Genomic DNA, 72,089 nt, shown 5'->3' on the forward strand with positions numbered 1-72,089 from the left:
CATACCATAGGCTTGACCTTATTTTACTTTATCACTTTATTCTAAGAACGTTCAGTTGAAGATCCCATAAGGACTTTTTAAGCTTGTAATGTAGGATTAGGGAAAGGTCGGATAAATATTTGGGTACAAGTGACTACACCCTCCTTGAACACTACTCACATTTTTCTTTCTTGTTGCTTTTTGCTTCTTTTCAAACCACATAGACCTCATTAGCCCCTAATTTCCAACATTAAACCACCTTAAATACCTTTTTAATTTTCTTCAAGGCTCCATATTTATATATATATACATACATCTCTTTTTCTTCTTTCCTCTTGTATTTTTTTTGGAGCTTGAATAGTTTCATATGAATATCTTGAGGTATACTTTCCTACACTCACTGTACAACCTTGCTAATTTCTGGCTTGACACCACACCCCCAACTTAGGCTTTTAGCCTCATTCTTAATGTTCAAGGATGGACGGGTTCAAAAGAGGGAATTATTTTATAAAAGGGGAAAGGTTTGTACTGAGGTGGACAAAGAAAAAGATTAAAGGCTCAAATGGGGTAACTAGTGATAATATCTATACAATGGATAGCTTGAAAGGCTAACTAGTTTTCCAATATCACAAAGACTGCCTAAGGTCATTTCTCCAACCAAATGTAATTATCATTAGCATCGAAAGACCAACTGGGCAAGTTCTAGATGGTATAAAGAAACACAAGAATTTTTTATTCAAAGACTCACACACATGGCACACGAACTGTTTGACTCAACATAGTTTTATCCCTCGAGTCAACACTTGGCAACTCAAAGCTTTCATCATATTTACATGTATAGCTCTAGGTAAACATAGAGTCAAAGAGCTAGCCTCAAGTTCACACGATTGATTTCTTTTTTTTTTCTTTTTTTTTTATACTAATGGAAGGGTATAGGCTATTTATAGGCATCCATGCTTGAAACTAGACAATTACACCAAACCGGTCAGAATGTTTCATCCTACTGCCGTGGTTCTACTATTACACCCTTGGAAAAGAACCCCGCAAAGAAAAACCAAGGAGAATTCATTGATAATTACTACAGATGAACATGCATCAAACTATCTACTTATTTTTCTTTTTTTTCTTTTTTATACAAAGATAACATATGTACAAAAACAACACAAGTATATACAAAAGTTACAGAAATTTGCTTATATAACACAAAAACATGTACAACAGTTCAATTCAAAAAGTTTATACAAGGATATCCCACCCCCAACTGAAGAGCATTCATTGTCCCCAATGCATAAGAATGTAAGACAGAGTTTAGGGGCTCCCCGAGGCGCACTAAGCGCTATGGGAGTCAGAAGCCGGCTGAATGATGGTGGGGTCACCCTCTGATGCTGGATCTGGGGCCGATGAAATCTCGGCTTGAGGAGTGACCTCTACTGATGGAGGATGGATCTCCAACTAGCCTGACACTGGAGCTGGGGCCTGTGAGCTGCTAGCCTCGCCTGCTGATAGAAGAGTAGTCGATGGATTGGCTTGGACGACCATGTCTGCTAGTGAATGTTCTATCACCTTCTGAACAGCTGCTTGTTCCTCCTTGTAGGGGCAACAACCTGCTTACCTTTATCCTAAGGGCCTTCATCCTCCTCGGACCATGACTCCTCATCAGTCTCCCCTTTGTCTGTCTCCCCACCTTCAGACTCTACAGAGTGTCCGGAATATTCCTCAGAAGGGATGTCAATATGTGCAGGGGAAGCTGGAGGCTGGGAAACCCCAACAGTCTGAGGTACAAGAGCTATCATCAAAGTGGAAAAATTAAGATATAATCCAGCAATGGACCTGCCCGCTCCCTGCTCTCCTTCCTTGGGCATGAAAGAGGATAGATCGAACTCTAGAGTTTGTATTTTGTAGAGCTCAGTCTTCAGTGTGGAAACATCATCACGGAGCTTTGTCAAGTCTCCAACCTCACCCCGCTCTATCTTTTCAATCTGTACCTCAAGATGCTTCAGGCGATCCCCATAAGATGTTTGTTGCTATTGGAGGGCCGTCACTGAGGACTGGATAGGGGTCAATGCCTGATAGATGAGTGTGGTGAGGTTCTTCAAAAGCTGGTCTACCTTAGCATTTGGATGTTGAGCTAAGAGATCGAGCCTCGAAATGGTTGGCAGTGTGGTAGAAGGCTGTGCAACGGTGGCCTGAGAGGTGGGTTGTGGAGTGGAAGTTGAGGCCACTGTAGCCTAAGGAGAAACAGGAGTTTGAGATCTCTGTATCAGTAGGAATCTGGATCTGAACCTTTGGAGAGCAACAACTACCCGTGGCACTACCTGTGGCACTACCTGTGGCACCACGTCAGTAATGCGCGTGATATCAATATCCTTCAGCGCTTTCCTCGTCTTGTCAGTGTATGGCATTGAAGGGACTTCCACAGCCTTATAGAGGGCTGTGATCAAGCACAAGAATGGAAGTGACGTGGTTGTCTGGTTGGCACGAACCCCTAACTCTCGACAGATAATGTCACCCACATCAATTTTGATCCCAATCATAATGCATGCAATGAGAAGAGCTTTCTCAATGCTTATATTATTCTCATTTAGGGATGGTATCAATCGAGAGGTGACAAAGCTGAGCCAGAATCTACCCTCTCATGTGAGATCTTCCTTGAATATTTTATGCAGAGGGTCAATCCAAGCGAGGGTCCCTTTGGCTATCACTGAGGCTATCCAACCTCACTCATTATCTCTGTTGGACTATTTGGTATCGTACTCAGCTGTGACCGGTCTCCAATCTGAAAAGTATAAAGCCTTTATAGTGCCCTTGTCACAAAGCACTTATTTCCCCCGAACCAAGACAGTCTCACAGAATACTTTGTTACGCTTATGGTGAGGTGTTCTGGAAGCTCCATAAGATGCGTAAAACCCACACACTAATGTTTCATTGTAATCATCCGGTAGCTCAGTAAAGCACTCTCAGTTTCTAGCCTTGATGTTATCCAGTATGTGAGGGTATTGCTCCTGTAGCCCGTTCAGACTCAGTTGTTTCTCGTCAAGGATTTTCAGTTTCGTGAGCCCTTCTCTATACAAATCCCTAGAACCTTCGACCCCAAGCCTGAGTTGGAAATTATCTCCTCTTTTTCTTCTTGCCTCAGCTTGTAGGTCAATTGATGGCAAGGTCTCCTACTCATCAGACTGGGAGGGATGTGCAGCAGTAGGTCGGGATGATTTCGGTCGTGAACGCTTGGCTTGTTGAGCTTGACGACTGGTGGAGGTCCTTTTCTTGGAAGATATATGTTTCTTGGGAGCCATATCTGCAAAGAAATGAAGTGCGAGCTATTATACCTCATTTTGACATGGGTCAAACTAGAGTATAACATATTGGTAATTCTGGAGGTTTAATTTATTAAAGAGAGTCACCACCTAATTATTTTAACGGTGAATTAGGACACCAATTTTAACTAAGTAGTGCTTAAAGTTAACTCTGTTTTATGCTCTGATTAGCTTAAGATTATGGGTAAGGGTTCTAATTAATCCTATAGGGAAGATTGTTAAAGCACCCTATATGATCCGTTAATAACGGTTAACAGTCCAAACTCTGGTTAATTAATTAGGAAAAATAAAGTGTTTGAGATGTAATAAAATTTTTCACTTTGAAAGCATTACTAAGTAAATGCCCAAATAAAATTTATACAAAAAGCAAAAAGGGCCTTTAGAATTAAACATTGAAACAAATAGTTTTGTTTAACTCCAAATACGATAAAGTTCTAAATCAAATAACTTAAAAAAAGCTAGCAAAAATTCCAATTCTTGAAGACTCATGTTTTTATGAAAAGTAGTTCAAGTTTTCAAAATTATTAAGACATGATGAGGAGAAATCAATTTCCTTCCTTAGATTTCATATAAAAAATACTACCCCCAAATCGCTAAGTGCATTGTATCCTTTTAAGTCCTTATTAAAAATTGTAATTTTAAATGATAAAATTAATCATCAATCATAGGTTCAAACAAAACAAATCACGTAAATTAACATCAGACAAAGTAAGTAAAAACAAAAGTTGCCATAGGCGACCCCAAGCAATTCGCTTGTTTTCTGGTTATCCGATGCATCTATGGGATATGTTATGCGATGACTCCATGTGGTGGTGGGAGACTCCACTGCGACAGTCTTGAATTAAGACTCCATTTGCTCCAAAGTGTACATGCAAATAAAAAAAGAAAAGAAAAGTAGAATTAGAGGGGAAACTTATGCTTAATGGAACAAATTGCGAACCAAAGACACGTAAAATTCCGAATAATAAGCTATAGCTACACCATGCTCCATTTATTGAAACAAATGAAGACTAAAACAAGTTTCTTGGCATTTCAAATAGTTGATCATACTCATACTGCACTTTTATTTAGAAGTATATGTATTGATTTTGACTTATGACTTGCATCACTAAAATTACTAGGCAAATTACACTAGATCGATGGTCTGAAACACAACTAATCTCAAATGACGACCAAGGTCCTATTTTAATCATTTTGGCTATTCATAGTCATCAAAAGAACAATAATACTTTTCTGCAATTGAAGAAAATGCATACAATCCTACAAACAAATTATGAATCCCATCTTTATGAACATGTCTAGCTTATCAGCAAGTTTCTTTCTTTCTTGAAGGAATTTATAATTTGGGAAGGACATTTAAAATTACTCATGAAGTAATAGCTTTAGGCTACTAACTATTGAACCAACATAGTTAATACATTAGTTTAGGGGTTAAAGTGTACAAATAGAATCTTGTAACTTAATCTCCATTAGTCGGTTAGTTAGTTATCAGTATATATAAATGTTAGCCTCTTCAGTTAGATAGATATGTAGATTTTCTTCTTTGAAGATATATGGAAATGGCTCCACTTTGAGTTCATCTCTCTCTCTCACTTTTTCTTCTAGAATCATCCATTTACTTGCATGTACTCTTACTCTTCTTAGTTGACTGCTCATTATGGTATCAGAGCATTCCGATTGAGCTCCAACGACTGGTTTCGATCTCCGATTCAATGTTCTTTTCCATTGAAACACTCAATTTTAGAGCTATGGTTTGTTATTTTTCTGAACTCCGAGTATAATGGCGATTGAAGAAGCAACGAGTGGTGACACAGTGCTAAGTCACAATCATCCTCTGTATTTGCGACCTTCGGATTCGCCAGGTGAACATCTGATTGAATTCAAACTATTAGGCACTGAAAATTACAATTTGTGGTGTCGATCCATGAGAATTGGACTTTTTACGAAGAACAAAATCGGATTTATTGACGGTACTTGTCGCAAGGAGAATTTTGGGACAAATCTTCATGATCAATGGGAGAGGTGCAATGCCTTTGTTTTGTCGTGGATTATGAATGCAGTAACAAAAGAGTTGTATAGCAGTATGCTTTATAGATCCTCTTCACACAATGTATGGAAGGATTTGAAGGAGAGATTCGATAATAGGAACATATCGCGCATTTACAATTTACTTCAGGAAATTGGTGCCTTAAAGCAAAGATTATCACCTGTATCAACCTATTATTCTAAGCTCAAGGATCTGTGGGATGAGTATGATGCTATGGCCCCTACTCCATCATGTCCATGTCCAGAGTCAAAGGTGTTTCTAGAGCACATTGAACAACAACGTTTGGTGCAATTTCTGAGTGGACTGAATGAGTCATTTCCTCAAGCAAAAGGCCAAATCATGCTTATGATTCCTACACCGACTATCAATGAGGCCTATGGGATGGTAGGTCAGGATGAGAGTCAACGAGCAAAGACAGTGAATATTAGTAGCCCGGAGATAGGAGCAGCAGCTATGGCACACAACTCAGGACAAGGTTTTCTTGGTGGCTACAAGCAGAAAGCTCAGGTATTCTGTGATTATTGCAAATTAAAAGGACACACTAAAGATGTTTGTTACAAGTTGGTAGGTTATCCACCTGACTACAAGACAAAGAATAAAACCTTTGGAAGAAACAAGGCAGCAGCACACAATGCATAGATTGACTATTCAAAAGGACCAACAGACCGAGGAAGTTCTAGGATAGCAACTACAAGGAACTTCTTCACAGAGGAGCAATATAAGTAATTACTTCAACTGCTAAACCAGAATACAACACCTATTGAAACAACAGCTCATGCCAAGGTCACAGGTATACCATTATCACTCCTAAGCAAAGCTAAGAAGGATAGATGGATCATAGACTCAGGTGCCACTAACCATATGGTATAGAGTTTGGATTTCTTTACTGATTTTATGGGATACCTAAAGGAGAAGGCAAGAAAGTGCTGTTGCTAACTGGTGAAACTAGTAGGATTACGCACCTACGATCCTCTAGTATTCTCAATGGTTTACCAATTAAAAATGTCCTGTATGTACCACAATTTAGGTACAATTTACTGTCTGTTTCGCAACTTACAAGGGATATTAGATGCTTCATTGCCTTCTTTCCTTCTTGGTGTATGTTCCAGGACATTTGCAATGGGAAGGTGAAGGGGATAGGTAAGCTGGAGGAAGGGCTCTATGTGTTGGATCTCGAGCAAAAATCAGATCTCAAATTGCTAATTGGTGTTATTACTTCTGCTTTAGTAATAAATAGAATAAGTGGCTCTTTGTGTCATAAAAGGTTAGGTCACATTCCTTTTGATGCTTTGAAGAGACTACTAGCTTTTCACAACAAGAAATTTGTTGATTGTAATGAACCATGTTCAGTATGTCCTTTAGCAAAACAAACAAGATTACCTTTTTCTATTAGCAATAGTAGATGTGATGTCTTTGGTGACCTTTATTCATGCGGATGTATGGGGACACTTTAAGGTACCAACTTTTGATGGTAAGAGATATTTCCTGACTCTTGTTGATAATTTCAGTAGGTATACATGGATCTATCTCATGAACACAAAAGATGAATCAGTTGTGGTTTTGAGACACTTTATTTCACTACTAAAAAATAAGTTCTCCACTACCCCTAAAACACTAAGAACAGATAATGGAGGAGAGTTTTTTAACAAGTAGTGTTGCACCCCCTTTTTCTCGTGAAATCGGGTTTATGACATTTGGGAGGACAACTCGTTCCCTTTTTGGGAATTAGGTTTGAATTGAAGAGTCGCCACCTAATGATTAAAGTGAATTAGGACACTAAGAAGAGTTTGATTTAGAAAACTAGAGTTTGGGTAAGGGATAGAAATTATCCCGAGGGGAATGTGTTAGGCACCTCTCAGGATCCACTAGTGTAGTTCCCGGCCATGCTACAATTATGACTTTAAGGACATGTAACAAGTACAAATAAATGTTTCAAATATGAGGGATTGCCACATTATGGCTATAAATAAATTAAAGTTTGAATAAACAAAGAAAGCTGAAATTTTGAGGAAATAGTTTGAAAATTCTGAAAAGTAATAAATAAGTAAAGGGAAGGGGGTCCTAGGTTTACAAATAATATGGATCACATCAATGCAATACCCGGTAATCACTCCTCAAAAGAGGGATTACACATGATATTAGTGCACTGGTCATCATATCCATATCTACCCTTTCCCATCCCGTTAAGGTATTAAAACGCAGAATAGTTTCGTTACTTATTGCATGCTCTTACCCGTCCCAATCCTATCAGTCCTGGAGGCATTTGGGACTACTAGCCCTAAAGGGAAGGAAGATTGGGCTTTTATGGATTAAAGGACAAAATCTAGGGCGACAAACAAAATACCTAGAGCAGATATGGGAAACACATAACATTTAAAGGCTCAAACATGCCTCCTCAACTTAAAGACAGATTGTTTAGCATGTCTTGCATGTACTGGTTATGGTCTGTAAACTTAAAAACATTAAAGTAGGATGATTTATCACATATTTTCAGATAAGAAGTCCAAATTAGGCCTGCCCGCTGGTTGTAATTATCAAAACTGGTACAGTTATAGCCTTCACCCTAAAGCTTGCCTAGGTGAAACCTATAGGCATGATATCTATGGATAAGAGAAATATACTGATTTTAATGAAAAGGACTTATTAATTGCAGGAACATAAGTTCTGCAAATATTAAGTAACATTACTACTGATTTGTAGACTTATAAGCGAGATAGACAATTCAGATTCGGTTGATTACTCCTATAGGCATGCTTTCTAAGCATTATTGATTTAAAAATGTTTATAGTCGAAATGAAAATGCAGGGGTCCTATAGGCATGATATCTAAAATTCTATTTGTTATTAAAACCTGTGAACACATTTGCCTAGTGATAGCTGCATATGCAGAATTCAAGAAGTCTTATAGATAGGTTATCTATATGATATGGAGTGTTATGAAATGTAGAACCTATAGACATGTTTTCTAGATAATACAGAAATGTAGAAACTTATAGATGAGGTTTCTATATGAAAACGCAAGACCTGTAAACATGATTTCTATATGAAAATGTAGAATCTATAAACATGATTTCTATATGAAAATGTAGAACCTATAAACAGGATTTCTATATGAAAATGCAGAACCTATAAACAAGATTTCTATATGAAAATGCAGAAGTGAAAGCAGGACATGACTGCAGAAGTATGATAAATACCTATGAATATGATATCTACCCCTTTTGCATGCATGATTTACCCTCCCCTTTTCACTAAAACCCCATAAGTTATTACAAATTATTACAGCCCAGAATGAATAAGAAAAGTAAAATTACATCAGAAATTAAAGCACAACCAAGGGGAGCCTAATTCAGACTCCAAGTCTGAAATATGAAATGAACCAACTCCAAAGATCAAATTTCCAAAGCCTTTCTCTTATTTAGGAAGTGTCAGAGTTCCCTAAGAGTCTCAAGTGGACTCCGAGCAGTGTTTACACCAAAATATATTATAGAAATGAGTTATAGTTCAGTATGGAAGGGCCAACCCTCAAGTATCCAAGTTCAGAGGGAACTCAAGGTCCCAAGGCAAGGCTTATAGGGGGGGGGGGCAAAGCTTAGAAGCTAAGAGTAAGTGTAAGTGCATAGTTTGGAAAAGGGAAAGGGGAAGTGGTAGAGAAACAGGGACAGGCTAGTGGGCATACCTAGCAATGGGAAGTACTGGCACACCCCGCAAGCCTGTTAGAACACAATGTTTTGGGAGTCAGGATCCTCTAAGGGATCAAGTCCAGACATGAATAATAACTTGCATATTGTCATGTCATGAACTACAACTCAAATCACATAGAGGGGAATAATAGGGGTACAGGGATTCATAGCAGAAACAAGTAAAAGAAATTAACATGCTAATTAAACATTCAACTCTATATAGACAGTAAAGTAGACATGGATGTAAAGGCTATAAGTGAACACATTGGGATGATGCTGAAGCTAAAACTAGAACATACCAGTCTCAAATAAACAACTGAAAGAAAGTAGTAGTCTTGCAAAGCCAAAGTGCAAACAGGCAGCCAGAATGCTATGATCTTAGAAAAGAATCATGAATTGTAAGGATGAAGTATGAAGTGTAAAAGTGCTGAATTGAGAGTGTATTAAAGTGTATAAGGGTCATGCCCTTTTATAGTGTAGAAGGCAACCAGAATAAGGTAAGAAAATAGTTTGAAAATCAATTACACAAGGTCTCCCTTTAATTAAGGAATTCTGATTTCAAACGGGCAAAATAATTAAGGAAATAGGTTGATCAAAACCTTTTCCAAAGCAGTACAAGAAGGATACACAGAGATTTATTTAAGGAAAAAGTCTGATAGTACACGGTTTTGCAAGTAAGGAAAGGAAATCAGTTAACAACCAAGAAATCAAAATTGAAGGCTTTGTACGAATGAACCAAGTCAGGAAATGTGAGGAAAGGATTTACTTAAGGAAAATCAGTAACAATCAATCAAACCTAAAAAAAAGATTCTAAATCAACCATAAGTTGGAAAGCCTTTTGAAGAAAGGTTCAACACACATATAAAAGCATACAGACATGCTTAAACAAGAAAGAACTGTCATGCTAATCAGAAGAGTCTAGCATAGAAGAGTCTAAAAGTTCAAAGTCGTAAACAAAGAAATTCAAACTTAGTTCATAGACTTAAAATGAGTCTAAAAGAGTCAAGGGTTCCAAAATAGAACCCTAGTCCAAACACAAGATCACCCTTGTCAAAACCCCCAAATACTAGGGTTCCTACTTCGAATCAGATACAGAGACGAGGAGGCAAGTAATTGAAACAGGCTCAGAGATCTCTTTCAACGACTCATGAGAAAACAAACAGATACAATAGCAAGTTCGAAGCAAACAAAGTGAAGAAACTGATTTGAAGCATATGTTTAAGAAAAACCAGGGACTTAAACAAGTTCAGAAGAGAAAAGAGGTAGTATAACACTTAAGAAAATAGTAGAGGAGACATGTGTAAAGGGAACTCGAACAAAGGTCCAGTAAAGGCAACAAAGAGCTTAAGAATTTAGTAGGAAATAGATACAGTAGGAGAACGCAAAATACCAGAAAGGTATATCAACAAGACATATAGGAAAAACACAGCAGGGTGAACATGTGAGCATGGTGTAGAAATATAGTAGAAAGACAAGGCACAAAAGAACATATATAGTAGAAAACATAGGAAAGCAGTAGAAGCACTACGTGACAAATACACACAAAGAAAAAGGAAAAGAAAAGTCGGAGAAACATTTTGAACTTTTCAGAAACCCTAAATCGAAGAGAAGTAATGTTTTGAAAGAAAAATTGGGTAAAATGCTTAAGAACTCAAGTAGAGCACAGATATATAACCAATCTAAGAAAAATCAGAGAAAACCTTGAATAACTAGGGGTTCAGAGGAACCCTAAACGAGAAATGCTTGGAAAAAGGTCCGATCTTGAGTCAGATGAGTCAGAAATAGGCTCATAATGCTTGTGTATGCCGGAGCAAGGTCGGAGATGGCCATAGAACCTTGAATCTGCGAAGATCTAAATGGATACCTTCGAGGTCAGACCTCGAACCTTCGAGCACCAAGCGTTCAAGATCGGAGGGAGGTGAGTATAGGCCATCCATGGCCTGAGAGGCCATGGATTCCGGTGAGATTGAGGTTGAAAATGGTGAGAGAGGATAGGGTTTCGAGAGAGTTTGAGAGGAGAAGGATTCCAGAGGCGGCTGTTTGAGTGGAATGAGATGGGGTTAGGGGGTGTGGGTGAATTAAAAAGGAAAGGAATGATCGTGGCCGTTGATCAAAATGATCAACGACCTGAATTAAAATAGAAGGCCAGGCGGGTTAAATTGTTTGGTCCGGGGGAGGGTTGGATTAAAATTGGGTTGGCCTGTTAGAGGTTTAAAATTGGGTAAATTAGGGGGATCAATTTGGGCTATAATTGAAATAAAAAATGGGTCAGATTTTAAATAACCACTTTTTCCCTTTCTATTTTATAAAAATAGTAAAAATGATGTTGAAAGCAAATTCAAAGTACTGGATCAATTAATAATATATAAATATTAATTTAAAATATTGGAACCAATTTCATAATTATAAAATGCTATTAATCTTAAAATAGGTTAAAATTGCAATTATATGCAATTTAACTTTTAAAATACCAAATAAATTTGTAAAAAATGCATAAAAATCACCCTAGCTATATTTTGGTATAAATATGAGAATAAAGAAAGTTATTCACCAAAATGATAATTTTGGGAATAATTATTGGTTTTTGTACTGCTAAAATGGGCAATAAATTTGTTAATTTTTTTTCAGAAATTAGAAAAATTATTGAAACACTTGGACATACTTATATATGCATATATATGATATTTTGAAAGTATTTGCATGTAAAAATTCATAGGGAAAATTGGGTATCAACAACTGCCCCTCTTTACCTGGGAATGATGAAAAAGTTGTCGGGTAAAGATATGATGGCCAATTTGACCAAATGAAACGATTTGAAGAATTTGACCGTGCTCTGGTCCTTGAGTTGCCTACATATTTCTGATCTTACAGGAATCAGGCCATATGTACTTCAGGATCCGTCGGCGGAATATGCAAATGGAGATTTCTTCAAAGACGGACGCAATATTTAGGTTGGGATGGATGGTTAAAGTCTAACAGGGTTGCAGGAACTGGAGCGAGATCGCTCCTGCTGAGACGGCTGTTGCTAGCCGGTTTACCTGCAAATAAGCAACACAAGTGTATGTTGTGAGAATAATTAAACATGATGCAAGTTTCCGTCGGACCATGAATGCTGTCTTTGGACGGTTAGGATGACGTCCTCAGACCATGACATCCTAAGCCATGAAGCATATGATAAGGATTCGCAGGCCATGAAATGATGTTCTCAGGCTATGAGAATAATGCCTCCGAACCATGATGCTTTTGAATAATGATATGCAAAAGATAAAAGGGGTCCTTAGGCCATGAAATGGCGTTCTTGGGCTATGAAAATGGTGCCTCTGCACAATGACGCCTTTGAACAATTTGGCGATCTTTCAGCCCATGAGATGCAATAGGTGGCAATCTTTTAGCCAATGAAATATAATAAGTGGCGATCTTTCAGCCAATGAAATGCAATTAGTGGCGATCTTTCAGCCGATGCAAGATGAAGTGGCAATCTTTCAACCGATGCAAGGTGTAAATGAAGTGGCGATCTTTCAGCCGATGCAAGGTGTAAATGAAGTGGCGATCTTTCAGCCGATGCAAGGTATAAATGAAGTGGCGATATTTCAGCCATGCAGATGGAGGTAGAGCTTAACCTCGAAAGGTAGAATGGTAGCCTTATGCAATGCATAGAATGCACATGGAGGTAGAGCTTAACCTCGGAAGGCAGAATGGTAGCCTTATGCAATGTAGAGAATGAAGATGGAGGTAGAGCTTAACCTCGAAAGGCAGAATGGTAGCCTTATGCAATGCAGAGAATGCAGATGGAGGTAGAGCTTAACATAGGAAGGCAGAATGGTAGCTTTACGCAATGCAAAGAATGCAGATGGAGGTAGGCCTTAACCTTAGAAGGCAGAATGGTAGCCTTATGCAATGCAGAGAATGCAGATGGAGACAGAGCTCAGTCTTATAAGGAAGAATGGTAGCCTTATGCAATGCAGAGAATGCAGATGGAGGTAGAGCTTAACCTTGGAAGGCAGACTGGTAGCCTTATGCAGGAAGTAAAATGGCAAATGGCAATAGAGTTTTCTTAGCTGATAGCGAATTGCGGTATCGTGATTGATGTGGATATTATACCTGCTGGGGATACTGTTGTGCGGATAGCCGTTGTGAGTAAGTGCAACAGTTCTGAGAGTTGTATACCTGAACTTTGTGAGTGAGCATATAGTATAGTTGATGATGTTGCAACTCGAGTGTCTGCATCCAAAGAAAAATAGCGAGTTTGTAAAAACAAAGAGGGGGAAGGTTAGTCCGTATCCCCGCTGGCTTTGCTTGGCCCGCTCATCTTTGATCCGACGATACCATATATACCACTAGGGTAGCGTTGCTAAACAAGGCAGTTTTAGCAATAAACATTGCATGATTTAGTAAAAGCATAACGTAAGTACATAATTAAGAATAGTTTTCTTTAGATGAACCGACGACTGCGGCGTGGTTCAAGACATTGAAACTTTTCTTGCTCCGGAATTTTGAGGGTACTCCTCAAAATTCTGCCCCAGTTTACTAGGCTGCTGCTCCTGATGGCTATTAATAATAAATGGCTAGAATTGGCTTCGGAATTTTGAGGGTCCTCCTCAAAATTCTACCCCAGTTTCCAATAGCGAGGGAAATGGAAATTTTATTGCATTGTGACCGAAACCATATGGCTGCCTACGTATCCCCTCTTAAATGAGAATTAGGTCAGGCGTAGTTCAATTACATCATTTGAGGAAAGCATAAAGATTACACATAGTAACGCTTGACTGCGTCTGAATTGATCGGCTTTGGCCAAACTTCTCCGTCCATTTCTGCAAGTATGAGGGCTCCTCCTGTTAGGAACCGGTGAACTATGTATGGACCATGCCAGCGGGGAGAGAACTTCCCCTTGGCTTCATCTTGGTGTGGAAAGATTTTTTTTAGCACCAGCTGCCCCGTCGTGAATTGTCTTGGCTTGACTCTTTTGTTGAAGGCTCTGGACATTCTGTTCTTATAAAGCTGACCGTGGCAAACTGCATTTATTCTCTTTCTGTATATAAGAGCTAGCTGTTTGTAATGACTCTTCACCCATTCTGCATTGTCGGGTTCCACTTCCTGTATGATCCTCAAGGAAGGAATTTCTACCTCAGCAGGAATGACCGCCTCTGTACCATAAACTAGCATATAGGGAGTCTCCCTAGTTGATGTGTGGACTGTGGTGCGATACCACAATAAAGCAAATGATAACTTCTCGTGCCACTGCTTATGCTTCTCTATCATTTTCCTTAGTATCTTCTTGATATTCTTATTGGCGGCCTCTACGGCTCCGTTCATCTGAGGTCTGTAGGCTGTAAAATTCTTGTGTTTGATTCTGAAGGTTTTACACATGACTATCATCAAATCACTATTGAGATTGGAACCATTATTAGTAATGATTGATTCTGGAATTCTGAACCGACAAACGATACGGTCGCGGACAAATCTACCACAACTTTCTTAGTCACTGCCTTGTATGATGCTGCTTCACCCTATTTGGTGAAATAATCAATTGCCACTAGGATGAACCTGTGCCCATTTGATGCGGCAGGTTTGATTGGACCGATAACATCCATTCCCCAAGCGGCGAACGGCCATGATGAGCTTGTTGCATTAAGCTCATTTGGAGGCACCTTTATCATATCTGCATGTATCTAACAGTGGTGGCACTTCCGGACATACTGGATGCAGTCCGTTTCCATACTCATCCAAAAATAACCAGCTCGCAGTATCTTCTTGGCTAAGACAAAGCCATTCATATGTGGCCCGCAGGTCCCAACAAGGATTTCTTCTAGTAATTTAGATGCTTCCTTTGCGTCGACACATCTTAGTAATCCTAGATCCGGAGTCCTCTTATATAGGATTCCTCTGCTGTGGAAGAAATTGTTGGATAATCTTCGAAGTGTATGCTTTTGAATAGGGTTTGCAAGATCTAGGTTCTCCTTTCGCCAAGTATTCCTTGATATCATGAAACCAAGGTTTTCCATCCGCTTCTTCTTCGACGTAAGCATAGTAAGCTGGCTGATCGTAGATCTTTATTGGAATACGGTCAATGAAATTTTTATCTGGATGTTGTATCATGGATGATAGGGTAGCCAATGCATCAGCAAATTCATTCTGGACCATGGGGACATGCTGGAACTCTGTCTTTGTGAACCTCTTTCTCAACTCCTGTACATGATGAAGATAAGGGAGTATCTTGGAGTTCTTGGTTGCCCATTCTTCTCAGACTTGATGTATAAGAAAGTATGAATCCCCGATCACTAGCAACTCTTGGACGTTCATGTCAATGGCCATCTTGAGTCCCAAGATGCAGGCCTCGTACTTAGCCATGTTGTTGGTGAAAGGGAATCTGAGTTTGGCAGACACCGGATAATGCTGACCGGTTTCTAACACTAGGACTGCTCCTATGCCAACTCATTTGAAATTTGCTGCTCCATCGAAAATCATTCTCCAACCATCATAGGATTCTGCAATGTCTTCTCCTATGAATGACACCTCTTCATCAGGAAAATATGTCTTTAAGGGTTTGTATTCTCTATCCATGGGATTCTCGGCAAGATGATCTGCCAAAGCCTGTCCCTTGATTGCTCTCTGAGTTACGTAGACAATGTCGAATTCACTCAGCAAGATTTGCCACTTGGCTAGCTTGCCAGTGGGTATGGGCTTTTGAAAGACATACTTTAACGGATCTATCCTTGATATGAGATACGTAGTATAGGCACAGAAATAGTGCCTTAACTTCTGAGCTACCCAAGTCAGAGCACAACAGGTGCGTTCTAACAGAGAATACCAGGCTTCGTACGGGGTGAACTTCTTGCTAAGATAGCAGATGGCCTGTTCCTTCCTCCATGTTTCATCATGTTGTCCAAGAACACAACCAAACACCCCATCTAGCACTGCAAGATAGAGTAATAGAGGTCTACCCGGCTCAGTCCATGTGGTAGCGGTGTCCTTCTTCAACATCTTAAAGATCGGCTCACAGATGACCGTAGATTGTGCTATGAACCGGCTGATGTAGTTAAGTCTTCCCAGGAAGCTCATGACGTACTTCTTGTTCTTTGGCAGTGGCAGTTCTTGAATAGCTTTGACCTTAGATGGATCCAGTTCTATCCCTCGACGACTCACAATGAACCCAAGTAGTTTTCCGGTAGGAACTCCAAATGCACATTTCGCGGGATTTAGTTTCAGGTTGTATCTTCTCAGTCTGTTGAAGTACTTACTCAAATCTTCTATGTGATCGGTGGCTTTCTTGGACTTTATGATGACATCATCTACATACACCTCAATCTCCTTGTGTATCATATCATGAAAAATAGTAGTCATGTCCCTCATGTAGGTGGCCCCTGCATTCTTTAACCCGAATGGCATCATCTTGTAGCAGTACATCCCCCACGGCATAATGAAAGTCGTTTTCTTAACATCTTCTTCATCCATCCAGATCTGATGGTATCCAGCGAAACAATCTACAAATGATTGCAACTCATGCTTGGCACAATTGTCGATCAGGATGTGTATGTTTGGCAAGGGGAAGTCGTCTTTCGGACTGACCTGGTTGAGATGCCGATAGTCAACACAGACTCTGAACTTCCCATCCTTCTTCAGCACAGGCACAATATTGGCTAACCATGTCGGATATTCTACTACCCTGAGAAACTTAGCTTTGACCTGCTTAATGACTTCTTCTTTGATCTTCAGACTCATATCAGGCTTGAACTTTCTGAGCTTCTGTTTTACCGGCGGACATGTTGGATCGATTGGCAGTTTGTGAGCCACAATGGATGTACTCAGACCAGTCATTTCATCATATGACCAATCGAATATGTCTTCATATTCTCTTAGAAATTTTGTGTGTTCCTTCTTTTCTAATGGTGATAAGTGGATTCTGATTCGTGTTTCTTTGATATTTTCTGCATCTCCCTGGTTGACAACTTCTGTTTCCTCCAGGTTGGACTTAGGCCTGTTCTCAAAATTTTCAACCTCTTTAACAATCTCTTCTGGTATGTCATCTTCCTCTGAATCTATGCCCGTTTGTTGCGTTGTCTCGCTGCATGTCATAGTTATCGGTTCATCAAGATAAGTAATAGTAATGATGTATGAGTAAATTAATGAGAAAAAAATAATAAGAGTAAGATTTATAGGGAAAATGGAAATGTTTCGCTAAATTCCATAACTGTTTTTGAATATTGAAGATCTTATTGCGAAAATTCAAAAATGCGAAAAGTAAATCAACTAGTAAAAATGAAAGATAGTGCATGATGCTTTGTTAAGTCTTGATACCCCGAGGCTTTCTGGACTCTGGTGGTTCTGATAGTCCAATTGTTGAGGCATGCTCCTCAGATTACAGCATGTATGGAAGGGCCTTCCTCCCCCTCCTCCTTGAAAATGACACAACAATCCATGTCATCATCTTCAACGAATAAATTCCTCATTGCTGCCAGTACTTCCTCTTCTTCCGACCCATATATAACATCGGCTGGCTGGAAAGTCTATTCCAAATGGGGTATCGGCTGCTCCAGTGGGTAGTAAGGGCCGCGCCATGGTGTCGACCAGTTGTTGAACTCTTCCCAAGTGTACTCGTATCCCAGACCGAAAGTGGTGCCATGCTTCTTCAGCTTGATAGGTTTGGCGATTCTTTGGAGGTTCTTTCCAATTCCCTTGCTAGGTTCATATCCGCTCCAGTTCAATATGATTTCGATTTTGTTGTCCCACCATTTGTCTTTATCAATGGTGTTGACTCGCTCGATGTGGTGATAGGTCTCTCCGCCTATCTTTCTTCTACCTCTAATTGCTGGGATGGTTTGGCGACTGTATATGGGATTTCTACCGTCGCCGTGAATGATCACCTCTTGGTGATTCCACTCAAAATTCACTGCCTGATGTAGGGTTGATGCTACATCCCCAGCGGCATGAATCCAAGGCCGTCCCAAAAGCAAGTTGTAAGATGCCGGCACGTCTCTTACTTGAAACTTAACATCAAACCAAGTAGGCCCCATCTACAAACACAAGCTAATTTACCCAATAGTGGACCTTTGGGGACCGTCGAAAGCTTTGACATTGATGGCCCCATCCTTGATCTCATGCAGCCCCTTTCCCAATACCCTGAGTGTTACCAACGGATAAATGTTGAGGCTGGACCCACTGTCAATCAGGATTCTGGTGATGAAATAATCCTCGCATTGCACAGTGATGTGCAGCGCCTTGTTGTGATTTAACCCTTCTGGTGGCAACTCATATTCATGAAAAGTGATCTTGTGACTCTCCAATACCTGCCCTACCATGTTTGCCATTTCTCCTTCAGTGATGTTGCTCGGTACATATGCCTTACTCAGCACCTTCAACAAGGCGTTCCTATGTGCATCGGAGCTTTGCAGCAAAGCTAGGATAAAGATCTGTGCCGGTGTTTTGTTCAACTGATCAATGACTAAGTACTCCTTTGCTTGTATTTTTCTCCAAAGATCATCGGGCCCAGCTTCAGTGATGGTTGGCCGTCTAGAGACCTGCTTACTCGACTCAGCTAAATGCTCCGGAGTATATACCCTACCGGTTCTTGTCATACCCTATGCTGCGACTGCTTCTCCGGATTTGGCTTTCCCTTTCCTTCTTACCTCGGCTGTGTAGTCCCAAGGGATGGCCTTTGTATGGAATGGCGTTATAGCGGACATCTCTACTGGAATGGTCGCCTTTACCCCAAACGGAGCATATATTTTGGACAGTAAAACCGTAACTTCAAACGGCGCATGTGTGTTTATTGGAGACCCAAACTCGACCTCAATTGGTGTTGGAGTTTTTGTGGGGGAGGGTGCTTCAAACACAAATGGTATGGACATATTCACCTCGGTGTCCCCAGAAGGCTGGATCTGGACTACAATCGGATTAAGGGTGATTGTCGGTTTCTTTGGATCGTCATTTTCCGCGATCAAACCGATTGATCCCTTGGGGTCCCAATCATCTTCTATCTCAATCATGTGAATGCCTCCACCCTTATGGTCGGGCAGAGGGTTGTTGCACACATTTGGAGCAGGATCCTTTACCACAATAATCTTGTTATCAATTAGTGCCTGGATCTTATCTTTTAGAGAACGACATTCATCAATGGTATGCCTTTTCATACTGGAATGGTATGCACAATATTTATTTGGATTGACCCATTGGGAAGGGTTTTCAAGGGTTATAGAAAGGATGAGGGTGACATAATCAGCGGCTTTGAGCCTTTCATACATCTGGTCAATTGGTTATGTAATGGCTGTATATTGTTTGGGAGGTCTGCGGTCGAAATTCGGTCATGGTCTAGGAAAGTTTTGGCGAGTGGGAGGCGATTGATAGTGAGAGGTTTGTTCATTGTAGGCTTGGTAGACATGTGCAGGTTGGGAATATCTAGGTGAAGTAGGCTGATATGTGGGAGGTAGAGGTGATTGGTAAGTAGGTGGTGGAGTTTGGTAAGAGGGCGAGGGTGCTTGCTAATTTGGAGTAGGTTGATATGTGAGTGGAGGCATCAGGTAGGCTTGGTATTTGATAGAGGATTTGGTTCTCTATGCAACCTTACGACACTCACGTCCCTTTTCTTGGATGTGCCACCAGACTGTAGAGCCTTGTTGGTAGCCTGCAAGGCTTCAAAGTTTGTGACCATACCACTTTTTATGCCTTCCTCGATCCTCTCACCTAGCTTGATGATGTCGGAAAATTTCAGGCTTTCAATCAGCATCAACCTTTCATAGTACTGTGGGTCTTGAGCTCGAACGAAAGCCCTATTCATCTATTCTTCTTCTAAAGTCGGTCTAACCTTAGCAGCTTCTGATCTCCAGCAAGTAGCATACTCGTGGAATGTCTCCGCGGGTTTCTTCTTTAGGTTCTGGATGTAGAACACATCCGGCGCATTTTCTGTGTTGAAACTAAACCTGTCCATGAAATCGGACGCCATGAATACCCAGTTCAACCACTTCTTCGGATCTTGGCTAATGTACCAAGACAGAGCATCTCCCTTCAGACTCCTCATGAAAAGTTTCATGCGGATCCTTTCATCCTTTCATACTCCGACTAGCTTGTCATAGTGTGTTCTCAAATAAACTCTCGGATCTCCTATACCATCGAACATCTCGAACTTTGGAGGTTTGTATCCCCCGAGCAGTTCAACATCGGGCTGTATGCAGAGGTCTTCATAGTTTAGCCCCTCCATTCCTTTGCTTCCTTCGATGCCTTGAATTCGGCTAGTCAACTTCTTAATCTCTTCAGCCAGACTTCTAATGAGTGAGTCTTTATCATCAGACTCGTGTATGCTTGAAATGGGTTGGGTGGAGTATTGCATGGTTTCCACATAGATGTGGGTGTTATGAGTTTGGAAATGGTCATTTTTGGAGTTCACCGGTTCTGGGATGAGCAGTGGAGTATTGTTGGTAGTATGACAGGTGTTGCAGTGGTGGTGAGGAACGGGATGATTTTGTGGTTTTGGGATGTTTTGTGGAGGTGTGGGGTTCTGAGCGTTAGGAAAATTGACATCTGGGGTGGCGAAGGAAAATGATAAGCTCGCCAAGTTCCGAACCTGATCAAGTTCCTCCTGAAATTTCAACAGTTTTTGCTCGAGTTGGGACGCACTTTCTTTGGAGACCTGAGTACCATGAGTGACCTCTACCCGTTCAGTTGAGTAGTTCAGATCCTCCATCTTTTCTTTGTTCTTGTTTTTGACAGGACTTGGAGGAGGAGTGGCTGTAGGGCTATTTGATCTCGTTGAATAAGATGATATTGCAAGAGTGTACGAACTAACCTTTTGGGAGGGGAGTAAATAAACAAAAAGTAAAAACAAAAAGGTAACAAGTCAGTGAGTATTATAGGAAAAAGATGTTGCGATATTTAAACACATAGTGCAAGAATATAAATCGTATCCTAATTTGGGAGCCTAGTTGTGCCCGAGGTAGGCCTAGCGACAAGTTGATTTGGAGAACTTATAATGCTAAATACCTCATTTTATTGATAAAAAGTAGACAAATCCCAAAACGACACTAAGTAACAAGGAATAAAATGTCACTAGTGGCTATTGGCCTTATTACATTCATAAAATGAAAAGTAAAGACTCCTATCTACTTGGTCCCAGAAGGCCCTTCCCCAGGTTGAATGCTCTTGTTGATCAGATCCTCTAGTTCGCGTAGGTTCACCAGTAAAAATGCCTTTGTCAGGTGTTCTCCTTCGTTTCCCTCAGCGTTCTGGCAGTCGGTGACTCTCTTCCTCACTTTTCCTTCCAATTCTAGCAGACTGTATTCTAGATATTCCAACTTTTCGCTAGCTTTGGCTGCCCTCTCTTTCCACTCATTGATTTGGTCATTTGATGGAAGACTCCTCCACCAGCCTAGCAAAAGTGAGGGTGTGCTAACCATACCAAAGCTGGGGACCTCATTCTTCATTTTCTGCAAAACAAAAGGGTTAAGACCATACACCCACCAGACTCAACTATTTAATATCAACAATTAGCATGAAGCATTTAGTTCTCCAAATAAATGCATAGAATGTGGTACTTTCCGTTTTGGGTTTTTGGAAAACCCAGTGGACTTTGGACAAGGCTGTCTTAAAGAGTCATTATGCAGACAACATAACTGACTCGGCTAATTTGAGCATGATGCATGCATAATTAAACAAAGTAAGGTTTCTATTGGGGTTTTAGACTGGTACCCTTGAGCGAACAACTCAAGAGGGAAAGACACGGAACCATTGACTACACCATTGATCGACTGGTTTTACCGCAAATACGCCTTTGCTGGATTTAAAGGGTGATAATATCGAAAGAGCACAACCACTCATTATAAGCGTTGATTGTAATGAACCATGTTCAGTATGTCCTTTAGCAAAACAAACAAGATTACCTTTTTCTATTAGCAATAGTAGATGTGATGTCTTTGGTGACCTTTATTCATGCGGATGTATGGGGACACTTAAACGTACCAACTTTTGATGGTAAGAGATATTTCCTGACTCTTGTTGATTATTTCAATAGGTATACATGGATATACCTCATGAACACAGAAGATGAATCAGTTGTGGTTTTGAGACACTTTATTTTACTACTATGAAATAAGTTCTCCACTACCCCTAAAACACTAAGAACAGATAATGGAGGAGAGTTTTTTAACAAGTAGTGTCGCGCCTCCTTTTTCTCGCGAAATCGAGTTTATGACAACTCGTTCCCTTTTTGGGAATTGGGTTTTAATTGAAGAGTCTCCACCTAATGATTAAAGTGCATTAGGACACTAAGAAGAGTTTGATTTAGAAAACCAGAGTTTGGGTAAGGGCTAGAAATTATCCCGAGGGGAAGGTGTTAGGCACCCCTCAGGATTCACTAGTGTGGTTCCCGACCATGCTACAATTGTGACTTTAAGTACAAGTAACAAGTAAGCAAATAAAGGTTTCAAATATGAGGGATTGTCACATTATGGCTGTAAATAAATTAATGTTTGAAGAAACAAAGAAAGCTTAAATTTTGAGGAAATAATTTGAAAATTCTGAAAAGTAATAAACAAGAAACGAGAAGGGGGTCCTAGGTTTACAAATATTATGGATCACATCAATGCAATACCCGGTAGTCACTCCTCAGAAGAGGGGTTTACACGTTGTATTAGTGCACTGGTCATCATATCCATATCTACCCTTTCCCACTCCGTTAAGGTATTAAAACGCGAAATAGTTTCGTTACTTATTGCATGCTCTTACCTGTCCCAATCCTTTCAGTCCGGAGTTATTTGGTACTACTAGTTCTAAAGGGAAGGGAGATTGGGCTTTTATGGTTTAAAGGACAAAATCTAGGGCGACAAACAAAACACATAGAGCAGATATGGGAAACACATAACATTTAAAGGCTCAAATAGGCCTCCTCAACTTAAAGACAGATTGTTTAGCATGTCTTGCATGTACTGGTTATGGTCTGAATTAAACTTAAAAACATTAAAGCAGGATGATTTATCACATATTTTCAGATAACAAGTCCGAATTAGGCCTGCCCGTTGATTGTATTTACCAAAGACTGGTACAGTTATAACCTTCACCCTAAAGCTTGCCTAGGTGAAACCTATAGGCATGATATCTATGCATAAAACAAATATACTAATTTTAAAGAAAAGGACTTATTAATTCCAGGAACATAAGTTCTGCAAATATTAAGAAACATTACAACTGATTTGTAGACTTATAAGTGAGATAGACGATTCAGATTCGGTTGATTACTCCTATAGGCATTCTTTCTAAGCGTTATTGATTTAAAAACGTTTATAATCGAAATGAAAATGCAGGAGTCCTATATGCATGGTATCTAAAATGCTGTTTGTTATTAAAACATGTGAACACGTTTGCCTAGTGATAGCTGTATATGCAGAATTCAAGAAGTCCTATAGACAGGTTATCTATATGATATGCAGCATTATGAAATGTAGAACCTATAGACATGTTTTATAGATAATACAAAAATGCAGAAACTTATAGACGTGGTTTATATATGAAAACGCAAGACCTGTAAACATGATTTCTATATGAAAATGCAGAATCTATAAACAAGATTTCTATATGAAAATGCAGAACCTATAAACAGGATTCTATATGAAAATGCAGAACCTATAAATAGGATTTCTATATGAAAACGCAGAAGTGAAAGTAGGACATGATTGCAGAAGTATGATAAATACCTATGAACATGATATCTACCCCTTTTGCATGCATGATTTACCCTCCCCTTTTCACTAAAATCCCATAAGTTATTACTAATTATTACAACCCAGAATGAATAAGAAAAGCAAAATTACATCAGAAATTAAAGCACAACCAAGGGACCCTAATTCAGACTCCAGGTCTGAAATATGAAATAAAGCAACTCCAAAGATCTAATTTCCAAAGCCTTTCTCTTATTTGGGATGTGTCAGAGTTCCCTAAGAGTCTCAACTGGACTCCGGGCAGTGCTTACACCCAAATATATTGTAGAATTGAGTTATAGTCCAGTATTGAAGAGCCAACCCTCAAGTATCCAAGTTCAGAGGGAACTCAATGTCCCAAGGCAAGGCTTATAGGAGGGGGGAGGGGCAAAGCCTAGAAGCTAAGAGTAAGTGTAAGTGCATAGTTTGGAAAAGGGAAAGGGGAAGTGGTAGAGAAACAGGGACAGGCTAGTGGGCATACCTAGCAATGGGAAGTGCTGGCACACCCCACAAGCCTGTTAGAACAGTTTGTTCTGGGAGTCAGGATCCTCTAAGGGATCAAGTCCAGACATGAACAATAACTTGCATATTGTCATGTCATAAACTACAACTCAAATCACATAGAGGGGAATAATAGAGGTACAAGGATTCATAGCAGAAACAAGTAAAAGAAATTAACATGCTAATTAAACATTCAACTCTATATAGACAGTAAAGTAGACATGGATGTAAAGGCTATAAGTGAACACATTGAGATGATGCTGAAGCTAAAACTAGAACATACCAGTCTCAAAGAAACAAGTGAAAGAAAACAGTAGTCTTGCAAAACCAAAGTGCAAACAGGTAGCCATAATGCTATGATCTTAGAAAAGAATCGTGAGATTGCAAGGATGAAGTATGAAGTGTAAAAGTGCTGAATTGAGAGTGTGTTAATGTGCAGAAGGGTCGTGCCCTTTTATAGTGTAGAAGGCAAGCAGAATAAGGTAAGCAAATAGTTTGGAAATTAATTACACAAGGTCTCCCTTTAATTAAGGGATTCCGATTTCTAACTGGCAAAATAATTAAGGAAAGAGGTTGATAATAAACCTTTTCTAAAGCAGTACAAGAAGGGTAAATACACAGTGATTTATTTAAGGAAAAAGTATGATAGCACACGGTTTGCGCAAGTAAGGAAAGGAAATCAGTTAACAGCCAAGAAATCAAAATTGAAGGCTTTGTACGAATGAACCAAGTCAGGAAAAGTGAGGAAAGGTTTTACTCAAGGAAAATTAGTAACAATCAATTAAACCTAAAAAAAAGATTCTGAATCAATCATAAGTTGGAAAGCCTTTTGAAGAAAGGTTCAACACACATATAAAAGCAAACAGACATGCTTAAACATGAAAGAACTGTCATGCTAATCAAAAGTGTCTAGCATAGAAGAGTCTAAAAGTTCAAAGTCGTAAACAAAGAAATTCAAACTTAGTTCATAGACTCAGAATGAGTCTAAAAGAGTCAAGGCTTCCAAAATAAAAACATAGTCCAAACACAAGATCACCCTCGTCAAAACCCCCCAAATTCTAGGGTTCCTACGTCGAATCAAATACAAAGACGAGGAGGCAAGTAATTGAAACAGGCTCAGAGATCTCTTTCAACGACTCATAAGAAAACAAACAGATACAATAGCAAGTTCGAAGCGAATAAAGTGAAGAAACTGATTTGAAGCATATGTTTAAGAAAAATCTGGGACTTAAACAAGTTCAGAAGAGAAAAGAGGTAGTATAACACTTAAGAAAACAATAAAGGAGACATGTGTAAAGGGAACTCGAACAAAAGTCCAGTAAAGGCAACAAAGAACTTAAGAATTTAGTAGGAAATAGATACAGCAGGAGAACGCAAAATACTAGAAAGGTATATCAACAAGACATATAGGAAAAATACAACAGGGTGAACATGTGAGCATGGTGTAGAAATATAGTAGAAAGACAAGGCACAGAAAAACATATATAGTAGAAAACATAGGAAAGTAGTAGAAGCACATGCGTGACAAATACACACAAAGAAAAAGAAAAAGAAAAGTCAGAGAAACATTTTGAACTTTTCAGAAACCCTAAATCGAAGAGAAGTAAATTTTTGAAAGAAAAATTGGGGAAAACTCTTAAGAACTCAAGTAGAGCACAGATATATAACCAATCTAAGAAAATTCAGAGAAAACCTCGAATAGCTAGGGTTTCAGAGGAACCCCTAAACGAGAAAGGCTTGGAAAAAGGTCCGATCTTGAGTCGGATGAGTCAGAAATAGGCTCATAATGCTTGTTTTTGCCGGAGCAAGGCCGGAGATGGTCATATAACCTTGAATCGGCGAAGATCAAAATGGACACCTTCGAGGTTAGATCTCGAACCTTCGAGCACCAAGCGTTCAAGAGCAGAGGGAGGTGAGTATAGGCCATCCATGACCTGAGAGGCCATGGATTCCAGTGAGATCGAGGTTGAAGATGGTGAGAGAGGCTAGGGTTTCGAGAGAGTTTGAGATGAGAAGGATTCCAGAGGTGCCTGTTTGAGTGGAATCAGCTAGGGTTAGGGGGTGTGGGTGAATTAAAAAGGAAAGGAATGATCGTGGTCGTTGATCAAAATGATCAACGACCTGAATTAAAATAGAAGGCCAGACGGGTTAAATTGTTTGGGTCGGGGGAGGGTTGGGTTATTATGGGTTTGAAATTGGGTCAATTAGGGGGATCAATTTGGGCTATAATTGAAATAAAAAATGGGTCAGATTTTAAATAATCAGTTTTTCCCTTTCTATTTTATAAAAATAGTAAAAATGATTTTAAAAGAAAATTAAAAGTATTGGATCAGTTAATAATATATAAATATTAATCTAAAAATATTGAAACCAATTTCATAATTATAAATTGCTATTAGTCTTAAAATAGGCTAAAATTGCAATTATATGCAATTTAGCTTTTAAAATACCATATAAATTTTTAAAAAATGTATAAAAATCACCTTAGCTATAGTTTGGTATAAATATGAAAATAAAGAAAGTTATTCACAAAAATGATAATTTTGGGAATAATTATTGGTTTTTGTACTGCTAAAATTGGCAATAAATCAGTTAATTTTTTTTTAGAAATTAGAAAGATTATTGAAATACTTGGACATACTTATATATGCATATATATGCTATTTTTAAAGTATTTGCATGTAAAAATTCATAGGGAAAAATTGGGTATCAACAACTGCCCCTCTTTACCTGGGAAGGATGAAAGAGTTGTCGGGTAAAGATATGATGGCCAATTTGACCGAACGAAACGATTTGAAGAATTTGACCGTGCTCTGGTCCTTGAGCTGCCTACATATTCCTAATCTTATAGGAATCAGGCCATATGTACTTCAGGATCCGTCGGCGGAATATGCTAATGGAGATTTCTTCAAAGACGGACGCAATATTTAGGTTGGGATGGATGGTTAAAGTCTAACAGGGATACAGGAACTGGAGTGAGATCGCTCCTGCTGAGACAGCTGTTTCTAGCCGGTTTACCTGCAAATAAGAAACACAAGTGTATGTTGTGCAAAAATTTAAACATGATGCAAGTTCCCGTCGGACCATGAATGCTATCTTTGGACGGTTAGGATGAAGTCCTCAAACCATGACGTCCTGGGCCATGAAGTGTATGATAAGGATTTGTAGGACATGAAATGATGTTCTCGGGCTATGAGAATGATGCCTCCGAACCATGATGCCTTTGAATAATGATATGCACAAGATAAAAGGGGTCCTCAGGCCATGAAATTGCGTTCTTGGGCTATGAAAATGGTGCCTCTACACAATGACGCCTTTGGACAATTTGGCGATCTTTCAGCCCATGAGATGCAATAGGTGGTGATCTTTCAGCCAATGAAATGCAATAAATGACGATCTTTTAGCCAATGAAATGCAATGAGTGGCGATCTTTCAGCCGATGCAAGGTGTAAATGAGGTGGCGATATTTCAGCCATGCAGATGGAGGTAGAGCTTAACCTCGGAAGGTAGAATGATAGACTTATGCAATGCATAGAATGCAGATGGAGGTAGAGCATAACCTCATAAGGCAGAATGGTAGCCTTATGAAATGTAGAGAATGCAGATGGAGGTAGAGCATAACCTCAGAAGGCAGAATGGTAGCCATATGCAATGCAAATAATGCAGATGGAGGTAGAGCTTAACCTCAGAAGGCAGAATGGTAGCCTTATGCAATGCAAAGAATGCAGATGGAGGTAGAGCTTAACCTTGGAAGGCAGAATGGTAGCCTTATGCAATGCAGAGAATGCAGATGGAAATAGAGCTTAGTCTCGGAAGGTAGAATAGTAGCCTTATGCAATGCAGAGAATGTAGATGGAGGTAGAGCTTAACCTCGGAAGGCAAACTGGTAGCCTTATGCAGGAAGTAAAATGGAAAATGGCAATAGAGTTTTCTTAGCTGATAGTGGATTGCGGTGTTGTGATTGATGGGGATATTGTGCCTGCTGGGACATTGTTGTGCGGATAACAGCTGTGAGTAAGTGCAATGGTTCTGAGAGCTGTATACTTGAACTTTGTGAGTGAGCATACAATATATTTGATGATTTTGCAACTCAAGTGTCTGCATCCAAAGAAAAATCGTGAGTTTGTAAAAACAAAGGGGGGGGGGGAGGTTTGTCCGTATCCCCGCCGGCTTTCCTTGACCTGCTCGTCTTTGATCCGGCGATACCGTATATACCCCTGGGGTAGCATTGCTAAACAAGGCAGTTTTAGTAATAAACATTGCATGATTTAGTAAAAGCATAACGTAAGTGCATAATTAAGAATAGTTTTCTTTAGATTAACTGACGACTGCGGCGTGGTTCAAGACATTGCAACTTTTCTTGCTCCGGAATTTTGAGGGTACTCCTCAAAATTCTGCCCCAGTTTACTAGGCTGTTGCTTCTAATGGCTGTTAATGATAAATGGCTAGAATCGAATTCGGAATTTTGAGGGTCCTCTTCAAAATTCTGCCCTAGTTTCCAATATTAAGGGAAATGGAAATTTTATTGCATTGTGATCGAACCCATATGGCTGCCTACGTATCCCCTCTTAAACGGAAATCAGGTCAGGTGTAGTTCAATTACATCATATGAGGAAAGCATAAAGATTACACATAGTAACGCTTGACTGCGTCTGAATTGATCGGCTTTGGCCAAACTTCTCCGTCCATTTTTGCAAGTATGAGGGCTCCTCCTGTTAGAACCTGGTGAACTATGTATGGACCCTGCCAGTTGGGAGAGAACTTCCCCTTGGCTTCATCTTGGTGTGGAAAGATTTTCTTTAGCACCAGCTGCCCCGGCGTGAATTGTCTTGGCTTGACTCTTTTGTTGAAGGCCCTGGACATTCGATTCTGATAAAGCTAACCGTGGCAAACTGCATTCATTCTCTTTCCGTCTATAAGAGCTAGCTGTTCGTAACGACTCTTCACCCATTCTGCATTGTTGAGTTCCGCTTCCTGTATGATCCTCAAGGAAGGAATTTCTACCTCGGCAGGAATGACCGCCTCTGTACCATAAACCAGCATATAGGGAGTCGCCCCGATTGATGTGCGAACTATGGTGAGATACCATAATAAAGCAAATGATAACTTCTCGTGCCACTGCTTATGCTTCTCTATCATTTTCCTTAGTATCTTCTTCATATTCTTATTGGCGGCCTCTACGGCTCCATTCATCTAAGGTCTGTAGGCTGTAGAATTCTTGTGTTTGATCCTGAAGGTTTTATACATGGATTTCATCAAATAACTCTTGAGATTGGAACCATTATCAGTAATGATTAATTATGGAATTCCGAACCGACAAACAATATGGTCGCAGACAAAATCTGCCACAACTTTCTTAGTCACTGCCTTGTACGATGCTGCTTCAACCCATTTGGTGAAATAATTAATTGCCACTAGGATTAACCTGTACCCATTTGATGCGGCAGGTTCGATTGGTCCGATAACATCCATTCCCCAAGCGGCAAACGACCATGGTGAGCTTGTTTCATTAAGCTCGTTTGGAGGCACCTTTATCATATCTGCATGTATCTGACAGTGGTGGCTCTTCCGGACATACTGGATGTAGTCTGTTTCCATAGTCATCCAAAAATAACCAGCTCGGAGTATCTTTTTGGCTAAGACAAAACCATTCATATGTGGCCCGCAGGTCCCAGCATGGATTTCTTCTAGTAATTTAGATACTTCCTTTGCGTCAACACATCTTAGTAATCTTAGATCTGGAGTCCTCTTATATAGTATTCCTTCACTGTGGAAGAAATTTTTGGATAATGTTCGAAGTGTATTCTTTTGAATAGGGTTTGAAATCTCTGGGTGTTCTCCTTTCGCCAAGTATTCCTTGATATCATGAAACGAAGGTTTTCCATCCGCTTCTTCTTCGACGTGAGCACAGTAAGCTGGCTGATCGTAGATCTTTACTGGAATAGGGTCAATGAAATTCTTATCTATATGTTATATCATGGATGATAGGGTAGCCAATGCATCGACAAATTCATTTTGGACCCTGGGGACATGCTTGAACTCTATCTTTGTGAACCTCTTTCTCAACTCCTGTACATGATGCAGATAAGGGAGTTTCTTGGAGTTCTTTATTGTCCATTATTCTCGAACCTGATGTATAAGCAAGTCTGAATCCCCGATTACTAGCAACTCTTGTACGTTTCATGTCAATGGCCATCTTGAGTCCCAAGATGCAGGCCTCGTACTCAGCCATGTAGTTTGTGCGAGGGAATTTGAGTTTGGCAGACACCAAATAATGCTGACCGGTTTCTGACATTAGGACTGCTCCTATGCCAACTCCTTTGAAATTTGCTGCTCCATCGAAAAACATTCTCCAACTATCATAGGATTCTGCAATGTCTTCTCCTATGAATGACACCTCTTCGTTGGGAAAATACGTCTTTAAGGGTTCGTATTCTCCATCCACGGGATTCTCGGCAAGATGATCTGCCAAAGCCTGTCCCTTGATTGCTTTCTGAGTTACGTAGACAATGTCGAATTCACTCAGCAGGATTTACCACTTGGCTAGCTTGCCAGTGGGCATTGGCTCCTGAAAGACGTACTTTAAAGGATCCATCCTTGATATGAGATATGTAGTATAGGCACAAAAATAGTGCCTTAACTTTTGAGCTACCCAAGTCAGAGAACAACAGGTGCATTCTAACAGAGAATACCGGGCCTCGTACGGGGTGAACTTCTTGCTAAGATAGTAGATGGCCTATTCCTTCCTCCCTGTTTCATTATGTTCTCCAAGAACACAACCGAACGCTCCACCTAGCACTGCAAGGTAGAGTAATAGAGGTCTACCCGGCTCAGGCGGAACTAAGACTGGTGGTGTTGATAGGTATTCCTTGATTCTGTCGAAAGCTTTTTGGCAATCATTAGTCCATGTGGTAGCGGCATCCTTCTTCAACATCTTAAAAATCGGCTCACAGATGACCGTAGATTGTGCTATGAACCGGCTGATGCAGTTAAGTCTTCCTAGGAAGCTCATTACGTCCTTCTTGTTCTTTAGCGGGATGGCAGTTCTTGAATAGCTTTGAACTTAGATTGATCCAGTTCTATCCCTAGGCGACTCACAATGAACCCAAGTAGTTTTCCGGCAGGAACCCCAAATGCACATTTTGTGGGATTTAGTTTCAGGTTGTATCTTCTCAGTCTGTTGAAGAACTTCCTCAAATCTTCCATGTTATTAGTGGCTTTCTTGGACTTTATGATGACATAATCTACATACACCTCAATCTCCTTGTGTATCAGATCATGGAAAATAGTAGTCATGGCCCTCATGTAGGTGGCCCCTACATCCTTTAACCCGAATGGCATCATCTTGTAGCAGTACATCCCCCACGTTGTAATGAAAGCCATTTTCTCAGCATATTCTTCGTCCATCCAGATCTGATGGTATCCAGCGAAGCAATCTACAAATGATTGCAAATCATGCGTGGCGCAATTATCGATCAGGATGTGTATGTTTGGCAAGAGGAAGTTGTCTTTTGGACTGGCTCAGTTGAGATCCCGGTAGTCGACACAAACTCTAACCTTCCCATCCTTCTTCGGCACCGCCACAATATTGGCTAACCATGTCGGATATTCTACTACCCTGAGAACCTTAGCTTTGACATGCTTAGTAACTTCTTCTTTGATCTTAAGACTCATATCAGGCTTGAACTTTCTAAGCTTCTATTTTACCAGCGGACATGTTGGATCGATTGGCAGTTTGTGAGCCACAATGGATGTACTCAGACTAGTGATGTCATCATACGACCAATCGAATATGTCTTCATATTCCCTTAGAAATTTTGTGTGTTCCTTCTTTTCTAATGGTGATAAGTGGATGCTGATTCATGTTTCTTTGATGTTTTCTGCATCTCCCAGGTTGACAACTTCTGTTTCGTCCAGGTTGGACTTAGGCCATTTCTCAAAATTTTCAACCTCTTTAACAATCTCTTCTGGTATGTCATCTTCCTCTGAATCTATGTCTATTTGTTGCGTTGTCTCGTTGCATGTCACAGTTATTGGTTCATCAAGATCAGTAATAGTAATGTTGTATGAGTAAAGTAATGAGAGCAAAATAATAAGAGTAAGATTTATAGGGAAAATGGAAATGTTTTGCTAAATTCCATAACTCTTTTTGAATATTGAAGATCTTATTGAGAAAATTCAAAAATGCGAAAAGAAAATCAACTAGTAAAAATGAAAGATAGTGCATGATGCTTTGTTCAGCCTTGATACCCCGAGGCTTTCCGGGCTCTGGTGGTTCCGATGGTCCAATTGTTGAGGCATGCTTCTCCGCTTACAGCCTGTATGGAAGGGCCTTCCTCCCCCTCCTCCTCGAAAATGACACAACAATCTATGTAATCATCTTCAACGAATAAATTCCTCATTGCTGCTAGTGCTTCCTCTTCTTCCGACCCATATATAACATCGGCTGGCTGGAAAGTCTGTTCTAAATGGGGTATCAGCTGCTCCAGTGGGTAGTAAGGGCCGCGCCATGGTGGCGACCAGTTGTTGAACTCTTCCCAAGTGTACTCATATCTGCACCAGTTCAATATGCCTTCGATTTTGTTGTCCCACCATTTGTCTTTATCAACGATGTTGACTTGCTCGATGTGGTGATAGGTCTCTCCGCCTATCTTTCTTCTACCTCTGATTCTGGTGATGAAATAATCCTCATATTGCACAGTGATGTGCAGTGCCTTGTTGTGACTCAACCCTTCTGGTGGCAACTCATCTTTATGAAAAGTGATCTTGTGACTCTCCAATAGCTGCCCTACCATGTTTGCCATTTCTCCTCCAGTGATGTTGCTCGGTACATATGCCTCACTCAGCACCTTCAATAAGGCGTTCCTATGTGCATCAAATCATTGCATCAAAGCTAGGATAGAGTCTGTGATGGTGTTTTGTTCAACTGATCAATGACTGAGTACACCTTTGCTTGTATTTTTCTCCAGAGATCATCGGTCCCAGCTTCAGTGATGGTTGGCCGTCCAGAGGCCTGCTTACTCGACTCAGCTAAATGCTCCGGAGTATAAACCCTACCGGTTCTTGTCATACCCTGTGCTGCTACTGCTTCTCCGGATTTGGCTTTCCATTTCCTTCTTGCCTCGGCTGTATAGTCCCAAGGGATGGCCTTTGTATGGAATAGCATTATAGCCGACATCTCTACTAGAATGGGCGCTTTTACCCCAAACAGAGAATGCATTTTGGACGGTAAAACCGTAACTTCAAACGATGCGGGTATGTTTGCTGGAGACCCAAACTCGACCTCAATTAGTGTTGGAGTCTTTGTCTAGGAGGGTGCTTCAAACTCAAGTGGTATGGACATATTCACCTCGATGTCCCCAGAAGGCTGGATCTGGACTACAATTGGATTAAGGGTGATTGTCGGTTTCTTTAGATCGTCACCTTCCGCGATCAAACCGATGGATCCCTTTGGGTCCCAATCATCTTCTATCTCAATCATGTGAATACCTCCACCCTTGTGGTCGGGCAGAGGGTTGTTGTGCACATTTGGAGCAGGCTCCTTTGCCGCAATAATCTTGTTATCAATAAGTGTCTGGATCATATCTTTCAGAGAACGACGTTCATCAATGGTATGCCCTTTCATGTTGGAATGGTATGCACAACATTTATTTGGATTGACCCATTGGGAAGGGTTTTTAGGGGTTATATCAAGGATGGGGGTGACATAATCAGCGACTTTGAGCCTTTCATACAGTTAGTCAATTGGTTCATTAATGGCGGTATATTGTTTGGGAGGTCAGCGGTCAAAATTCGGTCAGGGTCTAGGAAAGTTTTGGCGAGTGGGAGGCGATTGATAGTGAGAGGGTTGAGCATTGTAGGCTTGGTAGACATGTGCGGGTTGGAAATATCTGGGTGAAGTAGGCTAATATGTGGGAGGTGGAGGTGATTGGTAAGTAGGTGGTGGAGCCTTGTTGGTAGCCTGGAAGGCTTCAAAGTTTGTGACCATACCACTTTTGATTCCTTCCTCGATCCTCTCACCTAGCTTGATGATGTCGGAAAATTTCAGGCTTTCAATCAGCATCAACCTTTCATAGTACTGTGGGTCTTGAGCTCGGACGAAAAACCTATTCATCTATTCTTCTTCTAAAGCCAGCCTGACCTTAGCAGCTTCTGATCTCCAGCGAGTAGCATACTCGTGGAATGTCTCCGCTGGTTTCTTCTTTAGGTTCTGGATGTAGAACACATCCGGTGCATTTTCTGTGTTGAAACTGAACCTGTCCATGAAATCGGATGCCATGCATACCCAGTTCAACCACTTCTTCGGATCTTGGCTAATGTACCAAGACAGAGCATCTCCCTTCAGACTCCTCATGAAAAGTTTCATGCAGATCCTTTCGTCCTTTCCTACTCCGACCATCTTGTCATAGTATGTTCTCAATTGAACTCTTGGATCTCCGAGCAGTTCAACATAGGGCTGTATGCAGAGGTCTTCATAGTTTATCCCCTCAATTCCTTTGCTTCCTTCGATGTCCTGAATTCGGCTAGTCAACTTCTTAAGCTCTTCAGCCAGACTCCTGATGAGTGAGTCTTTATCATCAGACTCGGCTATGCTTGAAATGGGTTGGGTGGAGTGTGGCATGGTTTCCACGTAGATGGGGGTGTTATGACAGATCCTCCATCTTTTCTTGAGTTGACTAAACCTCTACCCGTTTAGTTGAGTTGTCCAGGTCCTCCATCTTTTCTTTGTTCTTGTTTTTGACAGGACTTGGAGGAGGAGTGGGTGGAGGGCTCTTTGATCTCGTTGAATAAGATGATGTTGCGAGAGTGCACGAACTAACCTTTAGGGAGGGGAGTAAATAAACAAAAAGTAAAAACAAAAAGGTAACAAGTCAGTGAGGATTATAGGAAAAAAATGTTGCGATACTTAAACACATAGTGCAAGAATGTAAATCGTGTCCTAATTTGGGAGCCTCATTGTGCCCGAGGTAGGCCTAGCGACATGTGATTTGGAGAACTTATAATGCTAAATACCTCATTTTATTGATAAAAAGTAGACGAATCCCAAAACGACACTATATAACAAGGAATAAAATGTCACTAGTGGCTATTGGCCTTATTACATTCATAAACCGAAAAGTAAAGACTCCTATATACTTGGTCCCAGAAGGACCTTCCCCAGGTTGAATGCTCTTGTTGATCAGATCCTCCAGTTCGCGTAGGTTCACCAGTAAAAATGCCTTTGCCAGGTGTTCTCCTTCGTTTCCCTCAGCGTTCTGGCAGTCGACGACTCTCTTCCTCACTTTTCCTTCCAATTCCAGTAGATTGTATTCTAGATATTCCAACTTTTCACTAGCTTTGGCGGCCCTCTCTTTCCATTCATTGATTTGGTCATTTGATGGAAGACTCCTCCACTAGTCTAGCAAAAGTGAGGGTGTGCTAACCATACCGAAGCTGGGGACCTCGTTCTTCATTTTCTGCAAAACAAAAGGGTTAAGACCATACCCCCACCGGACTCGACTATTTAATATCAACAATTATCATGAAGCATTTAGTTCTCCAAATAAATTCATAGAACGTGGTAGTGTCCGTTTTGGGTTTTTGGAAAACCCAGTGGACTTTGGACAAGGCTGTCTTAAAGAGTCATTATGCAGACAACATAACTGACTCGACTAAATTTGACCATGATGCATGCACAATTAAACAGAGTAAGTTTCTATTGGGGTTTTAGACTGATACCATTGAGCGAACAACTCAAGAGGGAAAGACACAGAACCGTCGACTACACCGTTAATCGACTGGTTTTACCGCAAATACGCCTTTGCCGGATTTAAAGGGTGATAATATCGGAAGAGCGCAACCACTCATTATAAGCGTTGCTATGGTATTTGTTTGGCACGAATGGAATATGATGTTGAAAACATGTTTATGCAATGATTAAACAAGTTGTCACGTATTTGCACGTTCATAACGTAATAATTACAATAATTTGAAATAGTAATAAAGGAGTGCAGTAAAGTAAAGCAGTAAAAGAAATAAGGGAAAGAAACAAGAGATAAGTTAGTTTTTGCAGTAGAAGAGGGAATTAAATGCTTAAATGTATTAAACAAATAAAGGCACATAAGAAATGTAAAGTCATAGTAATAGCTTGAAATGGTAAAAGCCAAAAGAAATCTCCAGCAGAGTCGCCATGCTGTCGCGCCCCTATTTTCTCACGAAATCGGGTTTATGACATTTGGGAGGACAACTCGTTCCCTTTTTGGGAATTGGGTTTGAATTGAAGAGTCTCCACCTAATGATTAAAGTGCATTAGGACACAAAGAAGGGTTTGATTTAGAAAACCAGAGTTTGGGTAAGGGCTACAAATTATCCCGAGGGGAAGGTGTTAGGTACCCCTCAGGATCCACTAGTGTGGGCCATGATACAATTATGACTTTAAGGACAAATAACAAGTAAGCAAATAAAGGTTTCAAATATGAGGGATTGTCACATTATGGCTGCAAATAAATTAAAGTTTGAAGAAACAAAGAAAGCTAAAATTTTGAGGAAATAGTTTGAAAATTCTGAAAAGTAATAAACAAGTAAAGGGAAAGGGGTCATAGGTTTACAAAAAATATGTATCACATCAATGCAATACCTGGTAATCACTCCTCAGAAGAGGGGTTACACGTGGTATTAGCGCACTGGTCATCATATCCATATCTACCCTTTCCCACCATGTTAAGGTATTAAAACGCGAAATAGTTTCGTTACTTATTGCATGCTCTTACCCGTCCCAATCCTATCAGTCCCAGAGGCATTTGGGACTAATATTCCCAAAGGGAAGGGAGATTGGGATTTTATGGTTTAACGGACAAAATCTAGGGCGACAAACAAAACACATAGAATAGATATGTGAAACACATAACATTTAAAGGCTAAAACATGCCTCCTCAACTTAAAGACAGATTGTTTAGCATGTCTTGCATGTACTGGTTATGGTCTGTATACTTAAAAACGTTAAAGCAGGCTGATTTATCACATATTTTTAGATAAGAAGTCCGAGTTAGGCCTGCTAGATAGTTGTAATTATCAAAGACTGGTGCAGTTATAACCTTCACCCTAAAACTTGCCTAGGTGAAACCTATAGGCATGATATCTATGCATAAAAGAAATATACTGATTTTAAAGAAAAGGACTTATTAATTGTAGGAGCATAAGTTCTGCAAATATTAAGCAACATTACTACTGATTTGTAGACTTATAAGCGAGATAGACGATTCAAATTCGGTTGATTACTCCTATAGGCATGCTTTCTAAGCGTTATTGATTTAAAAACGTTTATAGTCGAAATGAAAATGCAGGAGTCCTATAGGCATGGTATCTAAAATGTTGTTTGTTATTAAAACCTGTGAACACGTTTGCCTAGTGATTGTTGCATATGCAGAATTCAAGAAGTCCTATAGACAGGTTATCTATATGATATGCAGCGTTATGAAATGTAGAACCTATAGACATGTTTTCTAGATAATACAAAAATGCAGAAACTTATAGACATGGTTTCTATATGAAAACGCAAGACATGTAAACATGATTTCTATATGAAAATGTAGAATCTATAAACATGATTTTTATATGAAAATGTAGAACCTATAAACATGATTTCTATATGAAAATGCAGAACCTATAAACATGATTTTTATATGAAAACACAGAAGTGAAAGCAGGACATGATTGCAGAAGTATGATAAATAACTATGAACATGATATCTACCCCTTTTGCATGCATGATTTACCCTCCTCTTTTCACTAAAACCCCATAAGTTATTACAAATTATTACAGCCCAGAATGAATAAGAAAAGCAAAATTACATCAAAAATTAAAGCACAACCAAGGGGAGCCTAATTCATACTCCAGGTCTAAAATATGAAATGAACAAACTCCAAAGATCAAATTTCCAAAGCCTTTCTCTTATTTGGGATGTGTCAGAGTTCCCTAAGAGTCTCAAGTGGACTCTAGGCAGTGCTTACACCCAAATATATTGTAGAATTAAGTTATAGTGCAGTGTGGAAGGGCCCTCAAGTATCCAAGTTCAGAGGGAACTCAAGGTCCCAAGGCAAGGCTTACAGGAGGGGGCAGAGCTTAGAAGTTAAGAGTAAGTGTAAGTGCAGAGTTTGAAAAAGGGAAAGGGGAAGTGGTAGAACAACAGGGACAGGCTAGTGGGCATACCTAGAAATGGGAAGTGCTGGCACACCCCACAACCTATTAGAACACATTGTTCTGGGAGTTAGGATCCTCTAAGGGATCAAGTCCAGACATGAACAATAACTTGCATATTGTCATGTCATGAACTACAACTAAAATCACATAGAGGGGAATAATAGGGGTACAAGGATTCATAGTATAAACAAGTAAAAGAAATTAACGTGCTAATTAAACATTCAACTCTATATAGACAGTAAAGTTGATTGTAATGAACCATGTTCAGTATGTCCTTTAGCAAAGCAAACAAGATTACCTTTTCCTATTAGCAACAGTAGATGTGATGTATTCGGTGACCTTTATTCATGCGGATGTATGTGGACACTTTATGGTACCAACTTTTGATGGTAGGAGATATTTCCTTACTCTTGTTGATGATTTCAGTAGGTATACATGGATCTACCTCATGAACACAAAAGATGAATAAGTTGTGGTTTTGAGACACTTTATTTCACTACTAAGAAATAAGTTCTCCACTACCCCTAAAACACAAAGAACAGATAATGGAGGAGAGTTTTTCAACAAGCAGTGTCGCGCCCCCTTTTTCTCGCGAAATCGGTTTTATGACATTTGGGTGGACAACTCGTTCCCTTTTTGGGAACTGACTTTGAATTTAAGAGCTTCCACCTAATGATTAAAGTGAATTAGGACACTAAGAAGAGTTTGATTTAGAAAACCAGTTTGGGTAAGGGCTAGAAATTATCCCGAGGGAAAGGTGTTAGGCACCCCTCAGGATCTACTAGTGTGGTTCCCGGCCATGCTACAATTGTGACTTTAAGGAGAAGTAACAAGTAAGCAAATAAAGGTTTCAAATATGAGAGATTGTCACATTATGGCTGTAATAAATTAAAGTTTGAAGAAACAAAGAAAGCTGAAATTTTGAGGAAATAGTTTGAAAATTCTGAAAAGTAATAAATAAGTAAAGGGAAGGGGATCCTAGGTTTACAAATAATATGGATCACATCACTGCAATACCCGGTAATCACTCCTCAGAAGAGGGGTTACACGTGGTATTAGTGCACTGGTCATCATATCCATATCTACCCTTTCCCACCCCGTTAAGGTATTAAAATGCGGAATAGTTTCGTTATTGCATGCTCTTACCTGTCCCAATCCTATTAGTCCTGGAGGCATTTGGGACTACTAGTCCTAAAGGGAAGGGAGATTGGGTTTTTATGGTTTAAAGAACAAAATCTAGGGCGACAAACAAAACACATAGAGCAGATATGGGAAACACATAACATTTAAAGGCTCAAACATGCCTCCTCAACTTAAAGACATATTGTTTAGCATGTCTTGCATGTACTGGTTATGGTCTGAATTAAACTTAAAAATGTTAAAGCAGGCTGATTTATCACATATTTTCAGATAAGAAGTCCGAATTAGGCCTGCCCGATGGTTGTAATTATCAAAGACTGGTGCAGTTATAACCTTCACCCTAAAGCTTGCCTAGGTAAAACCTATAGGCATGATATCTTTGCATAAAAGAAATATACTGATTTTAAAGAAAAGGACTTATTAATTGCAGGAACATAAGTTCTACAATATTAAGCAACGTTACTACTGATTTGTAAACTTATAAGCGAGATAGACGATTCAGATTCGTTGATTACTCCTATAGGCATGCTTTCTAAGCGTTATTGATTTAAAAATGTTTATAGTCGAAATGAAAATGCAGGAGTCCTATAGGCATGGTATCTAAAATGTTGTTTGTTATTAAAACCTGTGAACACGTTTGCCTAGAGATAGTTGTATATGCAGAATTCAAGAAGTCCTATAGACAGGTTATCTATATAATATGCAGTGTTATGAAATGTAGAACCTATAGACATGTTTTCTAGATAATACAGAAATGCAGAAACTTATAAACGTGGTTTCTATATGATAACGCAAGACATGTAAACATGATTTCTATATGAAAATGCAGAATCTATAAACATGATTTCTATATGAAAATGCAGAACCTATAAACATGATTTCTATATGAAAATACAGAACCTATAAACAAGATTTCTATATGAAAACGCAGAAGTGAAAGCAGGACATGATTGCAGAAGTATGATAAATACCTATGAACATGATATCTACCCCTTTTGCATGAATGATTTACCCTCCCCCCTCTTTAACTAAAACCCCATAAGTTATTACAAATTATTACAGCCCAGAATGAATAAGAAAAGTAAAATTACATCAGAAATTAAAGCACAACCAAGGGGAGCCTAATTCAGATTCCAGGTCTGAAATATGAAATGAACCAACTCTAAATATCAAATTTCCAAAGCCTTTCTCTTATTTGGGATGTGTCAGAGTTCCCTAAGAGTCTCAAGTGGACTCCGGGCAGCACTTACACCCAAATATATTGTAGAATTGAGTTATAGTGCAGTGTGGAAGGACCTTCAAGTATCCAAGTTCAGAGGGAACTCAAGGTCCCAAGGCAAGGCTTACAGGAGGGGGCAGAGCTTAGAAGCTAAGAGTAAGTGTAAGTGCAGAGTTTGAAAAAGGGAAAGGGGAAGTGGTAGAGAAACAGGGACAGGCTAGTGGCACACCCCACAAGCCTGTTAGAACACATTGTTCTGGGAGTCAGGATCCTCTAAGGGATCAAGTCCAGACATGAACAATAACTTGCATATTTTCATGTCATAAACTACAACTCAAATCACATAGAGAGGAATAATAGGGGTATAGGGATTCATAGCAGAAACAAGTAAAAGAAATTAACATGCTAATTAAACATTCAACTCTATATAGACAGTAATGTAGACATGGATGTAAAGGCTATAAGTGAACACATTGGGATGGTGTTGAAGCTAAAACTAGAACATACCACTCTCAAAGAAACAAGTGAAACAAAGCAGTAGTCTTGCAAAGCCAAAGTGCAAACAGGCAGCCAGAATGCTATGATCTTAGAAAAGAATTGTGAGATTGTAAGGATGAAGTATGAAGTGTAAAAGTGCTCAATTAAGAGTTTGTTAAAGTGAAGAAGGGCCGTGCCCTTTTATAGTGTAGAAGGCAAGTAGAATAATGTAAGAAAATAGTTTGGAAATCAATTACACAAGGTCTCCCTTTAATTATGGGATTCTGATTTCAAACGGGAAAAATAATTAAGGAAAGAGGTTGATCAAAACCTTTTCCAAAGCAGTACAAGAAGGGTAAATACACAGAGATTTATTTAAGAAAAAAGTTTGATAGCACACGCTTTGTGCAAGTAAGGAAAGGAAATCAGTTAACAGCTAAGAAATCAAAATTGAAGGCTTTGTACGAATGAACCAAGTCAGGAAAAGTGAGGAAAGGTTTTACTTAAGAAAAATCAGTAACAATCAATCAAACCTAAAAAAAGAATTCTGAATCAATCATAAGTTAGAAAACCTTTTGAAGAAAGGTTCAACACACATATAAAAACATACAGACATGCTTAAACAAGAAAGAACTGGCATGCTAATCAGAAGAGTCTAGCATAGAATAGTCTAAAAGTTCAAAGTCATAAACAAAGAAATTCAAACTTAGTTCATAGACTCAGATTGAGTCTAAAAGAGTCAAGGGTTCCAAAATAGAACCCTAGTCCAAACACAAGATGAACCTCTTCAAAACCCCCAAATTCTAGGGTTCCTACTTCGAATTAGATACAGAGACGAGGAGGCAAGTAATTGAAACAGGCTCAGAGATCTCTTTCAGAGACTCATGAGAAAACAAACAGATACAATAACAAGTTCAAAGCAAACAAAGTGAAGAAACTGATTTGAAGCACATGTTTAAGAAAACCTGGGACTTAACAAGTTCAGAAGAGAAAAGAGATAGTATAACACTTAAAAAAAGTAGAGGAGACATGTGTAAAGGGAACTCGAACAAAGGTCCAGTAAAGGCAACAAAGAACTTAAGATTTTAGTAGGAAATACATACAGTAGGAGAACGCAGAATACCAGAAAGGTATAGTAGAAAAACATAGGAAAGCAGTAGAAGCACATGCGTGACAAATACATACAAAGAAAAGGAAAAGAAATGTCGGAGAAACATTTTGAACTTTTCAGAAACCCTAAATCGAAGAGAAGTAAATTTTTGAAAGAAAACATGGGGAAAATGCTTAAGAACTCAAGTAGATCACAGATATATAACCAATCTAAGAAAAATCAGAGAAAACCTCGAATAGCTAGGGTTTCAGAAGAACCCTAAACGAGAAAGGCTTGGAAAAAGGTCCGATCTTGAGTCGGATGAGTCAGAAATAGGCTCATAATGCTTGGATATGGTGGAGCAAGGCCGGAGATGGCCACAGAACCTTGAATCGGCGAAGATCTGAACGGACTCCTTCGAGGTCAGACCTCAAACCTTCGAGCACCAAGCGTTCAAGGGCGGAGGGAGGTGAGTATAGGCCATCCATGGCCTGAGAGGCCATGAATTCCGGTGAGATTGAGATTGAAGATGGTGAGAAAGGCTAGCGTTTCAGGAGAGTTTGAGAGGAGAAGAATTCCAGAGGTGACTGTTTGAGTGGAATGAGCTAGGGTTAGGGGTGTGGGTGAATTAAAAAGGAAAGGAATGATCGTGGCCGTTGATCAAAATGATCAACGGCCTAAATTAAAATAGAAGGTCGGGCGGGTTAAATTGTTTGGGTCGGGGGAAGGTTGGATTAAAATTGGTTTGGCCCGTTAGGGGTTGAAATTGGGTCAATTAGGGGGATCAATTTGGGCTATAATTGAAATAAAAAATGGGTCAGATTTTAAATAGTCAGTTTTCCCTTTCTATTTTATAAAAATAGTAAAAATAATTTTGAAAACAAATTAAAAGTACTGGATCAGTTAATAATATATAAATATTAATTTAAAAATATTGGAACCAATTTCATAATTAAAAAATGCTATTAGTCTTAAAATAGGCTAAAATTGCAATTATATGCAATTTAGCTTTTAAAATACCAAATAAATTTGCAAAAAATGTATAAAAATTACCCTAGATATATTTTGATATAAATATGAGAATAAAGCAATTTATTCACCAAAATGATAATTTTGGAAATAATTATTTATTTTTGTACTGCTAAAATGGGCAATAAATCAGTTAATTTTTTTTAGAAATTAGGAAAATTATTGAAACACTTGGACATACTTATATATGAATATATATGCTATTTTGAAAGTATTTGCATGTAAAAATACATAGAAAAATATTGGGTATCAACAAGCAGTTGACAACCCTATTGTAGTATGAAGGGATAGTGCATCAAAGCTTCTGCCCATACACTCCTCAACAAAATGGAGTTGTTGAACGAATGCATAGGTACATTTTGGATACTACACAAGCCTTGAGATTCCAAGCTGGATTGCCTTTAAAATTCTGGGGTGAGTGTGTTTTAACAGCTGTTTATTTGATCAATAGAGTTCCTTCTAGAATTTTGTATGGTAAAACATTTTTTGAGCTGGTATTTCACAAGAATGTCACCTTAGATCATCTCAGGGTGTTTGGCTGCCTGACCTATGCTGCAAATCTTAAAAGACAACACAAATTCTCACCTAGAGCAGTACCAGATATATTTTTAGGGTACTCATTGGTGCAAAAGGGTTACAAACTCTATGACTTACACAATAATTGCCCTTTTGTGAGTAGGGATGTTGTCTTCAAGGAAGATTTGTTTCCTTTTCTCCAACACATGAACAACCCCATGAAGGATCAACAACTTCCTATTATAAGCCCAGCCCATGATTCTGACTCTGATGATCTAGTGTTGCCTCTACCTCAGCATTCCATCACATCAAAAGACACTTCATCATCTGATTTGGCACACCAAGATGATTCTCCGGCTATACTTCACCACATATTCCACTCACTGAAGATCTTCAAGGCAATGCTACAAGTCTTGATGATCTCCCATTTCCAGATGATTTTCCAAGCAGTCCTGCCCATCACACTACTGTAGTTCCACTTCTTGAGGTTATTCCTTCATCGGTTTATGGTGACTTAACAGCTGCTGGGCTCAGAAAATCCATTAGGCCTTCTAGGCCTCCTATATGGATGAATGACTATGTGGTTGGGCAAAATGCCGGAAAGAGCAAGTCTTGCAATTATCCTATTGCCAATTCTATTAGTTATCAAGCATTGAAGCCTGCCTACAGTCAATGTCTTGCAGCTTATTCAGTAGAGATTGAACATAGTCCATTCTCAGAAGCAGCTAAGGATCCTAAATGGGTGTCAGCAATGCATCAAGAACTTCAAGCCGTGGAAGACAATGACACTTGGAGCATAGTTCCTTTATCTTCTGGAAAGAAACCCATTGGATGTAAATGGGTATTCAAGATCAAACATAAAAGCTAATGGAGAGGTTGAAAGATATAAGGTCCGACTTGTGGCTAAGGGGTACACACCACTAGAGTGGTTGGATTATACAGATACTTTTTCACCTATAGCAAAAATGGTCACAGTCAGGACCATCATTGCCCTAGCTGCTCGTCATGGTTGGCTTATCTACCAAATGGATGTTCATAATGCCTTCCTTCAGGGTGATCTCTTGGAAGAAGTGTACATGACTATTCCTCCTGGCTTTTTCTCATACCACTGCAAGGCAGGGGGAGTATTCATCTTCTGTTTGCAGACTTCGCAAGTCCTTATATGGACTCAAACATGATTCCGGGCAATGCAATCTTAAGCTCACAGATGCCTTGCACACAATGGGTTTCACATAAAGTCGATATGATTACTCTCCTTTCAACAAAAGAGAAGGTTGTAGTCAAGTGTGAGTTCTCATCTATGTAGATGACTTGTTAGTCACTAGTAGTGATGTTAAGTTGATTGACAAAACTAGAGTAGATTTACAGAAGTTCTTCAAAATAAAAGACCTAGGGGAACTGAAGTTCTTCCTTGGGATTGAATTTGCAAGATCCTCTAAAGGCATATATATGAGCCAAAGAAAATATGCTTTAGAGTTGGTAGCTGAACTTGGCCTAGAAGGATCAAAACCAGCTAGTACTCCTCTAGAAGTCAATCAGAAGTTAACTACTGTGGAGTTTGACAAAGCAACAACACCTGCTGCTGATAATGATCCGGTTTTAAGAGATACAAGTGTATATCAAAGGCTTGTTGGTAGACTGTTGTACTTGACAATGACTCGACCAGATATCTCTTATGCTGTGCAAACACATAGTCAATTCATGCATGCTCCAAAACAATCACATCTAGATGTTGTCACCAGAGTGGTGAGGTATATTAAGACTGCTCCAGGCCAAGGTCTGTTATTACCAGCAGAAGGAGATGGACAACTATTAGTATATTGTGATGCATATTGGGGTGCATGTTTGCACACAAGAAGGTCTGTTACGGGCTATATAGTATTCTATGGTGATGCCTTAATTTCTTGGAAGTGGAAGAAACAAGAAACTGTTGCAAGAAGCTCCACAGAAGTAGAATTTCGACGCATGGCTTCAGCAGCGGCAGAGATAGTATGGCTGACAGGCTTATTCAATGAATTAGGCTTTAAGATTAAAAGACCAGTCACATTGATGTGTGATAGTAAGGCAGCAATACAAATTGCAGCCAATCCTATATTCCATGAGCGTATAAAACACATAGACATCGATTGTCATTTTATTATGGAAAAGGTGAAAGTTGGATCTATCAAAACTGTGCATGTCAACACTAAGGAGCAGGTGCAGACATTTTAACAAAAGGGCTGGGTAGAACTCACCATGATCATCTACTTGGCAAGATATGAGTGTAGAATCTTTTTCTCCCCTCTAGCTTGAGGGGGAGTATTGAACCAACATAGATAACACATTAGTTTAGGGGTTAAAGTGTATAAATAGAATCTTGTAACTTAATCTCCATTAGTCGATTAGTTAGTTATCAGTATATATAGATGTTAGCCTCTTCAGTTAGATAGATCTGTACATTTTCTTCTTTGTAGATATATGGAAATGGTTTCACTTTGAGTTCATCTCTCTCTCACTCACTTGTTCTTTTAGAATCGTCCATTTACCTGCATGTACTCTTACTCTTCTTAGTTGACTGCTCATTACTAACTTCATAAAATTGCTTTCAAACATACATATTCTAACGAGACATGCTCAATCGAGATTCGACATCGAACAAGTTTTTACATAAATATTGTATCTGACAGTTTTCTTTTCAATTAAAATAGGACTAAAACATAACATATCCTAAATCATGATTTTCTACTACATGAAGAGCTAATAAGTAATAGTTTCTATGAGCAAATAACAAAATAGAGTGACGACTCAAACTAATTACCTTACAGATAATGTCGAAAAAGAGGAAATGGAAGTAACAACATTTTTACCAATATGTACAGATCAAAAACATGCTTAGAAATGCGAAATCAAAAAGAGAAGAAAAAGCACTGACCTATTTCAGGGCAGTGAACTGAGGGCGGCGATCTTAGATGCACTCTCGAATTTCGACCTCGAAACTCCTACTGCGAACAACTTTGTTGGAGAGTTTGGAAAAGAAATATGAAGTATTTAGGGAAATGCTAAGCTTTTGGGAAGTCTTTTTAAGAAAACAACGTGAACAGAATAAGGAGAGAGGACGACTCAAAGTAGCGATTTTAGGTTTGAGAAGTGGTTAAAACTTTTTATTTAAAGAGAAAGGTAGCGACTTCAAAAAACATTTAGGAGTAGGAGGCAACTAACTGATGCCGGCGACGATAATGTAACAATGACGAGAAAAGGAAAAAGAAGCTAAGAGAGAAAACTAGTGTAGAAACAAAGTATTTTCAATTATCAAAATATCTGCAGCTCCTTGAGCATTACATATATGTTCCACTACTCACTACAAGACAAGGTCCTATACCCACTTCTAACACGGACTATAAGTGACAATCGAAATTAAATCTATGGACATAATTTCAATTAACTAAGCTTCATTTAAGAAACTTATAGGGACTAAACTACTCACTAAATAACTTACAACTTATCTGTCTATAACTAACTTCTAACAGCTAGATACCACTCTTTAAGCTGCACGTACAGGTCACGCAGGCTGAGACCATTTCTCTTTTGCATGAGTTCCCCTCCCTTAAAAGCTTCCTTGTCCTCAACGAAGGAAAAGAGGGAAACGAGTTTCCAAAGCTGAGTAGTCCTGCCATATAGCTCGATCTGGTGGCAATTGGTCCCATTGAACTAGAACCTGTGCCACTGCCTTTTTCCCCTTTTGGATCATACGCCTCTCTAAGATTTTATATGGCTCAGGGCAACAAGGGCTTGACAATTCAACTATAAGAGGATGAGATGTTGTTTTTGGCAGCTCATAGCATTTCTTGAGTTGGGACACATGAAAAGTTAGATGTAGCAATAGTTGAGAAGGAAGAGATAGCTTATAGGCAACATTTCCTATCTTTTGTAGTACCTGATAGGGCCCATAATACTTAGCTAAAAGCTTAGAAAATTGCCCTCCTGACATGGTGACCTGCCTATAGGGCTGAATCTTGACATATACCCAATCCCTCTCTTTGAATTGCCTGTCCGACCTGTGTTTGTTTGCTTGATTTTCCATCCTCTATTGAGTCCTCTTGAGATGGTATTTGAGGAGTTGCATCTTGAACTCTCTAGTGAGCAAACTTCTGTCCACTTCCTCTATGCTTGAATCTCCAGCGGCATAAGGTAAGTGCAAGGGGGGAGGTTGACCATATAAAGCCTCATAGGGGGTATATTGAATGGTAGAGTAGAATGTGGTATTGTACCACCACTCAGATGCCCCAAGTCAATGCATCCAATCCTTTGGAGAATCTGAGTAGAAACATCTTAAGTAAGTCTCCACGCACCGGTTAACTACCTCAGTCTGGCCATCTGTTTGAGGGTGGTAAGTTGTGGAAGTGTTAAGGCTCACCACTAACATGGCAAACAATTCTTGCCACAGCTTGCTTGTAAAGATAGGATCTCTATCACTGACAATGTCTTCTGGCAATCCATATAGCTTGTAAACTTGTTCCATGAAGATCTTGACCAATTCATTGGTAGAGTAAGGATGAGATAATCCTATAAAGTGAGCATACTTTGTGAGTCTGTCCATTACTACCCAAATAACTGATTTTCCTTGAGACTTAGGTAGTCCCTCTATGAAGTCCATACTTATGCTACTCCAGGCTACAACAGGTATTTTCAAGGGCTGCAACAACTCTGGGTAAGGGGCATTGTTATATTTGTGCCTCTGACATGCATCACAACCTTTCACAAGTTCCTGAATTTCTTCCTTCATTCCATTCCAGTAAAATAGGTAAGATACTCTCCTGTAAGTGTTGTCCATTCCTGAGTGTCCTCAAATTGTAGAATTGTGCCACAACTATAAGATCTCTTTCCTCAAGGGTAGGTCAGGCCCTACCACCAACTTGCCATTTTTTCTGAGTTGTCCATGTATGAAGGTGTACCCCTTATCATTGGAACTTCTATCCTTGAGGGCCTGGATTGTTGACTTTAGTTCCTCATCTAACTCCCAGCTCTTCATAATTGCTTCCAACAGTTCAGTTTTTACAGTTGAGAGTGTCATGGCTGACAGCTCCACTAGTGGAAGTCTGGAGGGTGCATCTGCGGCCTTGTTTTCTTTTACGTTTTTGTACTCAATCTCAAAGTCATACCGCATCAATTTAGTTATCCATTTCAATTGGTTGCATTTGTGCAACTTCTGCTCCAACAAGAACTTAAGAGCCTTTTGGTCTGTTTTAACAATGAATGGCATCACTGTCAGGTATTGAGACCACTTGTTAACTGCCATGACCAAGGCTAACAGCTCCTTGTCATAAATTGATAAGGACTGGTGCTGAGTAGCTAGACCCTTACTGAGGTAGGCAATGGGTTGGCCTTGCTGCATTAACACAGCTCCAATACCTACATTACATGCATTAGTTTCAACTACAAATGGCAAGGAAAAGATAGGTAGTGCTAGCACAGGTGCTGTAGTTAGGGCCAACTTCAGCTTATCAAAGGCTTCTTCTGCCTTCTTGGTCTAGTTGAAACCATCTTTTCTGAGGAGATCAGTAAAGGGTTTTCTAATGATCCCATATCCATGTATAAACCTCATGTAGTATCCTGCCAATCCCAAAAATCCTCTAAGTTGGGTCACAGTTTTGGGTTCAGACAAATTTTTCACAGCCTTTACCTTCCTACGATCAGTTGAGACCCCTTGTGAAGATATATAGTGCCCCCAAAAAGTCCACCCTTTATGCCCCAAATACACATATGCTCTTCTTTGCTAACAACTGATGTTGTACCAACAATTCAAAGGCAACCTTAAGATGCTGTACATGTTCCTCCAAACTTTTACTATAAATCAAAATGTCATCAAAGAATACCAGAATGAATTTCCTCAAATGTGCTTGGAAGATGTGATTCATTAGCCCTTGGAAGCTTGAAGGAGCATTAGTTAGCCTAAAACGCACAACCATAAATTCGTAATGCCCAAAATGTGTTCTAAAGGCAGTTTTGGCTACATCTTCAGGTGCCATTCTGATTTGATGGTATCCTGCCTTGAGGTCTATTTTAGAGTATACTTTGGAACCTCCTAATTCATCCAACAACTACTCAATAATAGGGATAGAGAACTTCTCTTTGACAATCATTTTGTTCAAAGCTCTATATTCCACACACATCCTCCATGTTCCATCCTTCTTCCTTACTAAGACCACAAGTAAGGCATAAGGGCTTGAACTGTGTTGTATTATCCCTTGTCCTAACATTTCATGCACTAGTTTTTCTATGACATCCTTCTATACAAGGGAGTATTATAATGTCTAGCATTGGTCGGGGAGGTACCCTCTAATAAAGGTATGTGATGATCGAACACACCTCTAAAGGGGGGCAGTTGAGTTGGCTCCCCAAACACTAGTTCATATTGCTTCAGGACCTCACTAATTGGTCTTGGTTCTTGACTACCTCCCAACTCTGAAGCACTTGATTCTTCTTCCTTGTCTCCTCTAACTTTTACCATGAAGAACCTTGACTCCTTCCTATCAACCTTGTCCAAGGATTTGAATTGAACATCCTTGAATGTAGATTGAATTCCTTGCAAAGTCAACAGTCTGCCCTCATGTTCAAACTCCATTATCAACTTCTTGAAGTTGAACTTGATGTCATCCAAGGGATACAACCACTAAATGCCAAACACAATGTCACTACTGCCAATAGGAAAAACCAGGAAGTCCCCTTGGAATGTTGTACCCTGCATAAGCCATTGAAACCTTTTACATAATTTCTCTGTAGGGACCTCCCTACCATCAGCTACTTGAACCAACTGTGGCTTTATCTTGATGATTTTGCACCCCAGCCTTTCTGTTGTATCCTCATCAATGATGTTCTGGGTATATCCACAATCAATGAAGATCTCTAATGGTTTCTGCTCAGAGAGCCCTCTAAGCCTGAGTGTTTGGTAGCCTGGTGTGCCATTGAGAGCTTGCAATGATATGGCACAATTCTCAGTTACCTCCTCTATCACTTCTTTAGGAATTTGCTCTGCTTCTAAAGCCTCTTCCTCATCTGGTTCCCCCTCTTCTACCTCCACTATAGGTCCCAACTCCAATGAATATATATGTCTTTTTGCCTTGCATTTATGTCCAGGGGTGAACTTCTCATCACAAAAAAGCATAAGCCCATTGCCCTCTTCTCATCCATTTCTGCAGGAGTCAATCTCCTCCTTCTGTTATTATCCATTCTAGCCACAAGGGTTTTCTTAAATCCTAAAGAGCCATCTTTTTGCCAGTTGGGAGAATGAAATCCATCTGATCCTCTACTCAGAGAAGACCCTGAGCTTAAGCTCCTAATGGCCTTACTTTGAGCTGCAAAATTGGCTTATTGCAATCTATCCAAGTAGTAAGCCTGAGGCAAGGTGCTTGGGTTCCCCACTCTCACAGCACTACTCAGTTCTGATTTATGAGGAAGATACTAATGGCATGTTCAGTTGATATGTCCAACCTAGTCATGACACTGTTAAAAGCTTGCTGGTACTCCTTCACAGTTCCTGTGTGATTAACATTCATTATCTCAGTCATGGGGTCTGTGTACTCTGCAACAAAGCTATCACATAATGCCCAAATGTACTCATCCCATGTAGGAAGAGGCATCTGGCCCCTACTTCTCATATATCCAAAATGCCGCTGCAGGGCATCACCCTCAAAATGCATAGATACTAATTTCAGTTTTTGCTGTATAGTAACATCTTCCTTAGAGAAAAACTTGCCCACTTTATACAGCCAAGTCCTAAAGTCCTCTCCATTGAACCTTGGAAACTCAACCTTAGCATACTTTGTAAATGGGAGGGCTGGCAAGGGAGTATTTAGTGGATGAGGGGCAACTTGCCAAGGGTTGTTTCTAGGTGTGTTCTGTTGTAGATTAGGGGCTAGTTCATAAGGAACTTGATGGCATATAAGTGGATGAGTATTGGGTACTTGGTAGGCTAAAGGGTAATGTGATTGTTGATTATAGGGGTTATAAGGGTATTGAACTCGACTAAGGGTGTTAGCCTGTTGGTAAGGTTGGTATAATGATTTATGTGGTTTTCAGGTGGAAGATAAGGTGGGCCTGGTTGATTTCTCGGTTGAGGAGAGTAAGGACCTGAAGGTCCTTGTGTGCTTACCATAGTAGGCTGGGTTCTTACGAAGGTATTGGGATTCTATAAGCTAGGGTTCAATTGAATTTGGTTCGAAGGTCCAGAAGAGGTCCAACTTGTCCCCATTGTAACATTTCGAGTAGGAGGCACAAGGATTGAAGTCGGAGTACTGCCAGGAAGAGAAACACTTGAAGAAGCTGAACAAGTTCCTCCCATGGAGTTGGGAGTTTTCATGTATCCTATACTGAGAGGAAGATCACTAGGAGAATACAACTCACCTCCCTGTGGGTCTATGTCTTTGCCTCGTTCAGGTCTTCTGCTGCCATTTATAACCTCATTAAGCACTTCTCTAAAGTCATTGACAACTTCTTCTTGATTTTTGCAGGTCTGCACTTGAAAAGCTTCAAGCTGGTCTTGGCGAGTTGTGAAGCTAAATAGATCTGCAGCCATGTTATATAGCATCTCCATGACATCAGTAGTTCTCCAGCAATGCTTTCTCATAGAGCCCCGTCGATGCTCTGATACCACTGATGCTGGCGACGGCAATGGAATAGTGACGAGAAAAGGAAAAAGAAGCTAAGAGAGAAAACTAGGGTAAAAATAAAGTATTTTCAATTATCAGAATATCTGCAGCTCCTTGAGCATTACACATAGGTTCCACTACTCACTACAAGACAAAGTCCTATACCCACTTCTGACAGGGACTATAAGTGACAATCGAAATTAAATCTATGGACCTAATTACAATTAACTAAACTTCCTTTAAGAAACTTATAGGGACTAAACTGCTCACTAAATAACTTACAACTTATCTGTCTATAACTAACTTCTAACAGCTAGGTACCACTCTTTAAGCTGCACGTACAGGTCACGCAAGCTGAGACCATTTCTCTTTTGCATCACTAACAACCATCAAATTTAGGGGTAAAAGTGCGGCTAAAAACCATTTAATTTAAGGTGAAAGTAGGCGGCTCCAACCATTTTTTTGGGGGTAAAGGTGCAGCTCCAAAACATGTCCAAAATAAGACACTAATAAGATGTATTTATAGAGACGATTTTAGGGCTGAGGAACCATTAAGCGGGAATCAGACTAACCATTTGAATTTTGAACAAAAAAAACCATTTGAACATTGGATCAAATCTTTGATGCAGAGACCAAACCTCATTTTCTGAAAAGTAATCTTGGCTTTTTGTTATGAGCCTAGTTTGACCAAGTTTGGTGTATGAAGATTCATTAAAATGGAATGATATTTTCTAGTCTAGGGATGAAGATGTTTGGAGTTTTATCAAAAATAGAAAAAGGAAGAAAGTGTGTGCCATGAGAGAGGGACAAGAGAGGAGTCTGCAGAGGGGAAACAAGACAAAATAAATCTAATTGTCTTAAGGTTGAAATTAAACAGGCCATTTTGGATTGGGCTCTTTAGTTGGGCTAAATGAGTTGACAATTTGGACTTCTCTGGTGAATGGGTTGACAGAAATGGGCTAGTCCGTAGGTTTTGGGCATTTTCCCTTCTTCCTTTTAATTACTTGGACTTCTAACTTAGACTTAAATAATAATAATAATAATAATAATAATAATAATAATAATAATAATAATAATAATAATAATAATAATAATAATAAATAGACAATTAAATTGTTTGGCTTGCCTAGCAATGAATTTTTATATTAGATAGTTTTATAGTGCTCAAATAGAATTATTATGAATTAAAATGGAGAAATCTATTTTAGTATGTAACCACTATAAAATGCGCACACAAATAATATATAAATAACTTAAATAAATATTTTATGAATAAGAATATGATTATTTCAATAAGATAGACATTTGTAAAGAAAATATCATTGATTGATTAATTTTGAATAAAACAACTTGAGCAATAAAATATCATATTAAATATTATTACATCACTAACGATATTAGAAGCTCAAGTAAACAATTTGGAAGAAAGGAGGGTCAAAATTGGATGTCAACAACTGCCCCTCTTTGACCGGAGTCGTTGAAAGAGTTTCGGGCAAAGAATATTGACTTAATAGCCAATTTTTTCCCGATCATCAATATTGAAATGGACAAAGGGGACATAAAAAAAATTGTTTCGGCCGAACTCCGGTTTCGAGTTGCCTACATATCTCGGGTTTCACGAGAATTAGGCCATATGTAGTTCAAGACTTATGGTACCCTGGAGTAGGACTCACTTATCGATGCATATTCTAAAATGTTGCCCCAGTATCGAATAATAGAGACATTGGTACCATAATTGAAATAAATATGCTTGAAATAAGAATTTAATTATGAATTTTGAGAGTCGAGTCGAGCGAAGTTCAAAGTAGATCCTTGAGCTTTGTTGGAGAGTTTGGTATTCCTATCCAATAAATTGCCCCAGTTCACTGCTAAGATATAGTTCCACATTGTGCTATGTTTCCTGCAAAGCTTAACACTTCTAAAAATATTCGTTAGGAAATAAGATGCAATATGGCATAAAAGAAATTAATGCATTTGGCAATGATTTATGAAATATATATTTTGGCAACGTTTATGCAAGCGGTTTCACTCGGGTCAAAATAAATTAAATGTCCTTTTGAGGAAGGATTAACTTCAATATCCTATTTGAGGGCGGATTGAGCCGATATATTCTATTTGAGGGCGGATGGACCCGATATATCCTATTTGAGGGCAGATGGACCCGATACATCCTGTTTGAGGGCAGATGGGCTCGATATTTCCTGTTTGAAGGCAGATGGACCCGATATATCCTATTTGAGGGCGGATGGACCCAATATATCCTATTTGAGGGAAGATATACCCGATATATCCTGTTTGAGGGCGGATGGACCCGATATATCCTATTTGAGGGCGGATGGACCCGATATATCCTATTTGAGAGCGGATAGACCCTATATATCCTATTTGAGGGCGGATAGACCCGATATATCCTATTTGAGGGTGGATAGACCCGGTATATCCTATTTGAGGGTGGATGAACCCAAAATGTGGTGCTTGATTTACAATTACAAAGATTGATGCAGTGTGAAGAGCTTGATATGGTGCTTATTTTGTAACGGTAAAATCCTGGTGAGATGACTTTCTAGTAGCGAATATCCATGGTGCAGAGACTTTGATGCAGTGCCTTTACAGAAGAAAATATTCAAGGAGCGGTCCCAATAATTTGGGAATTTGCATGTTGAAGTTTATTATTAGTAAATTCCTGCACTCAAAGAAAACTATGAGTTTCAAAATATAATTTGCGATAACTCGGCTTGATCGTCATGTTGCACTATGTTTCCTGCAAGGCAAATTCGTCAGTAGAGTAGATATTGAAATCCAATGTGTTGTAAAGTAATCTTATGAAAATGACACATTTTGGGCGTTTACTTATACAATACGGCCTGGTCGGCCAAAATGATTTGATAAAAATGTAGCTTTATGCCAATGATTATTTTTAATAATAACATGTAGCTTATAAATGTGCTTGGAAATGATAATGATGCATTTTAGTAATGACAATAAAAACATGACCATTTAGGTCGAAATAAATTAATGAAAAGTATTTGAGTAGGTGCTAAAGTATCCTGTTGTTCTGGCGGACAACCTTAATATCCTATTATTAGGTGGACAACCTTGTGTCCAATTAATGAGGCGGACAACCTAATATCCTATTAATCAGGTGGACTACCTCATGTCCAATTAATCAGGTGGACAACCTAATGTCCTATTAATCAGGTGGACTACCTCATGTCCTATTAATCAGGCGGACTTACCTCGTGTCCTATTAATCAGGTGGACTACCTCATGTCCTATTATCAGGTGGAGTACTTCATGTCATATTAATCAGGCAGACGACCTCATGTCCTATTAATCAGGCGGACGACCTCAGGTCTTATTAATAGGCAGACGACTTCATGTCCTATTAATTAGGCAGACTATCTTATGCCCTATTATCAGGAAGACGACTTCATGTCCAATTAATCAGGTGGACTATCTCATGTCCTATTAATTAGGCGGACGACCTCATGTCCTGTTAATCATGTGGACGACCTTTTTGTCCTATTATTAGGTGGACGAATCTAGATGCATGGCACTTGATTTACAATTTCAAACATTGGTGCGGTGCAGAATCTTGGTGCGATGCTTGATCTGTAATTGTATAATGCGGTGCGAAGAGCTTGGCATGGTTACTTCGAAGTAACATATGTTGATGGTGCAATACAGAGAGCTTGGTGCAATGATTTTGTAATAGCAAATGGTGCGATGCACAGAGCTTGATGAAATGCCTTTGTAGTAGTGAACTCCTAGTGCAATGCTAACAATCGTTATATATTCATAATAAATTCATGCATTCAAAGAAAAATTATAAGTTGCAAAGTTTGATTTGCGTTTGCTTGGGTTCATCTTTTGCTTTGCATGAATCTTGAAACTTCTAACTTGATGCTGAGCTTTGCGATAGCGTATAATATTGTTCAAGAATAGCTAAAATATACCCCTGCATTACTCAAAGAAAATTCATTAGTATAAAAGAAAATGGTTGCCTTGCATTGAATATCAAAGTTTGGCTTTGAATCTGCAACTTGTTGCCATGGCATTCTGAAATTTGCTGTTGTGCTTGTAACAAATATGTAGCTCGAGATTTCATTTTTTGCTTTGTTGAATGATGAGGATCCTTCTGCAAAATCTGCCCCGGTTTTGGCTTTTGGGGTAAATAGGATTTTTATTATGATGAGACCGAACCCATAGGGCTGCCTACGTATCCCCTCTTAAACGGGAATCAGGTCAAAGCGTAGTTCATTTACAAAAGCAAGGCATGATTACAAAAAATAGATACTCATATGATGATAGTTGCAAAATGATAATGCCTGCAACACAAGGTTGAACTAGTCTAAATGACATTTCTTCTTTAGATGCCCAACCACGCTCGGTGTATTGCTTGTGTTGCCGCTAATTGCATTTGAGATATTTGTTCCAACTGGTAGGTTCACTTGCAATTTGTTAGCATCAATCATATTCTGAATCTTATGCTTTAATGCTAGGTATTATTTTGTATCATGGCCTTGAGCATTTGAATTATAAGCACAATACTTTGACGGGTCGAATAATGGATGTGAAGGGTCAAAAATCCTTCCTTTTCTTGGTTGCATAATTCCTGAGGCATTCAATCGAGCGAATATTCTAGAGATTGGTTCACGCAGAGGTGTGAAGTCGCTGGGCTTCCTTTTCTTAGATTGGTGAGAAGCGACTTGTGCTTGATGATGTTGATGGTGAATGCTTTGTTGGCGAGGAATATGGAGATGCATGTTACGTGCATCAGATATGGCATGGTTTTTCAAGAGCCGATGATCATGATGGTATTGCATAGTCATGGCAACTGAGGCATTTTCCTTTTTTGATTGTAAAGCATGATTGATAGTTTGCATGTTAATCTTTCCTTCTTTGATGCCTCATTGTAGGAAGTCCCAGACTCTAATCAAGTCTGAGAAATTACGTACGTTCGCAGTAGCCAATGTCAATGAAGATTGAAATTAATTCTTTCTCGGATAGCGGAGGGTGCACCTTTGAAGCTTCAACTCCCCACCGGATTGCATAATCCTGAAAAAAATTCATGTGACATTTTCTCTATTTTGTACAGGTTATGCATGTCTAGATCAACTCCAAGGTTGAACTCATATTTCTTTACAAAATCGTGAGCCATATCATCCCACGTGTGCCATTTGCTTGTTTTGTATACCAAATAAGTGCAGGTCTTGATAAGCTTCGGATAAATAACTTCATTTGAATGGCCTCATTTTGCCCAATACCAAGTAACCTACTACAATAGTCCTTTAAATGAACGATGCGATTTTTTTCCCACTGAAAATATTGAACTTTGGTAGTTTATACCCTGGTGGCAGTTCAATATCTGGCTTCTTCATATCGTAGACTTTGATAATTTCTCGACTGCAATTCTTCTCCAATGACTTTCTTCAAATTATGGAATTCATTCTCTAATGTTTTGCGACAAATCTGTTGGGTTAATTTTTCAGGTCTCTTATACGGGCATATTGCTAGTCGTTTTTTCTTGTCCTCCTCAAATGGAGTTGTGGTTGTGGGAGACATTATCATGACTTGATTGGGGTTACAGGTTGATGACATTTGTGTAGAGGTTGTATAAATAGGAAATGGGCAAGGAGATAAGATTAAGCAAATATTTCGGTTTGAGTTAGAAACGAAGGTTGTGTTTGGGAGTAAGTTGAAAGTGTTTCCTAAATTGACCAACACTTTCCTTCGCACCACATCCGCCTTGGTATCATCAGTTTGTGCTTGCAACAGTCCCTTACTAGTACCGAATTCTTCAAACCGGTCTGCCATTATAGCTTCGTCATTTATGCATATTCGCAGCCAAAACAGTGTTCAATGTTAGGCAACCTTTAAAGGAAAAATAAAACTTTACAAACAAAAATAAAGTGTTAGCGTATTCATCATAATGAAATAAAAGCATAAAAGTAATAGAATATATGATTATATAGATGAATCCATGTTATGGTAAAGTAGGAGCCTTAAACTAGAAACGATGGCCTATGTTGCAAAATGGATGGATGAGACTGAATTGCTCTCTAGAGGGCTCTAACACTTGAGACTTTTATGATAGGAAAGCGAATTGATTTAGAGTTAGGTGAAAGGCTGACTTATGTCGAACATCAAGCCTTTAGCTTTATCATAGGTTCTTGTCCTTGCATGGCTCTGAAATTTTCAAAATTGCCCCAATCTTTAAGAAGTTTTGATTATTACTCCATGGCATGATGTCCCTTTCGAGCATACTCACTCCGCGTGCTAAAAATCTTCCCAAGTTTCTTTGCTATAATGAGACTAAGCCTAACATAGGTTGCATGCATAATGGAAGGTGGGTGGGGAATGATAATCTTTCAGATTATGTGATAGAGTCCTTGTTAATCATGCTTCTTCTTCATACCCATTGTTGGCAGCGTAGGATGTCCTTCCTAGCAAGCAAGAGTGCAGATTTGAAAAAACTGGGCGTTACATTCATAAATGGGAGATGCAGTTGTACGAAATGGAGAGTAGCCTTTTGCGTTGGACGAGTTCTAAAGATCGGTGTTGATACCTAATTTTTTCCTATGTATTTTTACATGCAAATACTTTAATAATAGCATATATATGCATATATAAGTATGTCCAAGTATTTCAATAATTTTCCTAATTTATAAAAGATTTTTTAATTAATTTATTGGTCATTTTAGCAGTACAAAAACCAATAATTATTCCCAAAATTATTATTTTGGTGAATAACTTACTTTATTCTCATATTTATACCAAAATATAGCTAGGGTAATTTTCATACATTTTTTACAAATTTATTTGGTATTTTAAAGGTTAAATTGCATATAATTGCAATTTTAGCCTATTTTAAGACTAATAGCATTTTATAATTATGAAATTGGTTCCAATATTTTTAAATTAATATTCATATATTATTAACTGATCCAGTGCAATTTGCTTTCAAAATCATTTTTATTATTATTATAAAATAGAAAGTGAAAAACTAGCTATTTAAAATCTGACCCATTTTTTATTTCAATTATAGCCCAAATTGATCCCCCTAATTGACCCAATTTCAAACACCTAATGGGCCAACCCAATTATAATCCAACCGCCCCGACCCAAAAAAATTAACCCGTCCGGCCTTCTATTTTAATTCAGGTCGTTGATCATTTTAATTCACCCACACCCCCTAACCCTAGCTAATTCCACTCAAACAGCCGCCTCTGGAATCCTTCTCCTCTCAAACTCTCTCTAAACCCTAGCCTCTCTCACCATCTTCAACCTCAATCTCACCGGAATCCATGGCCTCTCAGGCCATGGATGGCCTATACTCACCTCCCTCCGCTCTTGAACGCTTGGTGCTCGAAGGTTCGAGGTCTGACCTTGAAGGTGTCTATTCAGATCTTCACCGATTCAAGTTTATGTGGCCATCTCTGGCCTTGCTCTAGCATATCCAAGCATTATGAGCCTATTTCTGACTCATCCGGCTCAAGATCCGACCTTTTTCCAAGCCTTTGTTATTTAGGGTTCCTTTGAAACCCTAGCTATTCGAGGTTTTCTCTAATTTTTCTTAAATTGGTTATATATCTGTTCTCTACCTGAGTTCTTAAGTGTTTTCCCCAATTTTTCATTCAAAAAATTACTTCTCTTCGATTTAGGGTTTCTGAAAAGTTCAAAATTTTTCTCCGACTTTTCTATCATTTTTCTTTGGGTGTATTTGTCACGCATGTACTTCTACTGCTTTCCTATGTTTTTCTACTATATATGTTCTTTTGTGCCTTGTCTTTCTACTGTGTTTCTACACCATGCTCACATGTTCACCCTGTTGTGTTTTTCCTATATGTCTTGTTGATATACCTTTCTGGTATTTTGCGTTCTCCTACTGTATGTATTTCCTACTAAATTCTTATGTTCTTTGTTGCCTTTACTGGACCTTTGTTAGAGTTCCCTTTACACATGTCTCCTCTAATGTTTTCTTAAGTGTTATACTACCTCTTTTCTCTTCTGAACTTGTTTAGGTCCCATGTTTTTCTTAAACATATGCTACAAATCAGTTTCTTCACTTTGTTTGCTTCGAACATACTATTGTATCTGTTTGTTTTCTCATGAGTCTCTGAAAGAGATCTCTGAGCCTGTTTCAATTACTTGCCTCCTCGTCTCTGTGTCTGATTCGAAGTAGGAACCCTAGAATTTGGGGGTTTTGACGAGGGTGATCTTGTGTTTGGACTAGGGTTCTATTTTGGAACCCTTGGCTCTTTTAGGCTCTTTCTGAGTCTATGAACTAAGTTTGAATTTCTTTGTTTACGACTTTGAACTTTTAGACTCTTCTATGCTAGACTCTTCTGATTAGCATGATAGTTTTTCTTATTTAAGCATGTCTGTATGCTTTTATATGTGTGTTGAACCTTTATTCAAAAGGTTTTCCAACTTATGATTGATTCAGAATCCTTTTTATTAGGTTTAACTGATTGTTACTGATTTTCCTTAAGTAAAACCTTTCCTCACTTTTCCTGACTTGGTTCATTCGTACAAAGCCTTCAATTTTGATTTCTTGGCTGTTAACCAATTTCCTTTCCTTACTTAACCGTGTGCTATCAGACTTTTTCCTTAAATAAATCTCTATGTATTTACCCTTCTTGTACTGCTTTGGAAAAGGTTTTGATCAATCTCTTTCCTTAATTATTTTTACCCGTTTCAAATCAGAATCCCTTAATTAGGGGGAAACCTTGTGTAATTGATTTTTAAACTATTTTCTTACCTATTTCTGCTTGCTTTCTACACTATAAAAGGGCACAACCCTTCTACACTTTAACACACTCTCAATTCAGCACTTTTACACTTCATACTTCATCCTTACAATCTCACAATTCTTTTCTAAGATCATAGCATTCTGACTGCCTGTTTGCACTTTGGCTTTGCAAGACTACTGGTTTCTTACACTTGTTTCATTGAGACTAGTATGTTCTAGTTTTAGCTTCAGCATCATCCCGATGTATTCCTTATAGCCTTTACATCCATATCTACTTTACTGTCTATATAGAGTTGAATGTTTAATTAGCATGTTAATTTCTTTTACTTGTTTCTGCTATGAATCCCTATACCCCTATTATTCCCCTCCATGTGATTTGAGTTGTAGTTAATGACATGATAATATGTAAGTTATTGTTCATGTCTGGACTTGATCCCTTACAGGATCCTGACTCCCAAAACTATGTGTTCTAACAGGCTTGTGGGGTGTGCCAGCACTTCCCATTTCTAGGTATGCCCACTAGCCTGTCCCTGTTTCTCTACCACTTCCCCTTCCCTTTTTCAAACTCTGCACTTACACTTACTCTTAGCTTCTAAGCTCTGCCCCCCTCCTGTAAGCCTTGTCTTGGGACCTTGAATTCCCTCTGAACTTGGATACTTGAGGGTTGGCCCTTCCACACTGCACTATAACTCAATTTTGCAATATATTTGGGTGTAAGCACTGCCTGGAGTCCACTTGAGACTCTTAGGGAACTCTGACACATCCCAAATAAGAGAAAGGCTTTGGAAATTTGACTTTGGAGTTGTTTCATTTCATATTTCAGACCTGGAGTCTGAATTAGGCTCCCTTTCGTTGTGCTTTAATTTCTGATGTAATTTCATTTTTCTTATTCATTCTGGGCTGTAATAATTTGTAATAACTTATGGGGTTTTAGTGAAAAGAGGAGGGTAAATCATGCATGCGAAAGGGGTAGATATCATGTTCATAGGTATTTATCATACTTCTGCAATCATGTCCTGCTTTCACTTCTGCGTTTTCATATAGAAATCCTGTTTATAGGTTCTGCATTTTCATATAGAAATGTTGTTTATAGGTTCTGAATTTCTTATAGAAATCATGTTTTTAGGTCCTGCGTTTTCATATAGAAACCACTTCTATTGGTTTCTGCATTTCTGTATTATCTAGAAAACATGTCTATAGGTTATACATTTCATAACGCTGCATATCCTATAGATAACCTGTCTATAGGACTTCTTGAATTATGCATATGCAGCTATCACTAGGCAAACATGTTAATAGGTTTTAATAACAAACAACATTTTAGATACCATGCCTATAGGACACCTGCATTTTCACTTCGACTATAAACGATTTTAAATCAATAACGCTTAGAAAGCATGCCTATAGGAGTAATCAACCGAATCTGAATCGTCTATCTCTCTTATAAGTCTACAAATCAGTAGTAACGTTGCTTAATATTTGCAGAACTTATGTCCCTGCAATTAATAAGTCCTTTGCTTTAAAATCAGTATATTTCTTTTATGCATAGATATCATGCCCATAGGTTTCACCTAGGCAAGCTTTAGGGTGAAGGTTATAACTGCACCAGTCTTTGATAATTACAACCAGCGGGCAGGCCTAATTCAGACTTCTTATCTAAAAATATGTGATAAATCAGCATGCTTTAACATTTTTAAGTTTAATTCAGACCATAACCAGTACATGCAAGACATGCTAAACAATATGTCTTTAAGTTGAGAAGGCCTGTTTGAGCCTTTAAATGTTATGTGTTTCCCATATCTGCTCTATATGTTTTGTTTGTCGCCCTAGATTTTGCCGTTTAAACCATAAAAACCCAATCTCCCTTCCCTTTAGGACTAGTAGTCCCAAATGCCTATGGGACTGATACGATTGGGATGGGTAAGAGCATGCAATAAGTAACGAAATTATTCCGCGTTTTAATACCTTAACGGGGTGGGAAAGGGTAGATATGGATATGATGACTGGTGCGCTAATGCCACGTGTAACCCCTCTTCTGAGGAGTGATTATCGGGTATTGCATTGATGTGATCCATATTATTTGTAAACCTAGGACCCCCTTCCTTTTACTTGTTTATTTTATTACTTTTCGGAATTTTCAAACTATTTCCTCAAAATTTCAGCTTTCTTTGTTTCTTCAAACTTTAATTTATTTGCAGCCATAATGTGACAATCCCTCATATTTGAAACCTTTATTTGCTTACTTGTTACTTGTTCTTAAAGTCTCAATAGTAGCATGACGGGGAACCACACTAGTGGATCCTGAGGGGTGGCTAACATCTTCCCCTCAGGATAATTTCTAGCCCTTACCCAAACTCTGGTTTTCTAAATCAAACCCTTCTTAGTATCCTAATGCACTTTATTCATTAGGTGGCGACTCTTCAATTCAAACCCAATTCCCAAAAAGGGAGCGAGTTGTCCTCCCAAATATCATAAACCCGATTTTGCGAGAAAAAGGGGGCGCAACAGCATGGCGACTCCGCTGGAGATTTCTTTAGGCTTTTACCATTTCAAGCTATTACTGTGACTTTAAATTTCTTATGCGCTTTATTTGTTTAATACCTTTAAGCATTTAATTCCCTCTTCTACTGCAAAAACTGACTTATCTCTTGTTTCTTTCCCTTATTTCTTTTACTTCTTTCCTTTATTGCACTCTTTTATTACTGATTTGAATTATTGTAATTATTACTTTATGAACGTGCAAATATGTGACAACTTGTTTAATCATTGCATAAACATGTTTTCAACATCATATTCCACTCGTTCCAAACAAATACCATAGCAACGCTTATAATGAGTGGTTGCGCTCTTCCGATATTATCACCCTTTAAATCCGGCAAAGGCGTATTTGCGGTAAAACCAGTCGATCAACGGTGTAGTCGATGGTTCTGTGCCTTTCCCTCTTGAGTTATCCGCTCAAGGGTACCAGTCTAAAACCCCCATAGACACCTTACTCTATCTAATTGTGCATGTATCATGGTCAAACTTAACTGAGTCAGTTATGTTGTCCGCATAATGACTCTTTAAGATAGCCTTGTCCAAAGTCCACTGGGTTTTCCAAAAATCCAAACGGACACTACCACGTTCTGTGCATTCATTTGGAGAACTAAATGCTTTTATGCCAATTATTGGTATTTAATAGTTGAATCTGGTGGGGGTAAGGTCCTAACCCTTTTGCCTTGCAGAAACATGAGGAACGAAGTCCCTAGATTCGACATGATCACAAATATCCACCTAAGGTTGCTAAGATGGTCAGAGGATCTTCACTCTAGTGATTAGACTCTTGTCCGGAAATACCTAGGAAATTTGCCTTCTCTCCTGGAGGTCCAATCCAACAACAAAATCATAGAAGTTGCTACTCTCTGGGAATGTGATAGGTCTGTGTTCCGCTTCGGGAAGATTGGGATGACACCCCTGCTAGAGGAAATAGGTGGATTGGTTGGTATACCATGGGAGACTCCGGGTTTGTTAATGCTGGAAAATCACAAGGGTAGAGGTTTCCTCAAAATGATGGGCCTAAAGAAGAATCTAGACTTGACATGTTTGAAGGAGTCCTACATTCCTTTTGATTATTTGTGCGAAAGGTACGGTCATAAAAAATCCTACCATACTTATCCGGATGAGTTTTCCCTTACATCATTGAGGTATATTCACCGAAGGGTCTTTGTCTTCGTGTTCTTTTTCTTGGGGATGATAGTGTTTCCAATGAAGAAAGCAAGGATCCACACAAGGCTAGCCATGGTCACCAAAACTCTAATGGAGGGAATTGAGGGACAACCAGTTAGCATAGTGCCCATGATCATCGTAGAGATATACCGAGCCCTGGAAAAGTGTCAACAAGGAGGCCCACACTTCGAGGGCTACAACTTGCTACTCCAACTCTGGCTCATAGAACATCTCCAAAGGGGTGAATATCGGCAAGAGATTCAGCGTAGAGACTGGGATGATCATATAGCCGTCCATCAACCAAGGCAAATGAACTACATGCCCAACATGTTTGCTCAGCCAAAAGATGCCAAGGGATGGGTGGAGCTGTTTAAAAATCTGACTGAGGATCAAATACAATAGATGTTCGAGTGGTTCCCTACTGAAGAGTTCATCACCCGATCCAGGGACGCACCATTTCTGATACTGATCGGTTTGAGAGGAACCTACCCTTATGTCCCTCTCTAGGTTATGAGATAGGTTGGTAAGAAACAGGTTATACCAAGGGTCGACAAGATGAGTCACTTCCGGGCCGACTTCCAAGTTGATGACAGTCCTTATAAATGCCAAGCTCAGCATATGTGGCATTGCAAGATCATCATGGGGAGAGATACTATCGAGCCAGACAGATACCATGCTGGCTGCACACCATACTATTCAAGCTAGCTGGAGGATAATCACAATGGTCTGGGCCAACCTAGGTTTGTTCGAGGTCACAGAATCATCGATGAAAGGAATGAAGCACCGGTCAAATACAACAACTGCGCAAGAGGATTCGAGAATGTGAAAGCGAGCACCGTGAGATTCAAGAAGGCCACCAAAAACTGATTGAAGAGTGGAAAGACATGGCTGTCAGTGCCAACAAGCGATTAGGATACCTGGAACGAGGTTTAGTGGAGCTGGAAAGGAAGTTTCTCAAGAGGATCGAGGACTGCCAGAATGTTGAAGGAAACGAGGGTGGATACCTAGCCAGAGCCTACCTGCTGCTGGGACTTCGCGAGCTGGTGAAGCTGTTCGATGGAGCCAAAGATGCCGAGTCTGGGGAAGGTCCTTCTGGGACCAAGTAGATAGGAGTCTTTACTTTTCGTTTTATGAATGTAATAAGTCCCATGGCCACTAGTGACATTTTATTTCCTATTATTTAGCGTCGTTTTGGGATTTGTCTACTTCTTATCAATAAAACGAGGCATTTAGCATTATAAGTTCTCCAAATCAACTTGTTGCTAGGCCTACCTCGGGAACAAAGAGGTTCCCAAATAGGACGTGATTTACATTCTTGCACTATGTGTTTAAATATTGCAATATTTTTTCTTATAATCCTCACTGACTTGTTACCTTTTTGTTTTTACTTTTTGTTTTTTTACTCCCCTCCCCAAAGGTTAGTTCGTACACTCTGGCAACATCATCTTATTCAACGATATCAAAGGGCCCTCCACCCACTCCTCCTCCAAGTCCTGTCAAAAACAAGAGCAAAGAAAAGATGGAGGATCTGAACAACTCAACTGAATGGGTAAAGGTCACTCATGGTACTCAGGTCTCCAAAGAAAGTGTGTCCCAACTTGAGCAAAAACTGTTGAAATTTCAGGAGGAACTTGATCAGGTCCGGAACTTGGCGAGCTTATCATTTTCCCTCACCACCCAGATGTCAATTTTCCTAACGCTCAGAACCCCACACCTCCACAAAACATCCCAAAACTACAAAACCATCCCGCTCCTCACCACCACTACAACACATGTCATACTTGCAACAATACTCTACTGCTCATCCCAGAACCGATGAACTCCACAAATGACCATTTCCACACTCATAACACCCCCATCTATGTGGAAACCATGCCACACTCCACCCAACCCATTTCAAGCATACCCGAGTCTGATGATAAAGACTCACTCATTAGGAGTCTGGCTGAAGAGCTTAAGAAGTTGACTAGCCGAATTCAGTGCATCAAAGGAAGTAAAGGATTGAGGGGATAAACTATGAAGACCTCTGCATATAGCCCGATGTTGAACTTCCCGAGGGATACAAACCTCCGAAGTTCTAGATGTTCGATGGTACAGGAGATCTGAGAGTTCACTTGAGAACATACTGCGACAAGCTGGTCGGAGTACGAAAGGACGAAAGGATCCGCATGAAACTTTTCATGAGGAGTCTGAAAGGAGATGCTCTATCTTGGTACATTAGCCATGATCCGAAGAAGTGGTCGAACTGGGTATGCATGGCGTTCGATTTCATGGACAGGTTCAGGTTCAACATAGAAAATACGTTGGATGTGTTCTACATCTAGAACCTAAAGAAAAAACCTGCGGAGACATTCCGCGAGTATGCTACTCGCTGGAGATCAGAAGTTGCTAAGGTTAGACCAGCTTCAGAAGAAGAACAGATGAACAGGTTTTTCATCCTAGCTCAATACCCACAGTACTATGAAAGGTTGATGCTGATTGAAAGCCATAAATTTTCCGACATCATCAAGCTATGTGAGAGAATCGAGGAAGGCATCAAAAGTGGTATGGTCACAAACCTTGAAGCCTTGCAGGCTACCAACAAGGCTCTACAGTCTGGTGGCACGTCCAAGAAAAGGGACGTGAGTGTCGTAATGGTTGTACAGAGAACCAAATCCCTTATCAAATACCAAACCTACCCGATTCCTCCACTCACATATCAGCCTACTCCAAATTAGCAAGCACCCTCACCCTCTTACCAAACTCTACCACCTACTTACCAATCACCTCCACCTCCCACATATCAACCTACTTCACCGAGATATTCCCAACCCGCACATGTTTACCAAGCCTACAATGCTCAACCCTCTCATTATCAATCGCCTCCCACTCGCCAAAACTTTCCTAGACCCCGACCGAATTTCGACTGCAGACCTCCCAAACAATATACCGCCATTGCTGAACCAATTGACCAGCTGTATGAAATGCTCAAAGCCGCTGGTTATGTCACTCCCATGTCACACCTCCTTTTCCCGCTCCCGCAAGGGAGCAAAGAGTTTTTCCCAATTAAAGGACAATCGAAACGGGATTTGTTTGTTTATTTCAGAGTCGCCACTTGGGAGATTTAGGGTGTCCCAAGTCACCAATTTAATCCCAAATCGAGGAAAAGAATGACTCTATATTACAGTCTGCGCACCAAGAAATCCGGATAAGGAATTCTGTTAACCTGGGAGAAGGTGTTAGGCATTCCCGAGTTCCGTGGTTCTAGCACGGTCGCTCAACTGTCATATTCGGCTTGATTATCTGATTTTATAAAAATATGAACTTATGTGCAAATTTTAACTCTTGACTGCTTTTATTATTATATTTTACGAGAATTGCAACGTCGTGAAAAGATATCTCGAACCACGTTACATCAATGCACCCGTGGTTGTTGACATATCTCGACTCGGTTGAGAGGATTTGGGTTACATAAATGTGCACCCGAGTTAAGGAAAATAAATTATTAAAGGCGTGCCTAAAGCAACTAGTGTATTGTTATTTTGGGTAAGGCCGTACAATTCGCTAAACGGCCTGTCCCGAATTCTAAGTATTTTAATATACACATTTAGAGGGCCCCGCAGCTCGTGCATTTTTGTTTGTCGAGGCTCGTCTCATTCATTATTTAAAAAAAGAATTTGCAACGTCAGGGAAATGCATCTCAGACCACGTCACAATCAATGTACCCGTGATTAGAGACACATTTCGATTCCATTGAGATTTGGATTTGGGTCACATAAATGTGCACCCGAGTTTAAGGAGATAGCATTATCAAATACGCGCCTAAAGCAACTAGCGTATCATTATTTTGGGTAGGGCCGTGAAATTTTGCTAAACGGTCCATACCGAAGCCTAAGCAAATTTAAAGCAAATATTTACTGAGGGCCCCGCAATTTCATACTTTTATTTGGAAAGGCTCATCTCATTCTTATTTTTTAAAGGATAAACCTATAGTGACTACATTTCTTCTATCAAGTTCGTCTCTAAAAATAAAAAGGAAATCCCTTAATTCATTACATGCTAAAAAATCGAACTTATTAGTTATTAGTTTGCGGCTAATGCAAATGAAAAATTGCAATCGAGTTTGTACAAAGAGAGATTGCTCCCGTTCTATATTCTATTATTTAACACTAGAACATGAGATTGACGCACAATAATATCGAAGCAGATTATATATTCTATCATTATTAGATGAAGAAATTAGACGTATGCAACCTTATTCATTGACGGGCACACATATGAGGTTCAGTTAATTATTCCCACACGCTTGACACTTAAAAAAAGCTAAACAACTGAAACTGACCCTATCTAACTTAGGTGATATTACTATATGTTTTATGCTTAACTACGCGATTTTTATCTTTTTGCGATAATCCAAATTGCCTAGTATGCCTTCAAAATATACATTGTCTACTGATGAACTAGGGTGAAACAAATGTGATTACTGCATTGACATTTTAACAGACCCTATGTGAAACCATTGTTGGCCGAGTATCACTACTACTTCGCTAGTTTCTTTCTGACTAACATACAACGACAAATTACCGGACCAAACTCTTATGGACTGAAAACTGTTTCATTACACAGTTCGAAAGACAAACTTTACATGTCAAGCATACAAAAATATTCTAAACCACAAATAGAAAAATAACAGTAACTATGCTAATGTTCGGACTGCAATTCTTCTTATGCTCTTATTCATGCTCCAAATTCATCATTACACTAGTGAAATTAGAATGTGTACCTGGATGTTGGACAATAAGAATGAGAAGAAGAATAATATCAACAGCAGGCAACCAGACAGCAGTAATACAGCAACAACACGGCAGCAATAAACAGCAACAGCAGTTCCACAACAATGACAAACCCACAGGTGGTCGAGCAATCAACCAACAATCCCAGAACAGAGTAGTAAACCAGCAGAAAAACCAGAATGTCCAAGTGCAACAGTGACAGCAGTTCAATAATCACAATAAACTCGATGAATAACCAACAACAGCTTCAATAATCAATAAGACCAAACTCAATCAACAACATATAGAAACCCAGATTTCAGTAGTAATCTCACAGGGAAATCAGAATACCCTAACGAGATAGTAACAGACCACCCTTTAGAAACTAACAGTTTTTATTCTTCTTGAACACCCAATAATTTTCTAGCTTATGCTTTCAATATTCACTGACCTCTCAGCTATTCGAAGAACCCTCAGCTGTTTCAGAACCCCCTCCCTCTTTTAACTCTCTTCTGTCTCCTTAACTTACAGTTTCTCTCTTTTTTCCTCTTTTTTCTCTTTTTTTTCAACTAATGGAACCCCTCTCTATTTATAACCTGCCTCAAACCATCTACAGCCTGTAAAGCCATTCACACTCCCTCCCCCTTTTCTGCTGTTTTTCCACTCAAACAAAAAATAAAACTCCTCCCATGAGATTCCCCTAACAACCAAACTCTTTTCATTATTAAAGTGCTTTATCATTTTATTAAAACTAAAACAAACATGGGCAGCAGGAATGTATCCTGATAGCACATGTTGTCCCATTTGCTCAAATTTAATAAAGAAACTATAATGCACAAGCTGCCCAAGAATACACATGCCATCAATTCAAATTTAAAACCTGAACTGAAACTATAACCCAACCATAAGTGTTTCTGATTCAGATTGAACACACTTACAGGCAACTATACTCAGTTCCTAATTGGATTTAAACAAGACTTCAGCAGAAAAACCAATAACATGAATCAAATTTTTACCATTCAAAGCTGAACTTATTGACGACGTATATCGACTCGACTATACTAATTACAACACAGGACAAGCAGTCGACCAAACAAAACAACGCAAAACAAGGCATAACACTGTTCTTGACAATTTTGCAACGATACAGGAAAACAGGCATTATTTATTCGACGACGTTAATCACATTGAAATATGTATACTACTATATTAATTCAACATAACAGAATAAACAAACGACCAAATAAAAGGTCTTAATAGAGATGGGGAAACAAACTAACAACAGAAAATCCCAAAAATAGACAAACAAACTAAATAAACATGCTGATAAATTAATCTAAACTAAATAGATAACAAAAAGGGAGTTGTGAACAAACCAAAAGAGTTTTAACATAGATGACCCAGGCCCGAGCTTGATTCGCCCATTTGAGGTCGGACAAATCCTAACCGAGGTGTTCTCGAACGAAAACACTTCGATTAGGATCTACTAGACCCCAAACTTTGTTTAAATTCAAACATACTCCACAAATTCTTGTGTTCTAGGGTTCGATTTTTTCAGATTTGGGGTTTTGGGATTTGTGGGTAGATTCGGACCAAACCAAGCCTGGTTTGGTCACGAGGGAGGTCAGGGGAGTGTCTAGTGTGAATCTGGGGTGGGTTGGTGTAGATCGAGTTTTTGCTCGAATCTTCAAATGAAGATTCGAGAACCTAGGGGTTGATTCGAACTAAACGGTTGCTGGATTTATGTTCAAGGTGGTTGAGTGGTCCTAGGGTGTTAAGGTGGTGGTCACCGGCATCCTTGCCGCCGGGTTTAATGGTGAGGGGAAAGGGGGCGACGCTAGGGTTCTAAGGGATTTGGGGTTTGGGTGAGGGAGACGACCTAAGGGCAAGGGGGGGGGGCACGACTTAGGGCGCGGGGTGAAGGGATTGAGGTTATATAGTTTAGTGGGACATTTGATCTGGACCGTTGGATCAAGAATGATCAACGGGCCAGATCCTTCACTGGGGTGAAATGGCGTCGTGTGATTTAAGTGAGATTGGGTCGGTCTCTGGGGTTAAATGGGTCAATCCAAAAAAATCCTGTGCATACCACTCCGGCATGAAAGGGCATACCATTGATGAATGCCATTCTCTGAAAGATAAGATCCAGGTACTAATTGATAACAAGATTATTATGGAAAAGGAGCCTGCTCTAAATGTCCGCAATAACCCTATGCCTGACCATGAGGGTGGAGGCATTCACATGATTGAGATAGAAGATGATTGGGACCCCAAGGGATCGGTCGGTTTGATCGCGGAAGGTGACGATCTAAAGAAACCGACAATTACCCTTGATCTGATTGTTGTCCAGATCCAGCCTTCTGGGGACACCGAGGTGAATATGTCCACACCACTTGAGTTTGA

At 39.4% G+C, this 72,089-nt stretch overlaps 2 protein-coding genes across 2 annotated transcripts; one reads left to right on the forward strand and one right to left on the reverse strand.

Moving 5' to 3' along the window:
* Positions 1–11,994: 11,994 nt before the first annotated feature.
* On the reverse strand, positions 11,995–14,185 carry LOC138889928 (uncharacterized). The gene is made up of 3 exons (XM_070173274.1): positions 13,820–14,185; positions 13,190–13,243; positions 11,995–12,060 (listed from the first exon to the last, which is right to left on the reverse strand). The coding sequence occupies exons 1-3, from the start codon at positions 14,183–14,185 to the stop codon at positions 11,995–11,997; spliced, it is 486 nt and encodes a 161-aa protein (XP_070029375.1).
* A 30,631-nt stretch (positions 14,186–44,816) lies between these two features.
* Positions 44,817–46,062, forward strand: LOC138889929 (uncharacterized mitochondrial protein AtMg00810-like). Its single transcript, XM_070173275.1, has 2 exons — positions 44,817–44,988; positions 45,158–46,062. Exons 1-2 carry the CDS (start codon positions 44,817–44,819, stop codon positions 46,060–46,062), a joined length of 1,077 nt encoding a protein of 358 aa, XP_070029376.1.
* The last annotated feature ends 26,027 nt before the right edge of the window (positions 46,063–72,089 follow it).

This window comes from Nicotiana sylvestris, chromosome 4, assembly GCF_000393655.2.
Source record: "Nicotiana sylvestris chromosome 4, ASM39365v2, whole genome shotgun sequence".
Lineage (NCBI taxonomy): Eukaryota > Viridiplantae > Streptophyta > Magnoliopsida > Solanales > Solanaceae > Nicotiana > Nicotiana sylvestris.

Bases quoted from the DNA above. Each gene is read 5' to 3' on its own strand.
- LOC138889928 (XM_070173274.1), bottom strand. From the start codon at position 14,185: ATGCTAGTTTATGGTACAGAGGCGGTCATTCCTGCTGAGGTAGAAATT. The intron at 13,244-13,819 runs GTTTGGCCAAAG...CTTTGGATGCAG, and splicing joins TTGCAGAAATGGACGGAGAA to ACACTCGAGTTGCAACATCA. The intron at 12,061-13,189 runs GTATACAACTCT...GCTTATTTGCAG, and splicing joins TGCTCACTCACAAAGTTCAG to GTAAACCGGCTAGCAACAGC.
- LOC138889929 (XM_070173275.1), top strand. From the start codon at position 44,817: ATGGTCACAGTCAGGACCATCATTGCCCTAGCTGCTCGTCATGGTTGG. The intron at 44,989-45,157 runs GTTTGCAGACTT...TCATCTATGTAG, and splicing joins AGGGGGAGTATTCATCTTCT to ATGACTTGTTAGTCACTAGT.